Source organism: Euphorbia lathyris, chromosome 3, assembly GCF_963576675.1.
Source record: "Euphorbia lathyris chromosome 3, ddEupLath1.1, whole genome shotgun sequence".
In the NCBI taxonomy this organism is placed as follows: domain Eukaryota; kingdom Viridiplantae; phylum Streptophyta; class Magnoliopsida; order Malpighiales; family Euphorbiaceae; genus Euphorbia; species Euphorbia lathyris.
This window is the reverse complement of record NC_088912.1, coordinates 94,324,313-94,394,663: the sequence shown is the minus strand read 5'-3', so window position 1 is coordinate 94,394,663 and position 70,351 is coordinate 94,324,313. Positions and strand designations below refer to the sequence as shown.

Genomic DNA, 70,351 nt, shown 5'->3' with positions numbered 1-70,351 from the left:
AAACTCTAGAGAATGACTATCTTAAAACAACAAGAACTTGTTAGGTCAAATTTAGACGAAATTTAAAGAACGACTAGGTAAACTGAATTTCTATCAGAAGTGAGGCCTTTAAGGAATAATGACTTTGGCTTAGTCCCACTCTCACTTGTACCGTTCCTTCTAGGTTATTGACGTTACTGGATCTACCGAGGGCATCCACTCCTGGTATGCCTTGCCTCCCACGGTGGTTAGAGCCCGTGTGCGAGGGTTGGGTTTCGAGCCTTTTATTCTGGCGCTGCCCCATGCCAACGGTGTGTGCGACAAGCGCGGCTTGCGCGGCCTTTGCGAGAGGTGGGTGGATTCGTCTCACACCTTCCACCTTCCGTTTGGGGAGATGACGATCTCACCCCGCGACTTTTCCCTACTGACCGGATTACGAGGCAGCGGCACTCCGGTCCCCCTTTGCTATGATATGGTGCGTCCTAGGGTCGACCCCGATGAGGTGGCTGCATTCATTGGTCCCGGAGTCTACACAGGCGCTGGGTCTACGCCGGCGAAGTTCATCACCACCTACAGCCTGCTGAGTCACCGAGACTTCTGTGATTGAGACGATACAAACTGGGCCACCCGTAGTTTCCTCCTGTATGCCTTAGGCGAGACAGTTTCCCGCACCAAGAGCGGGACCATACATGCAGGTCTCATCCAGGCCTTCCGTGACTTAGATGCGGTGTCCTCGTACGATTGGGCTGGAGCTAACTTGGCGTACCTTTACCGATTCTTGGATCTGACTTGCCGGAAGCGCAAGGACTTCGGTGGCTACACATTCGCCCTCCTGGTGCGTTTTCTATCCCTGGCTTGTCTTTTATTTTTATGATTTCCGCTTCTGACGCCGGTTTTTATGAGCAAGTTTGGGCCTATGAGAGGAGGATTCTCCCGAGCACCCACGGGAGCAGTCCACGAGGGGTTACGCTTCCGCTTATGGCGAGGTGGAGGGACTTTGATTTGGGCGTCGAGAGGAGGCGGACAGTGGCACGATTCCTATAATGGATTGACACGCGGAGCCTGGGACAGGTGAACATTTCCTGACTATGCTGGATTTTTATTCGTTCTTGTCTGATTCTCCTTGTGTTTCAGATCTCCTTCGGATGGGACGACCTTGACTTCGGTCCCGATTACGCATATGTCACTCGCATCCAGAGGCATCAATGCGTACTTACTGGCCCATACGTGCGAGCGTGGTATTTAGGTGATCGGAGCTTCACCTGGGTTGATGCCACCCATTGGACTCCAGGCGAGATCCCCGTGTCCATGTTTGCGGTGAGGATTATGTCTCTGCGGGAGGTACGTCGTGATCTGATCCGCCGATTAGTGCCTCGGGGCGTATAGGACCATGCAGGGGGTCGCGCTCACTATTTATTGACACTTTTGACTCCAATGGACCCTCCTGAGATAGCGATGGATGTTGATCCTGAGGAGGATGTGTTCTCGGCGGCGGCTGTCGCTGAGGTCTTCGGCCTAGAGGAGGTTCCGGTGAGTGCTTGACCTATTTATTTTTTATTTACGAGATAGTTGGGGGTATTCATTTTGCCTTTGTTTGCAGGAGGGTTCCTTGAGGAGCACTCGGACGTCGGATTTTTTCGATGATACCCGGGCCCGGACATCTGCGAGCGAGCCTTCATATTATGTAGGCGAGTCCTCAGGCGCTGCCCGACCAGAGCGGCTCTACCTTGGTGCACCCTTCCCGACCTCAGGGAGAGAGTACTCGGTGGTTCGTTATGGCGAGGCGGGCGTGGCCTACTTCGGCGTTGAGACATCCCCTCCAGTTTTTACCTCGATGGTGCCGTTCGATCCCCCTGATGCCCTCCATACCTCGAGGGAGACGTGCACCGACTTTGTAGGATTATCAGATTATTTTCGAGAGCGGCTCAACCTGCGTTGTACCAGCCATCTGGTGAGTATTCTTGTCCTGTTATAGTGTAGTGAAATGTATGCATGTGATGCACATATGTATGTATAACTTCTGTTGTTGTCTATTTTGGTGTTTTTTCTTTTTTTTTTCTTGCAGAGTGATCTTCATGCTAATGATCACAGGTTCAGCGAGTTGCAACGAGACGCCGATGCTCGGGTCGGACATGTATATCGAGAGAGGGATGCTATCTGGATGGAGAGTATGCGCATTGAGACAGAGGGCCGCCATGCTGCTGAGGAGGGGCGCCGGATCGCCGAGGAGACCTTGGCAGCGGAGCGGGCTTCACATATGAGGACCTTTGAGGACTTCTGGGACTTTGGATCATTTCCTCCTTGACGAGCTCCCTATTATCATGCCTTGTAGCTTTCTTTTATTAGTATTACCCTGATGCATACTTTGTATGTAGGGAGAGGGGTAGATAGAGGTATAGGCTTTTTACGTGATAGAGATAGGAAATGTATAACTCATGATTCATAATACAACGCATTCAGTTGATTATAACGATTCCAATCATTCTCTTCAAATATATTCATGCCTTTATTTATTTACAAACAACAGAAATGCTTAGCCAATTATACATTATTTTTGTAATTGCTCAAGATATAACTACTGTTACCAGGACCCGCCTTTTTTTGGTTTTCAGATCTCAGCGATTTTTCAACTCTCCTTTTATTATCCTGGAATTTTCAAATGAGCGCCCTCTCGGGTTTTCACTCATTGGGATGTCCCTTATTGTTGCATAGATCGCCCTTTGCGGGTTTTCAATCTATCGGGAATTTTTATTTCTTTTTTTTTTTAAAAAAGGATTTCTTAAGCCTATCCAGGTTGGTAGGTTCGAAGAAATTCATGCCGTCCATAGTGGTTAGTTTCACCGCCCCTTTGCTTAGCATCTTCTTTACGATGAATGGTCCCTCCCAGTTTGGCCTGAACTTGCCCCTAGGGTCAGTGTGTGTCATTCGGATCTGTTTCAACACCATATCCCCTTCTTTGATAGGACTGGCCCTAACTTTTTTGTTGAAGGCTCGGGCCATCCTTCTCTGATATAACTGCACATGGTAAAGAGCCTCCATCCTTTTCTCGTCCACCAATGCCAATTGTTCATATCGCTTCTTCACCCATTCCGTCTCGGCAATCTCTGCTTCTACCGTGATTCTTAGTGATCGCTTTTCAATCTCAATCGGGAGAACGACTTCTGCCCCATATACCAAGGAGAACGGTGTTGCCCCAGTTGACGTTCTAACCGTCGTGCGATAAGCCCATAAAGCGAGCAGAAGTTGCTCGTGCCAATTCCAATACGACTCCACTGTCTTTATGAGAATCCTCTTAAAGTTCTTATTTGCCGCTTCTACTGCCCCATTAGCTTATGGGCGATATGGAGAAGATCTATGATGCTCAATACCGTACTCTTGGAAGAGACTTTTCACCTCTCCTTGGAACTGGACCCCATTATCCGTGATCATGTGATGAGGCACTCCGAACCTGGTGATTAGGTGCTTTTCAATGAACTTCCTCATCTGCTTAGATCCCAACTTGCTAAATGATTCTGCCTCTACCCACTTGGTGAAGTAATCAATGGCAACCGTGATGAATTTGTGCCCATTTGATGCATTAGGCCTCACCTCTCCGATGATATCAATGCCCCAAGCTGCAAACGGCCAAACGGGTGCCAACACGTGCAGTTCCATAGCTGGCAAGTGATTATAATCTCCGTGGATTTGACAATCATGGCATTTCTTCGCATATTCGTTACACTCTCTTTCCATGGTGAGCCAATAGAAGCCTTGCCTTACGATTTTCTTTGCCAACACTACTCCTCCCATATGGGCTCCATAAATTCCCGAGTGTACCGACTCCATTGCCTCACGGGCTTCTCCCTCGTCCAAGCATCTCAGTTGTAGTCCATCGGCGTGCCTTTTGTAAAGCAAATCATTGTGGATGACGAATTGCTGAGCTAACCTCCTGATCACAGTCTGATCCCTAAGTTCTGATTCTGCTGGATAAGTCCCGTTTTTCATGAAATTCGCAATGTCGAAGTACCAAGGCTTCTCATCCGCTCCCAATAACATCACGTCTTCATAGCATGGTTTGTGAGACCTCCTCAATACCAGAGGTTTTGAGGCGAGGTTTCGAGGATTATCCCAAACTGACACCAACGTGGCCAAGGCATCCGCCGCTTGGTTCTGCGCTCGAGGGATATGATAAAAACGACACTCACTGAACCTCTGTGCCAACCCCCTAGCTAATCTAGGTACGGGCGCAATCTCTCCTCTCTTACTTCCCAATTTCCTTGGGCTTGCTCGATAATTAACTTTGAGTCACCCCAGACTTCGACATACGACGCTCCCAGTGCCGCTAGTGACTCTAACCCATAGATGCATGCTTCGTACTCAGCCATATTATTGGTGAGAGGGAACGACAACTTCTTTGCCATAGGGATCCTTTCCACTTCTGGTGAGATAAGTAACACTCCTACCCCTGCTCCACTTGAATTAACCGCGCCGTCAAATAACACTTTCCACGGTATAACTTCTATGGCACCTAAATGCTCGTCGGGGAAATCATAGTTTATCTCCTCTTCCTCCGTACTTAGGGGTTGATTGGCCAAGAATTCTGCTACAGCACTTCCCTTGATAACCTTCTTCGTTACATATTCAATGTCGAATTCGGACAACAGCAACAACCATTGGGCCAGCTTCCCGGTCAATGATGGATTCCGGTACATATATTTTACGGGATCCATTCGAGAAATGATGATCACCTTGTAAGACTGAAAGTAGTGTCACATCTTCTTCGTTAACCATACTACGGCCACTCATGTTTTTTCGATCATATTATACTTGAGCTCGTATTCTAGGAATTTCTTACTTAAATAATACACTGCGTGTTCCACCCCGGTGTCCCCTTCTTAGGCCAACATTGCTCCAATGGATCGCTCCTCGATCACCACATACAGGAGAAGTGGTCTTCCGAGTTTGGGTGGTCTCAAAACCGGAGGATTAGTCAAATAAGTTGGGATGCTCTCCAATGCTTGTTGGCATTTGTCGTTCCAAACCGTCGGTTGGTCTTTTCACAACAGTTTAAAGATCGGCTCGCAGATCGTGGTGAGTCGTGCTATGAACCGACTGATATACTGAACCTGCCCCAGAAATCCTCTCACTTCTTTCTCATTCTTCGGTGCCGGCATTTCCTGTATGGCCTTTACCTTGTCGGGATCCACCTCCATCCCCTTGTTACTGATCACATAGCCTAAGATTTTCCCCGATGAAACACCAAAGAAGCACTTCTTCGGGTTCAACCTTAGCTTGAATTCTACAATTTGGGCCAAAAATTTCTCAAGTGCGGCGAAATGCCCCTCTCTCGTCTCCGATTTGACCATCATGTCGTCCATATAGACTTCCACCTCTTTGTGTATCATGTCGTGGAACAGTGCCGTAGCCATTCGTTGATAAGTTGCCCCAGTATTTTTCAATCCAAATGGCATAACTCGATAGCAGTATGTTCCCCATTCAGTGGCGAACGAAGTTTTCGCTTTGTGTTTTTCGGCCATCTGAACTTGCATGTAGCCCATGAAGCCATCCACATTCGTGTGCAAGACACTTGATGCTGCACTTTCGATCAATATGTCGATGTGAGGTAATGCGAATTCATCTTTGGGGCAAGCCTTGTTGAGATCTCTATAGTCGACGCACATTCGCACCTTACCGTCCTTCTTTGCGATTGGCACTACATTTGCCACCCATGGCGGATATTCTATTACTTCAATGAACCCTGCTTCTAACTGTTTCTTCACTTCCTCTCTGATCTTATCTGCCCATTCCGATCTCATGCGTTGGAGTTTCTGTTTCACGGGCTTAGTATCGGGGTATGTTGGAATACGGTGAGTCACGATTGATTGATCGATTCTTGGCATATCTTCGTACGTCCAAGCAAACACTATTTCGTATTTTTTAATTATTCTCTCAAATTCTTTCCTCTCTTCAATAGTTAATTCTTGAGCAATTTGTATAAGTTTAGGATTTTCATCCGTGCCAAGATTGAAAGTTGACATTTCTATTGTATTGATTTCAAATGTAGGCATGTTATATGAATGAGAATGCATGGAATGATCAGAATCAACATCAAGCAAGTAAGCAAAATCAGAATTCATTTCATTGATAGCATTGGTGAGTACATCATCGGATTCAAACAAAGCAATAATACAATTGTCATCATCGGGGTTCTCGGGTTTCTCATAGGCCTTGGAGGTGCCGGGCTCATCCACTGCTCCCACAGTTGCCTCTGCAGTGATAATTTGCTCCTCAGCATTCAGATCCAACATCATGATCTCCTCTATGAAGCAGCTTGCCTCTCCTTTGCCCCAGCTGGTGACATCGTTGAAGATCTCAAAGCCTGGCAGAATCTTTCCTTCGGTTCTAGTCCATGACTCGGGAGTTCCAGAATAAATCTTCCCGTGGCCCTCATTCACAAAATACTTCTTTAGGCCCACCTTTCCCTCACTTCCTGTGTTGGACGGACCTCCCAGCTCATATCCCAAACCCCTCCGGGTTTTCTGACCCTTGAAGTCCGGAGATTCTAGCAACCCTTGATGGTGTGCTCCCAAGCCCATACCGGGGATGAAACCCCCTTTCATCATCTTTATCACATCGGTGGTCATGCTGGACTCGTAGATCCGGAAACCTAGAATCCGGAGAAAAGCTGAGGCTCAATTCCCAATACAGCCACTGAACTCAGTTTCTCGGCTCGGATAGTCACTATCTCCTCCCCGTAGGGGAACTTGATCATTTGATGGAGCGTGGAGGGCACACCTCCCAGCTTGTGGAACCATGGACATCCCAACAATACAACAAAATTCACCGGTATATCCAACACAGTGAATTCAGTCTCCTCCTCATGCGGCCCCACTTTCAGCTTAGCCTTGAAAACTCCCTCGATGTGGCGACGACTATCGTCATAAGCTCGAATTATCATCTCCGAGGCCGTCAAATCTCCCTTCTCTATCCCCAACTTGGATAACAGCTTCAACGGACACACATTAATGGCCGATCCATCATCAACCATCACACAGCTTGTCCTCTTCTCATTTATCTCAGCTCGGATGTACAAAGGCTTGTTGTGGGCCTTACCCTCCTCTGGGAGATCTTCGTTTGTGAAAGTGATTTCCATCTTCTTCTGGGCTATGATTGCCCCTACTAGCGCTACCGGCTCAGTGTCAGTAGAAATGACCAAGTTTTGCAGCTCCTTTATCAAATTCTCACGGTGGTACTTGGAGTGGCACAAGACTTCCCACACCGTAGACTTGGCTTTCGTCCTTTTCAACTGCTCGAGGACTTGATCATCCGGTTTGGGAGCCGATCCTTCTCCCTCCTCAGTTTCCACCATCGATGCCTTTCCCTCGGCCACTCGGCATGATCTTGTCATAACGGCAATCTCTGGCTCATCATCAGATTCATCCCAAATGTTGATAGGAGTTCCCTGATTGGTATCTCCCTCATCCAAGGAGCTTTCCCAAATGTCCACGACCATCAGATCCATTACATGAGGGACGTTCGGATTCAAATAGAAGGGATCTGTCGATCCATACATAGCCCAGCCAACCAACTCGTCATAATTTCTGAGAAATACTCTATTCATCCTTCTTGCCGCTATCGGAGTAGCGCCTCTCTATATGCACATGAGCTGCACCTTATCACTCATCGTTTCATGACACAGCTCGTAGTGGTACCTCCACCTCCTAGCGTAATCCGCAAACGGTTCCTCGGGGAATTGCCTGATCCTATCCAGATCTTCTAGGGATCCCGTCCATGGAATATACATCTCATATCTTGACACAAACGCATCTCGAAGAGGCATCCAATGACCCATTTCTTCTTCTGATAGCCCTTGGTGCCACAACAAGGCTTCCCCTATGAGAGTTTCCAGGAAGTGCTCGTGCAACTCACTTTGAGGGAACCCGGCGTCATACATATGGTTGCGGAATAACTTCGCGTGCTCAGCGGGATCCCGATATCCACCATACTTGGGCATTGCTAACACCGCTTCAGGTGTCTCGTAAGAGGGCGAGTCCGGTGTTTGGTTCGCAAGCATCCATACCGTATATTCCTTAATGAACCTCTTAGTCATCGCGGCCCAATCGCACTTGATATGCATCGGAAGAGACATATACCACATCAGTGGCTCCCCCATTAGTGAATTGCAAAACAGACTGGTGATCTCTTCTTCATTAAAACCCAAAGGCCCCATGGCCGACAAGTAGAAGTGAAGGTGTTCCATTGGATCCTTGTTTCCGTTATACTTACTAACAGCTGGCAACAGACGTTTGATAGGCCCAATTTGCAGCGCAAAGCGCTCCGCGGTCCTATCCTTAGCTTTCTTGTACTTTTCTAGGAATAGATCGGACAATTGTTCCCAATCATGCTTGCAGGAGTCGGGCAATGAGTGGAACCACCTCAAAGGCTCACCTATTAACGAATGGTGGAACCACTGAGCAACCTCGTCCACCCCAAATGATTCAACAAACATATCATACATATACTCGCGCAAGTGTATATCGGGATTCTCCACCCCACTGAATAAACTCAATTCCGGCACAATAGTTCGAGACGACCCTTCCCCGGTTTCTTCGGCACTATCTTCATCATACGGCACTCCGCCGTCTAATCCTTCATCCATTGGCTCGTCCGCCTGCTTCTCACCAAGGAAGGACATATATAAACCACTTCCCATATTACTCTTCTCACCGGAGTCCAACAACTCCTCTTCGTCTTCCCTGAAGGATTCCATAACTAAACTCTCTTCGAGCCCAGACCCAATCATACTCACCCTATGGTTAGGCAATGGATTACGCCTAGTGGAAGGGTTCGCTAATGAAGGATCAGCTATCTTCTTCTTCTCAATCAAATCTTGGATCTCGTGCTTCAACCTCTCACAGTTCTCGATATTGTGCCCATAATTACTGTGGAACTCGCAGTATCCCCTAGCTTGTATCTGCGGGGTAGGCTGTGCCTTGTTATAAGGAGTAAGAGCTTTCAACAATCCCTTTTTCTGCAATCGTTCGAAAACTTTTGCGTAGGTCTGATCAAACTTGGAAAACTGCCTCTTCTCGATAGCATTGAGTTCAAGCATTTTCACTGCAGCAGGTTCTGCACTCGCGCTTGGCCCTCCGACACTATACCCAGACTTCGTCCACTTAGTATAAGCTTTCTTCGGCTCACCGTCTCCCTCAACTGTCAACGCGCAACTATACATCTGATTGAAATCAGAAAAAGGCATATACTGCAGCTCATTCTTAATATACGGCAAAGTGTTGCCAATTACCATTCGGATCTGGTCCTGCTCAAGCGGCTTCTGCTTCATAACTACCGCCTTGGCCCTCCATCTCCTTACAAAATCGGACAAGGACTCCCCAGCTTGCTGCTTAGTGCTCTCTAGCTCTTTCAACGTAACCTCAAGCATAGTGTTGAAACTATATTGAGCGATGAATGCCTTGGCCAACTCCTTCCAATCTCTCTTTGTTACCAACGGCAATGCATGAAACCACACGAGAGCGGCCCCTCTAGATAAGTATTGAATAATCCAAGAACTTGTTCCTCAGTCAGGATCGTGTGTTTCATCACTACGACATACTGGTTCATATGAGCCGTGTGATCCCCAGTTCCATCAAACTTCTTCATGTCAGGGAGTCGGAACTTCAAAGGCAAAGCAGTTGCCGACAAACAATTCTTTAAATTATAAAAGTCCTGACTTCCGGATCTTCCCCCACGCAGATCCTGCACCTCTTGAGTGATGTGCTACTTCCATTCCTCCTCCTTAGCTTTCTCCTTCTCAAGCTATTTTCGGATGTAATCCTGATAATCGTCCTCATTCCCGAAGCGGGGACCAGTGTTTACATCATTCTCAACGTGCTTGCTTCCGCCTTTGTTATCCTTAGTAGCTAGTTCAGCCAACTGGACTAAGATTACGGCCAACTGGTCGGTGATGTTGTTCACAGAGCTCTCCAATCCAGCCACCTTCTCATCGGTCGTAGACATATTGACAGAAGATTGAGCAGATTCGGACAAAGATGATTCGGACGCCACAACTGCCGATTCGGAACTGACAATCTGTAGCTGATCAAGCTGTCTGACTAGTCGGTTACTCTCGCGGTACCAAGACCTCTTAATGGTGATGTCTGCGTAAGCAACACTCGTTTCAGTATGTATGCATGATTTATATGCATGAGTCGTGGTGTGTGCGTTTATTATTTTCGGATATATAAGATAAGAAGAACAAACGTCAATCTAATTACACGTATCACAACATCTCTCTTCCACCCTTATTCCTCCACACACTCGATGGTCCAAGTCTCTTTCTTAGGATTTTGGTTTGGGGCTCATATTGCGGTCCAGGGGACGCGTGATGCCGTCGATTATTTCGAAAAAATTTATCATTCATTAAACAATACAATTCGTTTTAACGCATCAGCGTTCAGTGACTAAGACATCGACCAAATTGGATTGTCCTTTCGGAATAACTCGTCTTTTGTTATTTCGCGAGATACGTTAGTTCGGGTTTTGACTTCCTTCTGAGCGTATCTCGGATTTAGACGTGGTACGAGTTTTTCTTTTGGTTCAATCGTTCGTTATTGACAATGACTCGTTCCCTTTTATTCGCGTGGGTTCGTGTCTCGATTTTTCGATTACGACGGGATCTTTTGGATCTATCGAAAGACGCAACCACGTGTGTGTTTAGTGATGATATCACTTTATTTTAGGGAACGGACTCATCGCGTAACGTGTTTGTTTTTAAGCGTCAAGAATCTGTTTGCTCGTTTTTGGCTATGTGAAAAGACGGTGAGTCTTATTTGAGCGCACGGTAATCTTTCGGCTAGCAACAAACTTTTATTTCTTCCAATTTACGGGATATACCATCCTAGCGTGGTTATAGAAAATCAACGTTTCGTTGAATCACATGCTTATTCGAAGCAGGGATATTACCATTCTTTTCATTTAGGCACGAGTTAAGCAAACACGCATGTCGGGCCATATTTCTTGTAGTTTTGGTAACGGTCGAAATGATCGAGCCATTAGTCAAACCCACAGTCTCGTCCATATGGTGCATTCATGCGGTTTAGCTTAATTTGGCTTCATGATTTTTAAGCGGCGTATACACCAGTTCGAGGCACGTATTTAACGGCATTGGTTCATTTTCTTTAACTACTCTCGGGGTTGACATATATCATAGATACGGAATGATTTTGGTCATTTTTATTTTTATTTTCCTTTTATTTTCTTAGTCACTTTTGCGGATACGTCCATTCTCCTTAGAATAACGCAAGGTGTAACGTAAGAGCTCATTTTTCATTCAGAAGGGACGGGCCACGTTTATGAAACTCTTTACGTTACAACGGGGTCGTTCAAAACAGAAATGTTCTTCGTTTTCGTTTTGTCATAATCTCACTTTATCCCAACGTATTTAAAGAATGTGAACAACGATCATCGTTAATATAGTCTTTTGAATCGAGATATAACTATCCTTAATACCAAACCGATTCGTACTAATACGTGCTTACGTCACAACGTATTTCCTGAACATGTGCCTTCTTCGGGACACGGAAAGGGACCAGGCGGGTCGCACAAGTTCATTCACACGAGATGACTAAGTCGTCTTTAGTTCGAATCGTTTCGATGCTTTGGGGTAGTTTATATATCGGTTTAAGAGTATATATTAATGCATCGTTTCATTTCCTTTACATATTTTAGGATTAGACACGTATCATGGCAATTTGAAAACACGAATTGATTCATTTATCACCTCAAAAATAGTAACGGGTAATCCTATGGCAACTTCTAAGGCTACTATATGCTGACACGGCTGATCGCGGGACCTCACAGGACCGCACAAATTCGCCCCTAACAAATGGATGGGGACCCTTTGGCACCTTACTGCAAGGGGGAACTTACACTAGCCTCTTTCGAACGACGAATGGACTCTCGCTAAAGGTTTCACGAAAATTACCCAAAAGGTTTGCAATAATGCTTATGAATGCATACGAAAAGAAATAATATGATCCGTCCCCGTTAAGGGCTTAATACACGCCTTCCGGAATCAAATTTCTCGCCTCCCCAGCAGAGTCGCCACTTGTAGGTGCCGCGGCCTCGCCCGAGCGGACCGGGGGGTGGACACCGTTGACGACAGATGTTGTGATTGGCGCCGAAAGCAACCAATCGCGGAATCAAGCTGCTCGGCAGGGCCGGAGCTCGGAGTATGGAAGAGTCGCCACCCACGAATGGGAAATGAATACCGATCCCTTACGGGAGACCGGTTAGGGTTCGGGAAACTTAGGTACGAGCCGAAAAGGCTAGCTCCTTTCTAGAGAAAGGCTACTAGGCACCCCGACATCGCCCGGTTATGAACCACCGGCCTCCTACTTAGCGTGTTAGGCGATAACGGACTAATCGCATATTTCTTTAAGTTTAAAATTCATTTGAAACCTTTTCTTTCTCGCTTTGAAAACCTGTTTTGAGCATGTCATTGAAAGCCATTTTAGTAAAGAATCACCCATTTTGCATGAATTTAAAATATATAGGAGAGAGAGGGAGATAGAAGTAAGAATTGATTTATTTACAGTGTGGTTTTATGCTTCAATTTATATGTTAATTCTAAGCTAACCTCATTCCCAAAAACAAGTTTTTATTTATGGCTCGTACTTTAATCGTCGTTGGAACGATTTAGGTACGTTTCAAAACCCCGTTGATTTACATGATTTCTACTCGAATCGCCGTTGGAACGGTTTGAGCGTTTGAAAACGTGAGACAAGAAGCTTTAACAAAAAAATATGATTAAGCATACAAGTCCGTTTGTTTTTGTACAAAACCATTTGGATAGGAAAACAATTCAAAACTTCATTATTTACAAGTAAAAAACGATTTTAATTACAAGGTTCGCTTAATCCGTCGTTGGAACGGAATAAGGTTTCAACACGTGATATTTTGGAAATCGTTTGAGAATGATAAAAAAAACCAAAAAAAAAAACCTTTTATTTACATTTGGGATCTCTAAAAATCTTTAGTTTAAATAATCAAGTTGAAATCTCTTTTTTGTGGTTTATTTCCCCTTTTTTCACTCAATTGACCTTTACTTGAACATATTCACAAGAATGAACCATTTAAACCCCAAAATTCACCAAATAAAACCAATTTGAAACATGTACATGTAAATGCCAAAAAGGAAAGGTGAATATGCATATATATACACATTTTTATCTAAAAATGAGGATATATCTATAGATTAAAAAGGTAAAAGATATTATCTTATATAACTAAGTATATGTATAATAATGAAAATGAAAAAGAAATACTAAGTACGATACATTTTCATTCTAATTAAAAATATGTAAAAATATTGGACCAAATTCGTAAATAGGAAAATAACATTTATCCCAAAATAGTTTCACCTAATAATTATATAGAAAATAGTCCCCACCCTAAATAATAGCTAATATAACTTAAATGAACCAAAAACCATATATATATATACAAATATGCTACTTTACAAAACTAAATCAAAATGAATTAAGTTTCAAATATGAGATAATAGGTACATAATATATAATTAATAATTATAGGACCCAAAAATGACTTTCATAAATATATTAAATGATTATATACTTATATATACAAGGATCAAATGTCAAAAAGTTAAGAAAATGGGTTTAAAAGGGCAATTTTCGGATTCCAGCAGATTACCGACGGAAAATCCGTCGCTAAACAGCTATTACTGACAGAAAACGGTAAATTACAGGATCAGTCCAACAGTTTCCAGATTTATTAAAATACTTCAAATCTAATCTATTCTATCATTTTGGGTCTCTGAACTACCCAAATTGGATCATAGTCTATAACGGAGACTCCTAAAATGATGTTTTATTTCAAAACGTTATTTAAAAAATATTTTTAAAATCTATATTTACAACGTTTTAATCCCGAACTCCCCTTAAATCCGGTCACGGTTTGTGTTGGGACTTTAAAACGAGGTTTTTATTTCAAAACAAAACCAAACGTTTATTTAATACGAGACGGGAATTAAATAAATACGGAAAAAATAAATAAACGTGATAAATAAATAACTAAATAAATAAATAAATAAATAAATAAAACTATAAATAAATAGATGAAATGAATAAAACGAGTCTAGTCCTCGGATAATACCTCAAGCTCGGTATTAACAGCTTGATATCGGTCGATTCCACGAGTTATGATTTTTTGGTGTTTTGGTAAAGTATTAAACTTGTAGGAAATTTGGATTTTTTAGGAAAAAAATGTTTTCTCCCAAAAATTTACTTTCTCTCTCTAAAAATAATTTTCTAGAGTGAGAAGCTCCAAAATCCCCCCCCCCTCAAATGCATGGGGATCCGTGCCTTTTATAGGCACGGATCCCAAGGTTGGGTGTGCGCCCAACAGGGGGTTGGGCGGACGCCCAACCTTAAGTTGGGTGACGCCCAACTTCGAGTTGGGCGACGCCCGCCCAACGTAGGTTGGGCGACGCCCAACGCCGGCTGGGCGCGCGCCCAACTGTCGTCGGCCACGCGCCGGCCGCTGCTGGGCGCTCGCCCAACGCCGCTGAGCACTCGCGAGCCGTCTACTTGACGACACGCAATCCTTCCGGACCCTTTCGTGATTTTTATTGTTTAAATTATTGGAATCAACCGCTTCAACCGTCTTGTTATGGGTTTTCGTCATAGGTCCTCCGACTCGGTGTCTACATCTAGCATTTGAAGTTCCTTTTGCTTTAGCGAGGACTCAAAATAAGTTCAACATTCGTTATTTTTTTCTTTCCCTTAACATAATTGGTTTCACGTTCTTCAATAGCACAACTCTCCTCCACATTCAATGTAGACAATTCCCTTTCAATATCAACAATAAGTTTTTTCAAAGCATCTTTGCAAATTTTTTGATGCAACATCAAATTTGATGGAGAAAAACCATATTCATCAAAATGAGAATACAGTTTGATGAGTCAACCATCATCAAATATCTAAGTTGTAGATGGTCTTACAACACCAGCAGCCTATTGAGCCACCACTGATCGAAATAGTTTAGATTAATGGGTTAAATGCATCGTTGGTAACTAAACTTATATGGTGGTTTCAAAATGGTCACTCAACGTATATGGTTGTCTTAAAATGGTCACATAACTTTAATTTATCTTAATAAAATCACTTAACTTTGATTTTTGTCTCAACTAGATCACTCCGGCGATTTCAGTTGTTAAAATGCAATGATGTTATGACTGGCACATGAGTACGAGTTAACTCAGATATCTAACTGAAATGACACGTGAGTACAAGTTAACTCAGATATCTAACCGAAACAACATGTAAAAAACTAAATTTTGATTTCCGTTATTTTTATGAAAAAAATAAATTTTGTTTCTTTTTCATAAAAAATAACTGACACATGACTGCCAGATGGAGCATAAATAGATCTCATGTGTGACATGGTTATCAAAACTGAATCAGTCAAAGAACCTGAAGAGCTAAAAGGTGAAGGGTTTAAGGTTCAACCAGAATTGAGCCGGGATTGAACCGAGGTTCAAATAATTCTTAAAAAATAATAATTTTAGTTTTATTTAACCTTCAAACATAATAAAAGTGTTAATTTGAATTTTATATTCTAATATATAACTTGCATCATGCCTATTTAGTATATTATGATTATAATAAAAACTTAACCTAACTTGATTGATTATAAATTTTATATTCTGATATATATATATAAGTTATATAACCAAGGGGAGGGATCAAGTGAGAATCCTCCCTTAAGTGAGGACACTTTGATAGGTGAGAACCACCTAAAACTACACCGTTTATCTCCATTCTAAAACCACATGCTATTCCAATGAACAAATCGTGCAAATCACTCACAGCAAAATCACGATAAAAAATCGCTCAAATCCCTCACATCTTCTCCATCATCGTTCTTCATCATCGCTCTGTCATTCAACCTCACATCTTCCTCATCATCGTTTCCATTAATTAGATCGACCTCCTTCCTCATCGTTCCGTCATTCAACCTTCCAAAAATAATCTGAAATCGCAAATCAGATTAAGAAAAAACGATCTACAGTCAAAGAAAAAGATTCAAAATAAACTGATCTCAATAGCATCAATCACGTAATTTTATCTCCAACAACTATAAATGAATATTAAATTCTGTTCTGTTTTTTATGTTTATAATTATTCAGAAATTGCTTAAATCTGAAACAGATTGGAAATCATTCAGATTCTATTCCGAAACAATAGAATTGCATGAAATAATAGACAATGATCTACAGGAGAATGATGATCACTGATAGGGGTCAAAAACCCCTATCTTTGGGTACGGTTTTAGGACGGTTTTTAGAGTTATTCGGTTAATAAGCGAGCAATTCTCGCATTTAAATGCTTTTGTGTGAGTTAGTTAGGAATTGAAAACATTCTATTTACTTTTCGCCGTTTAGGCTCGTTTTGTAATCAATTTAGGCAAATACGGCCGAAATAGTATGCGTATTAGAATTCTGTTATCTTTTGAAGCTAATTGGTCCGTCAAAAGTCGCACCAAACGAAGCGTTTGCTCAAAATAAGCGATTGACGGATCAATTTGGCTTTTTGGACTAATGTTTTCCAGAGTTTTTATGCGTATGCAGGTGTGAAGTCGGACGAAAAAGGTCGCAGAACTCATCGAGCTTGGATCGAGCACGCTTCGGGTGAAAACGCTCGGCGAGAAGGGCCCCACGGGCCATTTCTGCTCGCCGAGCAGGGCGCCAGGCGCCTGCTCGGCGAGCATGGGGCTGCTCAGCGCGAGCAGCCTTCCCTGCTCGGCGAGCAGCCCTGCGGGAATTGGTCAAAAAGACCAATTCCGCCCCCACGAAGCCACGTTCGGCTCCACGTCTTCCTACACCAACAAGGACACGAAAATAGGTCAAAATGAGGCCCGAGACGCGTCTATAAATAGGAATTTTCAATTATAAATTAGAGATCTTTCATTTTTGTAAATTATTTTAGCTTTCCCCTTGTAATTCCTCTCCATCTTCTCCATCTTCCTCAACCTCCATTGAAGCTCCTTCAAAGCTTTCTCCCGAGGAATTACCAAGGTCCGTCCTTAAGATTAAGTCGCCGGCTGCAGAGTAAACAGGTTCCCTAAAAGGGATTTTTGTATCTCCTTTTATCTTTCCATGTTTGTACTCTTTGATACAGTTGCCGAACTTGACTTATTGTATCTTGTGACAATTATCTTCGCCTTTAATAATAATTTAGCTCTTGTTTTGTTCTATGATTATTTGTCTAATCTCTATCTTACGCTTTATTCAATTGGTTTAACTCATTCAAAAGCCCCAAAATCTAGTAGGCACATATTGCGAGCTGAATCTGACCTAGTCAGAGCCTAGGAGATTGACGACCTTTTAGTTGATTAAGCGCCAATTTACTGAGCCTTAGACCTAGTTTCGGCCTTAGGGAATCACGCGCTAGGAACCTCAGGAGGGTAAGTAGGGTTAATCGCCTTGAATACAAGTGACTCAGATTAGGTTTTTATTCAATAGACTTGATAATCTATCTTTATTATTATAGTTCATACCATGTTCCTTTGAATAGTTTCATTAATGAAAGATCAATTAGGGGTAGAGTAACTTAGTTAGGCGTAGAATAACTTAGATAATTTAGTTAGAATTAGATAACTTAGCTAGGATTAGTATAATTCAACCTAGGAGTAGATTAATTAAACAAACCAAACTCAAAACCCCCTAAGCCTAGATAACATCCGAGACCAAGTAGCTTGATACTTGCAGAAATAAATCCTGTGGACGATAACCTGGACTTAAACCATAAATTTATTACTTGATAACGACGGGGTACACTTATCCCTTAGTGAGGTTTCGCGGAAACCGCATCAATCACCATGAAATTTCTCTGTCTTCAACTATTGAAAGAGGTACATTCGCAATTAAGGTTCTTCATAATCTAAAAAAGCTTGTTCTAAATAATTGTTCATGTGTTCTATAGATAATAGTATATATTATTCGTTCTTTTTATTTATAATTAGTTGTAAAAATTGTTGAAAAAATAAAATTGAGTATATTGAAATATAGAGTTCACTACGTTTTTCAAACTGTACCTCATGTTCTAGACAATTGTTCATATGTGCTATATATTATCAAATATGTTCAAAAATTGCACTTAAATGCAGTGTCAAATGAAGAGCAGCCAAATGATTCTTCTACTGCAATTATATCCTACACTCCACAAGTAGAAATTGTGCTGACTCCTGGAGGAACAAAAGAATGGAAGCCATGTTGCTCTCCGGAAAAAATACCTACTGTATGAACAAAATTTAATACTATTGAAGATGGTATTGAATTTTACAAAGCATATGCCACTGAAGCAGGATTTAATATTAGAAAATCTACAATTAAAAAAAGAAAGAACACAAATGTTGTGGTTTTTCAATACTGTTTGTGCAATAAAGCAGGCCATAAGCAGAAAAAAAATGTTGAAGATACTGAAGGACAAAAACCGAGAAAAAGATTAATCACACGTGTTGGATGCCAAGCACAAATTGTTTTAAAGTACTGCAATGATGGAAAATATATTGTCTATCGTTTACCCACTTTACAGTCCACGTTGTATGAAATTTCAAAAATAGGGAAGAAAACTGACAATACTACACAAGAAGTTGATTATTGATAATTTTAAGGTGAGTCATATTCTACATTTACTTTCCTAACAGTACATAGTGAAACATAGAACATAGCATCTACAATGTTTTCAAATTGTATTTACTTTCCTTATAAAATTTGTTCATGTGTTTTGTGTAGATGGATGTTGGACCCGTAAGAACATAAAGACAAATAAAAGAAAATATTGGAGGATACAACAATGTAGGTGCATCTAAGCTGGATTTCAAAAACTTCCACAGAGATTTAAAGGCTTACATTTATGAGTCAGATGCCCAAATGTTTATTGACATTTTCAACAAGAAAAAACTTCTATGGTCTGCATTTTTTTTCGACTTTGATATGGATGAAGACGATCATCTCTGCGGAGCTTTATGGGCAGACCCCATTTGTAGAAAGAATTATGCTCTATTTGGTGATATGGTATCTTTTGACACAACATACCAAACAAACATGTATTATATTATATGTACCAATTTCTTATTGCAATGTTCTAAATATTTATTAATGTATTTCAATATCTTATTGGCATGTTCTAAAATCTTATTCTTATATTCTTAATAAGTTTTATTATTTACAAATATTTGTATATTATTTGCACAGATATAACATGATCTTTGACCCCTTTACTAGAGTAGACCACCACAAAAAATGTGTTATATTCGCTGCTTGTTTCATTGCTAAAGAAGATATTGCATCATTTGAGTGGGTTTTCAAAACGTTTCCTAATGCAATGGGAAGCAATGAACCTACATGCTTAATAACAGATCAAGATCCAGCAATGAAGATTGCAATAAAAAATGTTTTCCAAAAAATAGAACATAGACTCTGCATGTGGCACATTATGAAAAAGATGAATGATAAATTAGGTAAGCCTTCTAAAGCTTTGCTTACAATTAAAATTTTTACTGCTTGATTGTTCTACTATATGTTTTGATCAGGTATTACATTGTATGTTCCAATATATTATTGGCATGTTAAAAATATTTGTATATTATGAAGATACTTACTGGTTTTTTTAATAGGTCGTGCAATTATGCAAGAAACCAATTTCTTAAAAAGGATTCAACCAATTGTCTGGAGTGTTGAGATTGAACCTGAAGAATTTGATGAAAAATGGAAAGCAATCATTTTAGAGTTTAATTTGGAAAAACATGAATGACTATGTCAAATATTTGAAATAAGAAAAATGTGGATTTACAGTAAAACACAAAAGATAAACCATTAGCAATCATAATAATTTCAAACAAAAATTACAGTAAAACACAATATACTTTTAATATAATTACCAAGTGATAACTCTGTAAACTATCTACTTTAGCCTCACGAAGTTCATAACTAATCCTGTCAAAAAAAGCATTGTGTCTTTCGTTGTACTTAGTAGTTCCAGGAACTCCCTTATCAGTACATAGTATCGTCTATACAAAAATACAACATTCATATTAATATAATCCAATTTCTTTTTAACAAAAAAATAAATATCAAAAAGTAAAAACACATACAAATTGTACAGTAGAGAAGAAGAATCTATGCACAACAGTTTGACCCTTGCTCTTCCTTTCACAATTCAATATTCGAGACCACGCATCAACAACATTACTAACCAAATGATTGTTTCCTGACAATGTCATAATCTTCTCTCTATTGATTGTGGACAAACAATCACTATATAATAACTCACTTCAAAAAAAAGCAAACAGAATAAAATAAAAACAATAAGTATATCTTAAAGAAAATTCAAATTAACACCAATAACATTCAATTAAGATCTTACTATAGGTCTTCACTACAGAAAGCATATTCCACCAACATTCTCCTCGAACCAAGCATATTCTTTAGTAAATGCTCAGACTCAAGCAAAAATGGAGACTGTAGATATACAGACAACTTTGAAATTCTTTTTGCACGATTTCCAACACCACCTTCTTGCGCTTTCTCAACCACATCTTTGTCTACTCTCCTATTAACAACATAAAAAAATAATAAAAGGGAAAAAAATTATCCATGTTCCAAAACAGAAACCACATACTCTTAAATTCTATTCTCATGTTCTAAAATATAAACCATATGTTCCAAAACACATACACATGATTTAAATTACAAAACTTCTTAAATATCACTTACATTGCATTACTAGCAGAAACATCATCAGCAAAGCATTCATCAAGTCCAATAACTACTACTCTCAACACTTCTTCCACAAACTCTTTCCGAACTTCATCCAAATCAATTTGACTATATTTCATACCACACCTACTTTTCCACTACAAAATTAAAACCATAAAACAAACTATAATTTCAAAATAATGCAACAAAACCTTTATTATAAGTGCACTATACCTTTTCAGCAAACTTCAAATCATTGTCCATTACAATATCTCTCATGTACCGCATTACAAAAAAAACCACATGTTTTATGATCTTTCTGCTCTGGCACACCCTACAACACAACTAGCACAACATTAAAATCATGTACATCAATCTAACCTTTATGTTCTAAACAATTTCACACATGTACAAAACCAATATACAAGTTAAGAGTTACCAAAAGTGCAGTCCATTTGACTTTAATTTGATCATTCTCAGAGCATAATAGAAGAGCGCTGTTAAAATGAAATTCATTAAAATCAGGTAAATAATCTTAATCTTAAAACATAATTATATATCAAATAAACTATAAAACAAAATGTAAACAAAAAAACATACTCATTCACAACATCCATCCATACATCTCCCTTTGGCAAAAGCCTTCTCAACGGATCCAACCAATAAGCTCTAAAATTCATCACATCGATAACTGACAACGTCTAGTGTCCACTGAAAATAATACTATTATTATTTCAAAATAAAGAAAATCACTTACAAAAATATTAAATAAAATAACTAAAATATTCATACCCTGTATTATATGGACACAAAAAGATAGACTTATCCATCGTGGACATCTTCAATCGATTCATCAACTCATATGAGTGCTGGCTTACTGTTTTAGTACTTCCAATTGAATAAGTGTAATGAGGATCAATAAAATAAAATAATTTGTCCATTCCTATTTTCTTCAACAAATTAAACAAGTAGCTACATAAAAACACAAAAGTACATAGTAAGAATCAACTACAACTAATATAAATAAAACTATAATATTTCAAAAACAAAATACCTCATATAGAAAATTATAACGTTGCAAGTTATCTCTTCCATATGAACCGTAGAATATATATCCTGCCTCAACAATAATGCTTTAGCAGCATGTCCAAACAATTCTTCACCAACAACATAGCTTACAAAATTCCCTTTCACCAACTCCACATTAGCCCATTTGCATAGCATATGTAACTTATCTGGAATATTTCTAGGCAAAGCTTGCAAATCTACATCCACCGCATCTTGTATCACCACGTTATCAACTTCATCATCAACAACAAACATGTTGACAAAACAAACCACCTTAAAACATCAAAAAGGAATAACATAATCAGAAACATAAAACGTATGTCCTAAACAATAAGGCATATGTTCTAAAACATAACAAATATTAAAAAACATAAATAAAATATAAAATAATTCTTATCACATACATTACTTCAGGATCAGAATTATTCTTCACATCTGCAACATCCACTTTCTCAACAAATTTTTTTGCTTGTGTAGATCCACCTCCAGCTCCAACAAAATCATGTAACTCTTGACTCAACAAATTAAAATTTGGACAATAATATTTTTCTTCAGATTTCTTCATTGGAGTTCACTTTCTCTCTGATCTTTCTTCTCTCTTTTTATTCTTTCAACCAAAGCATCTATCTCATCAAAAAATTCAGAATTAAGATGAGGATGACTATCTTGACTAGACAAATCACATTCAAAATCTCCAGTCATTCATGTATCTTTTTTACTTTTCGCTTTGTTCTCATTAACTACTTCTTCTTTCCCTCCTTCACTTTGAGTAACCGGATCTTCATTGCCTCGAGTATATTTACTCCATAAGCTCTTGATCACATTACCCATCTCAACACTTGTACCATCTTCACCAAAAATAACATTAGCTTCTTTCAACATACAGTACATTTCATTAACTTTAGAACCCAGTTCTTTAGCTAATGATTGGAACTTAGTAAGAAATTCCTGAATATACAAATCCATAATAAAAAACATAGCATGTTATAAATAATATTAAGCATGTTCTAAAATTTAATAAGCATGTTCTAAAATTTAAAAACAAAGGGAAAGCTGTAATAACGTACAAAAATTTCAGCTGGTCCACTAGAAGAAGCTTCTCCACATTCCTTTCTATTGGCTCTTTCAGCATCTTGATTATCTTCATTCCTATTCGTTGCTTCTCTTTGCAAATTTCCTTCATCCCCATCCATACTTTCTCTTACCAAATTTTCTCCTACCAATATTCTCTTTAACACAATCCCACTTCCAAATCCCCTCAACTTCTCCAAAGACATCCTCTTTTGAATTCGTTCTTTATTCCAAACAGATATCAATGGATAATTTCTTGGATTAACAACATTAGCTCGTTGAAGCCTATCAAAATAACTTATCTAGAAAAAAATAACAAAAATGAACAAGTTATACACAAATTAAAAAATAAACAACCAACAAATATTGTCAAACACATAATCAAAAAAAGAAAATTATACTTACCATCAAGAAAGGAAGGGGGCCTGTGAAAAAAGTAGGACTCCTCTTCCAATCATTGACAGAATCCAACAAATGCTTATATGCAAAAGAACACTAGTCCAAATTTGCAATCTCATTAACATTCCTACAACTATAAAGAAATTTATAGTTCATAGCCTGGTTCTTGGTTGAACGACTACAACAATTCACTGTACAAAATACAAAATGCAACAAAAACTCATCACACAATGGTTTCGTCTTCAGATCATTCAGCTTAACAATCACAGTACTATTAATTGGACTTCCACTCTTAAGTCCAAAATAAGACCTCCATTGAGCAAAAAATTCTGAACAATAATCTTCCCCAACATCTGGTGGCTCCTCAATATCTACACCTCCACAAGGCAAGCCATAAACAACTTGAAAATCATCCTTAACAAACTTCAATTCTTCACTATTATCCAGCATAAGGCTACACCATCAACATTAAAACGATTGACAAGTTTTTCACAAAAATAAACATTATGAACATCTAAACTTAGATACAAAAAAACCACCAAATCCAATCCGTCTAATTGCATCCTTATGAGTCTCCGAAATATCATTAAGAATACCCATAAACTGTTTAGGAGGTATTCTTTGACCAAGAGCAGCCTTATTCCTTTTAGAAATATTTTCATCATCACCTACACTAACAACCTTCTTCCGCTTCTTTAAAAACATAGAAGCAACATATATGTTTCTTGCAAACTTAACTTTCTTTACCTTCCTAGCATCAACATCTTCCTTTAAAGCATCAACAGAAGGTTCAGAAACTTGAGAAGAATCAAAACCTTTGCTAGATAGACTCTTTGTTTGCCACATAAACGTACCTTTGCTAGATTGACTACTTGTTTCCCGCCTCAACGCACCTTTGATAGATTGACTCCTTGTTTGCCGCCTCAATAAATTATTAGATGGAACGACATAACTAGAGAGCAAATCATTGTCAGCAGGAATGGCTGACATTGAAGGTCTTTTAGAAATTGAAGGTCTTTTAGAAGTCCTCTTAAATCTTCTAGATGTATGTCTTTTTGCACTTGTATCTTCAACAGGAACAACACTCTTACCTTTTTTCTTATTTTTCATATCTTCATCAGAACCATATTCTTCAATAATTTCATCAAGCAAATTCTGATCGATCACGTTACTTGGAAAAATCTCTTCTCCATTACCGCCCATTTTCTACAAAAAAAAACAGAACATATACTCAACATTTTAGAATAAACAAATGCAAATATAAAACAAATATAGAACAAAACATAAAACAAATGCAATAACTCATCAACAAAACATAAAGTAATTTAACAAAGCAATAACTCATCAACAGAACATATGTTCAATATTTTAGAACAACAAATGCAAAAATATAAAACAAAAACAGAACAAACATAAAAACATTCTAAAACTGACTACATTTGAATACAAAAACCATACAAAATTATACCGCAACAAACTTTGAAAGTTCAAACAAGCGAAAACCTCAAACAAACCAATATCTCATTAACAGAACAATTGTTCAAAATTTTAGAACAAACACATGCAAATATAGAACAAACATAGAACAAAAATAAAATCATTTTGAAACTCACTAAATTTAAAAATCAAACCACAACAAACTTCTAGATTTCAAACAAATGAAAAACCTACAAATCAAAAAGCAACAAAAATTAGGTATCAAAACTTAAAAATAAAGAACAAACATAAAACAAAACAATATCTCATTAACAGAACATACATTCATAATTTTAGAACAACAAATATAAAATATAAAACAATAATAGAACAACATAAAAAGATTCTCAAACTGAGTACATTTGAATACAAAAAACATAGAAAAACATACAGAAACTTCTTCATAAAGTTCAAACAAACGAAACCCTAGAAAATAAAAAAAAACTACAGAAAATCGCTCTCAAAATCAACGAAGAACATAAAACAACAAAATAAACGAAGAACATAAAGCAACAAACCTCGTTCAGACGAACAAATTCACGGAAAAAAACGAAAAAGCGAAAAAATGCAAACAAACACAATGAACAAAAAAACGAAGAAGATAAGCAACTAACCAAAGTTCAGAGGAACAAATACACGGTATAATCGATGAAATATAGAAGGCAAATCTTCTATCAAAACCAAAGTTGATCGACTGTAGAAATGAGAGAAGATAGAAATGAGGAAGGAGTCGAGGAAGAAGTCGAGGAACGAAGCGACAGAACTTTTCAACTTCAAAGAGTCGCGCCACTTCACACCAAAAACTCACCGTTTTTGTTAAAAAAAATACCCCTAAAACGACGTAGTTTTAGGTGGTTCTCACCTAAGGATGTGTTCTTACCTAAGAAAGGGTTCTCACAAGAGCCCTCTCCATATAACCAAATTATGAAACTAAATAATATAACATTTTAATACATATATTATTACTATTTTTTTTACTATATATGCATTAAGCATGATTTAATTTAATGGTTTTGTTCTCCGTAAACAAATAAAAATCAATTATCAACACAAACTTATTAATAATCAAATGAAAACATGAATAGCAAACTATTAACCAATATTCCAATACTACGTTTAATATTAATTTGAAAGTTAATTTTTTTAAATGAAATTCAAGTTAGTTTTTCTTAATTGGATTCGTTAATGTTAATTTGAAAGTTAAATTTTATTTTCTTTAAAAAAATTACAGTTCAAACATTGAATAGTTTGGACAATAAAAACCGTGACCAGGTTTCCGGATGGCTGGTTCAACCGGTCGGATCACCGGTTTTTTGGCAGTTTTATAAGGTGTAATAAAATAGCCACCTCCAGATCGAAATATCTATTAGGTCCGGTTCAATCTGGTTGAACTGGCCGGACCGGTAACCTTGATGTGTGATTTCAATCTGATAGTTGAGTTGATTGACCACTTTAAGACAATCATATAAATTCAGTGACCTATGGTACATTAACTCTCTAGCTCTTCTGGTTCTTTAACCGGTTCAGTTTTGATATTCATTTTTAAAATTGACTTTCAGGACCAAATCCATTTTTTTTATATCAAATCAACCCTTTATCAGTAAATTTTAACAGATTACTTTAAATATAATCGATTTTAATTAATGTTAGAAGATTCAGATTGAATCTGTTGGTCGGACCGATCAAATAAAAAACTGACAAGACATTTTTGGTTTGAACCTCGCCAGTTTGTAGATCTGTTCATGGGTTGGACCAGACTGGACCTAACTGGGTTTTACATCTAATTACTGTGTCCAAGCCCAACCCAATTCGTACTATATTTACACCGGGCTCGAGCCGGACTAGACTAGACTAAAAAAACTAATTCCCAAGCCCTGTCCGGTCCGGTCCGGTCCATCCATTTAATATATTTATATTAAAAGTTTTTAATACAACTTAAAATTAAACTGTCATTATAAATATTACAAATGAACATGTTAAAATATTATTTTAAATAAGAAAAATGTACAAAATATATTTATAAACTATAATAAGAAGCATATATTTACAAAAGAACAAAAATGTAAACAATATAAATGCTCTGAATTTTGTTTTTAAAAAACATCAATCTACTGACCATAACTGCAATTTAGAATAGTTAATAAGAATACCTAAATCTATCTATTATATATATAAAGTGTGGAACAAAAGTAACACATCTATTATCTATTATCTATCTATTATATATATAAAGTGTGGAACAAAAGTAACACATGACATGATATTAGAGATTTGGCTGATGTGTAATTTTTATAATTTTTTACTGATTATGTGCAATTGTTAGAGATTATTAGTGATATTACATCATTCTAAACTGTCTTCCTATTAGAGAGATAAACAACAATTTCAACTTTCTACTAATTACCTTCAAACTAATCCATCTATTATCTATTATATATATAAAAGCTGGAAATAAAAAACACACTTAATATTAAAATTTTAGATGATGTGTCATTATATTAGAATTCTAGTTTAATTTTTAGATTTAAAAAAAAAATTAAAACTGTGTTTTTGTTCCACGGAAACTGTTTTTGTGAACAGAAACCATTTACTTGAATTGTTAACCAATTTTTGGAGGGATCATATATATCTCTTATTAATTTTTACTTCTTTTATAAAAAAAGGAAAATTCTTATAGTCACACGTTGCTTTGAAAAAAATAAATACCTGCTTCCACTATTTGCTCAATAAATAAGATAAAAAGATAAAAGACAAATATTATAGTATATAGTTGGTATTATAGTATATAAATAATTTAGCCTTAAATCATGAAGAGATCTATTCAAAATTTCAATATATTTATATTAAAAATATTGCACTAATTTTTTATATATATTTTTTCAACAATCTATCTACTACTCCTATTTTCACATATTAATTTATCTATCATTTTTCACGTACTTCAAACATTTCTAAATTTTTAATATTATATTAACCTATTTATTTTAACCAAAATTATCTCTTTTCAAATACTATTGAAATTAATTTAATTCCAAATCTCCTAACTAAACCATTAAAAATAATTGAAATTTAAAATTTAAAAACTTATCGGATAAGATTTCAGTCACTGTTCAAACTAAAAATCTTTTTCGTCTTTGTCTTTATCTTTCTCATCTACGCTCATATTTCTACCTATCAAGATTTTTAGATGACCAAGTTCTCTTTTCCTCTCGATTTAGACATATCTTCAGGCCACTAAATTCGGCTTGTGAGGATGGACATGTCAAATATGCTTGAGAGAACTTCATTAATTAGAGAAAAGTGGATTCTAATGATGCAAATGTCCTAGATGATCTCTTCCATTATTCCCTTTGGATCCTCAATAAGGTCTTATTGGATTAGGATTTTTATTAATTTTTTTTATGTTATTTAATTGGGTTGATATTCGATTTTCTATTTTTATTCTTATAAATTCGTTTTGTTTCGGACAATATTCTGTTGATGAATTGACCTCTAAGAAGTTGAAAAGGGTTTTTACTGCAGTTTAAGCATATGTTTGTTATAATGCCCAAATGTGTAAGTATCAATTTCTTTCCTCTGATCTAATTTTCTTTATTTTGAAGTATAATTTTGTGATTTGTTTTGGACATTTTCAAATCTTCAGGCCATAGTTGAGGGATGCAAGGAGTGTGGTTGACACCTACAAAATCCTTACTGGTTTCAGATTTTTTGGGGAGCTCATTACGAAATTTGTAAATATTATTTTAGATTGAAGGTTGATAGATCTACAATATATTTTGATCATCAACACATAAAGAGTTTATTCTTATGTTTTTATTTTGATGCAAGGAGTTTACTCCATGTATCATTTATATGGACGAAATTGAAAGTGTGATGGTGATTTAGCAGGATGGTTTTGAAGCATAAGACAATATCACGGTAAAGGATACCTTTGGGAGAGTATAATATTAGTTTTGATATATTTTTGAAACTTAAATATTATGATTTCTCTCTCCACGTGCAATTGATAGAACTTAATGGAATATGGCCTAAATTGGTACTCTTTTTTAAACGTTAAACCTATATGGTGGTATTTTGTACGTGGAGCATAAATTGATATACTTTTCCAAAAACCATAAACCTATTTTGGTACCGTTATCCTTTTTATATTAGAGAATTAATCAAATTCAAATGATGTGTTTAAAAATCACTTGCTGCTGTGTTTATTGGTTTTGATGGTATTTGATGTTTCTCACAATATTAAGATCTTATGTGTTTCAATACATGTCCTTTGAAGGAATTGAAATACACGGTTGAAGAATAGAGCAATTTAAAACTTCCAATTCATTTTTTAATTAGTCTATTTCTTGCATTTTTTAGAATATTTGAGGTGTTGAGTGACTACTGGTGTTAAAAGTGTAAAGTTCAGTGACCATACCATTAAGAGTTGAAGTTCAGTGGCCAAATATTAAAATGGATAAAGTTCAATGGCCATAGATATAATTTACCCAATCATTTAGTTATTGAGGTTCATGTAATCACACGTCTTCCAAGATGAAAGAAGTATTATAATTTTAAAAATATTTTATGAATTTTAATTCAAACATATATCATTTAATTAATAATTATTTTAAATAAAATATAAACAACCCGTGCAATACACGGATCTTCTGCTCTACAAATTAATTGGTTTAAAATATGAATTATTGTATATTCCGTGCAATGCACGAGATCAAATCTAGTTTCATGGGGTGAGGGACGTGAAAATGATAATGGAACAATTAAAACTAACATTATAAATAAAGGTGTCTGCTATAGTTACTTTGTTTTTTACAAAGTACCGTTACTTTATGCTCATATTCACCATTGGATTAATTTTATGCTCCATCATCCAATGGTGAAAACACACCAAGTAACGGTATTTTGTAAAAAACAAAGTAACCATAGCGGGCACCTATAAATAAAACGTAAAATACTAAATGTAATTAAATTATATAGATATTTTATAGCTCGGGCCGGGTCAGGCTACACTTGGGTTTTGAGATAAATCCCAAGTCCAATCCATTTTAAATTCGGGCTTTTACGGACTCGGACCGGGTTAAATGCTAAATATGTGTGTCCAAGCCCAACCTATAAAAGACGGGTTTGGGCGGACTGGACGGACCAACGGGCTACTAGTTTGTCGAATCTTCAACAAACCGGATAATATTGGAGTCAAACCGGGAACCGGTGGTCCGGCGGGAAACAGAGTGTGACTAGGGTTTATAATTATTTTCCAAATTTGTTGTTTTTTAACGAAATTATAAATATTTTGTAATTCTTAAAACCCATCGTCGTCGCCTTCGCTGTTCTCCAATCCTTCGTTCACCGTTCGCAGTCGCCGTCGGCTTAGCCGTTACGTTCGGCGTTCTCCAATCCCCAGTCTCTGTTTCATCTCCATCCTTCTTGTTCAACACTGCTTCTGTCCTCTAGGTAAGCTACTGTCATCTTTATCTCTACTCACTCTTTTAAATTTCTTCTTGTCATTAAGGAAATTTTAGTAATGTTACTTTATTGGCTGGGCCACATATTTGCTACCGGCAATTTTGTGTTGCCGTAGAACTTTACATTGAATAAGGTAGATATCACTTCATACTTAGCTTGCATATCAGCCAACTCTTCTGCGTTTTGCGTCATATAAAGCAACTAAATTTTCTGCACATTCCGGTCTTTATTTTTTCTATATAAGCTTTAGTTACTCTATTTCTTGTCCCATAGATTTGTATCAACTGTTCCTTGCTGTTGTTTGTCTGGCAAATGTGGGATAATTTTCTGTTTCTATTTTTTTTTTTAAACTAATAAGGATTGTGTTTTAGAATGAAAGGATTTTTGCATATTATGAATACAAAGTTATAGAATTTGAGACATTGATGGAATTGTTTATGTGGTAGAAACTTCCACTTACATACACTTTGTTATAATGTTGATATAGTAAACAAAGGTTAATAGAGGCAGCCGCGAAGTCGTTGGGACATTGTTTTCTGGTGTATTTCACTTCTTAAGCTTGGGTCTTCAGGAATCCGACCTCAAGCATTTTCAATTGTGTTTGTCTCTCTCAACTGATAGGTATTTTATTTTTATTTTAATTCCGTGTAAATTTAATAGTCATGTTAATTTTGGGAGATTTTTTTTATTTGTTGTTTATTACTTAATTTACTTAGGATCTCGATGGTTATTTTCTTTGTTAATCGATACTTTGTATCACTATATAGTTTGTTTTTCGTTGCATTCTGGTACTATATTTTGTGATAATGGACACCCAATTTTATTTAACAGTGTTAGGTGAATATGGGCCAGCAATTCATGGATAAGCAAAACCTCACTGCTCCAATCAAATCTGCTGTTGATAAATTCCAACTCATTCCCGAGTTTTTGAAGGTAAAAGAATCTAAAAGTAGAATGTTTTAATGGATCTTTACTCTTATTTTCCATTTATTTGTTGGTACTGGTGTTATGGTCAGGTGAGGGGACTCGTGAAGCAGCACTTGGACTCGTTTAATTACTTTGTGAACATAGGTATAAAGAAGATTGTGCGTGCTAATGATCGCATTGTATCCACTGTTGATCCTGGTATTTATCTCAGGTACAAATTTTTCTGATTGTTGTCTTTATCATCTCAGTTCCTTTCATAGTTATTAAAGGCGCATGGCGCACTAAGGCGCAAGGGGTCCTGGAGCCTTGGCGCATGGCGCATGGCGATGGTGCGCGCCATAGCGAGACAAGGCACACTTGAAAAAATAAAAATTATAATAACATAAAACTAAATCAGGAAAATATCTTAAGCATAAATAAATTTTAAAATGCAAAATAAACCCCATATTAGAAAACTTTAAAGTTGAATACTAATTCCTAAGTTCTACTCCTAATCAAAACTCTCCAAATCCATCACTCATCATCATCACTATCACACTCCTCATCTAAGGCATCATCAAACTATTGATCATCAAACTGTTGAAGTTGAATTCCTTTTGGCTTCTTTGTTTCTGTTGTTTGAATCCGTTTGATGTGTTTTCTTTCTATTAAACTTCTTCCTCTTCAAATAACTCTGTCTCTTACTCTTCAAATGACTCTGTTTCTTCCTCTTCACAGAGTCTCTTCGTCTTCTAATTAGTTTAAAATCTATAATCTCTCCCCTTTTTAATACTTTTTGTTAATATAACATGTGTTCCATTCCAGATATTTAAGTAACTACCAAAAAACTGCCCATAACTGCCTCTAATTTCCAAGGCGCGCCTTGGTGCGCCTTTGGAAACTGCCTTTGGCGCAAAATGGCGCACCAGGCGCGCGCCATGGCGATTGCGCCTCGCCATGGGGCTGCCATGGCGCTAAGGCCTGCGCCTGGTGCGCCATGCGCCAGGCGCGCCTTTAATAACTATGGTTCCTTTTATATATGGTTTTGAATGCTTTCAATGGATTGGCTGACTTGTCTTTTTCTCTGGTTGTCTTTTCCGGGGCTAATGCTCTAGGTTCAAAGATATTAGGATTGGTACACCTTCAGTGATTACGGATAGTATTAGCGAACCACTCAGTCCTCATGCATGCCGATTGTCTGACATGACGTAAGTAGCCATTCATCCTCACTTATATTTCCTATTCAATTTTATGCAGGTTATATATTCCTCCTCACTTTTATTTCCTATTCAATTTAATGCTAGTTATATGATGGTTGGATATATATATGTTATTACAGGATAACAATGATATCTATGCTTGCGATCGCTTAATTGGGGAATAAGCAAGTTTATTTCTTATATTTTGTCATTTTTTTGTTACTTTCAAAGTTTGTGTTATGTATGTCTATGCACTGTCAAGTATTTGTAAATACATGTGCTTATATATTTCTTGCCCTGTGATTAGGGATAAAAGCTGATGTAGCTAAAACTATTTGGCACTTCTAATATTTGTATGTTAATTTTTTATCTTTTACCGGCTGCGATTTTCAGATATGCTGCACCTATAATGGTCAATGTAGAATATATTCAAGGAAGTCACGATCAGAAAACCAGGGTGGAGAAGGTAGTCACAACATCATTGTGGTATATAGTAGTGTGGAATGGAATTTTGGATGCTGAATTGTAGTCTTGTTGCAGAATGATGTTGTTATTGGAAGGATGCCTATCATGCTACGTAGTTGCTGTTGTGTACTATATGGAAAAGATGAAGCTGAGCTTGCAAGACTAGGTTTGTGTGTATAAATTTTGGACAGAGCTTTTTGTATGTAATCATTGTTTCTTATCAATTACTTATTTTGCTGAATTTAGGCGAGTGCCCCCTTGATCCCGGAGGATATTTTGTTGTAAAGGGGACAGAAAAGGTGACATACTGACTCTTCTACTTGATGGTTTTTGATGTTAGGAAGAACATTTAGTATTTAATCATCAAAACAATGTGTTGCTTGTGTGTACATTTCACTTTGCAATAGTTTTTATAGTACGATCGGTTGATAATATATGTTCCTTTGGTAATTTGTTATGCAAGTCCTTATGATTATATATTTCGATTCTTTTAATCTCATTCAGGTGATTTTAATACAAGAACAACTCTCCAAGAATAGAATAATTATTGATACTGATAAGAAGGGAAAGTAAGTACTCTTCCTTTTTCTTGTGTTCATCTTCCTTATGCTCATTGATATTCGTCATCCATTTTCTATCTTTTACTTCTTGTGGGGATTCTCATAGTCATGCAATTATTTTTTGTGCAACGATTTTCTTTTGATGATAATTGTTTTTTCTGATGTTTTTCTTTCCACTTGGTTTGCACTGCATAAATATAGCTCATTATGTTGTCTACTCTCTGTTTTTCAGTATAAATGCATCTGTTACAAGCAGCACAGAGACAACAAAAAGTAAAACAATTATTCAAATGGAGAAGGAGAAGATGTATCTATGTCTCAATCAATTTGCGAAAAAGGTCTATGTTTTAGAGATACATCTTTCCCATTTTTTTGACCTTTTGTTTCTTACTCTCTGTTTCCATTAGTTTTCAGAGGTTGACCCGGGCTTAATATTTTTAAAATGCTCTACAGATTCCTATTATGGTGGTGCTTAAGGCTATGGGAATGGAAAGTGATCAAGAGGTTGTACAGATGTTAGGAAGAGATCCTCGATATAGTGCCTTACTTTTGCCATCTATTGAGGTAACAAGTCATTAGATATTTGGAGTTCATATCAGTTATTAGACACCTTTATTGTGCAAACTAAGAGGTTGTTTGGTTTATCTGTTTTGGTTTTTTGAAAGTTGATTTTGTCCTAAACATCTGTAAAAGGTTTATGTAAACTCTTCGAAACAACAATTGTTAGTTGTGTTGTTGATATCTAATTCGGCTGTATTCTATTTAGACTATATTATCCTTTATGAAATTTACTCATTACTCTATACGTTTAGTTTTTTAAATAAATAAATGATTTACTTATTAAGTAATGATATATAAGATAATATTATTAATAGTTAAACTGGCTATGCTATTATTGTTTATGTGTTTATTCAAGATAATAATATTAATAATACATTATAATAATTACGATAAGATAATATTACTAATTGTTAAAGTAGCTATACTATTATTTATTTCTAGTAAATAAATAATTTACTTTTCGAAACAACAATTGTTAATTGTGTTGTTGGTCTTACGGGCTATATTCGGTTACATTTTTTTGTGCTTCATTATTTGGAAGTATTGCAATTCCAATTTGGAGGTGCAATATTGTGTTTATTCAAGGGTGCTTTAGTTTACAGCTGTTTGATCTCTAAAGCTTGCTGCTCTTGTATCAGGAATGCGCTGGTCTAAATATATTCACTCGACAAAAAGCTTTGGAGTACCTTGAAGGAAAGGTGTGATAGTCTTGTCCATACATTGCAATGTTGAATGTGAATTTTATTCTGATATTACATTGTTAGACCAAATTCTGCATTTAACTATTGCCTTTTAACTGTTATCCTCTTGATGGAGACTTATTCTTGGTTGATGTTAAACGCATATTGCTAGCGTGTGCAGTTGTTCACAATTCGATATATTGATTTACCCGATGAATGTCCTCTTTATTAAAAAAACTTGTAGGAGTCATTTTCATGTAGCTCTACCAATAATAGTTGGTCCACTTTGAAACCATCTTGTTATGTTGACTTTCCTTTTTGCAAGCTCAGAAATTTCTTTCACTTCAAAATTAAAAAGGTCAAGATGCAGATTTTACGAGTATGTGAGGTTTTTCATTTATTATTTTGTTTTAACTGCAAGTACAGAGAACATGCAAGCACATTAGAAGGGACCCGTTTATCCTTTGTTAGATTAGAAGAATCAGAGCCCAGATTATACAGATGAGTAGAGTATCTGAGTATGAGTCAAAATATTGGCAGTTTTTAGTGTTTGACAAGTGATACTTTGACATTCCCCCAGTATGAACATAGATATCTTGTTTGTGTAACATGGGTATTATTATGCATTACTAACAGAAAGTGCATGACAATCTCAATTCAGACTTTCACTAGACTGGTAAATTAAGCAAATGTCCTCATGATAGTGCCAGTTAATATGTATGGTATCTGGTCATGAATACTGAACCACTTCCAAAAATAGCGATCTGATTTTGATACATGATACTGACATTGAATGTTATCTAATATATGGATGAGGTGTAGTTATAAGAATTGCTTCTGAGTGTTCTCTATTATGAAGCACCAATACTTCTAAGAGGTTGACTTAGGAGCATCAGGTACAGCAGGGATACGGATACGTCGGGGATATGTACGGATACAGAAAAACAAGTATCTTTTTTTTAACTATGGGGATACTTCGGTGATACAGTTCAGAGTTAATTAGTTAAAATTTAAGGTTTTTTTTTTTGTAAATAACTTTACAAAAATAGGGGTTGGTAAATAAAAAAATGTAAATATAAATCCCTAATATAAATAAATAATTAATTAAACCAGCCCTCCACCCACCCGTTTAAATAGTTTGAAGTATTAAATGTTTCTTTTTGATGAATTGATGACTTATTAGTTATTAGTGGTTTTATAATGACTAATAAATGTTATTTGTGATTATAATGACTCATGAATGTTATTTATATATTTATGTATCTTTCAAATTCGTCATTACAGATGATATGTATATATATGTAAAATATATGGCGTATCCTGGCGTACATGTATCTCATATTTCTTAAAACTGCATTTGCCGTACATGTGCTGGTTCTTCGTAGGTTCTCTACCATTTCTTGTTCCTTTGCTTATGCTTTATGCATTGTTAAGGCCAACAGTCCAGATGTCTTCTAGAAGGAAGCTGCTGCAGCTAATTGGTTCATGCATCTTTTAAAATATTTTCCATTGTCTTATTTGATGGTTTTATAGTATAAGATTATGATCTGATTAAACTGTATGATTCAGTGCTTGATTTTATTGTTAGTTTTGACTTTATGCCCAATTGCTCAACCCATTTTTAATATCAGTTTCTGGCTATTGCAGGTGAAGATGTCTACATATGCCAGTTCCTCATCTAGAAAGGTTTTCTCCTCCGCTTTCTCTCATTATACGCATATAAAGAGGCCCCTATGTCCAATGTCTTATATACCACTGATTGATTGGTGGATTTGTGTCTTATCATCTTTTGAAAATTTCAACAGGAAAGTAGGGCTTTGCCTGTGCTTCGAGATGTCTTTCTTGCTAATGTCCCGGTAGGATTTCACTCATGTGTAACATGGAATTCAAATTCTCTTGCTAACCTTCAGCAGTTCAAGTCCAACATTTTGTTCTTCTTTGCCTTAGGTGAATAAGAACAATTTTCGTCCAAAATGTATATATGTTGCAGTGATGTTGCGAAGGGTGATGGAGGCTATGTTAAACAAGGATGCAATGGATGATAAGGTGATTGATTTCATTCTATGCAAAATAAACATATCTTGTTTTTATTTAAGAATCATAATATATAAAATCCACAAAACATGAAATAAAAGATATAGCCATGAAGTAATAAGAAATATATCTCCACAAACATCATTTCCTTGAAAAGAAAAACAATGAATATTTCATGATGAAGGATGCAAAGATTATATATAGACTCTTAAACAAAGGCATGGATACTTGTTATCACAAAGGCATTGATTTTTATACTCCCTAAGTTTGGCTGTTCTGCTGTCCTCCTTTTCAAAAGATTATGCAACTGCTGCAACTACAATGTGCACCCTAGGTTCATCATCCCCTTGCTGCTGCTGCTCAGGTACCTTCATTAGCAGCATTCTAGAAACATATTTTTTGTACCCTAGGTGAGAATGGGCCCATTTGAGGAAGCTTTTAATGATGGTGCATTTGAGAGTAAATGGATTACTTGGGGTTGGTATTTCTGGTGTTTCTTATTTGATATTGTCATGGAACCGTTTGAACTAAAAGCTCAAGCTTATAGTTAAAGGTCCACTTCATATCAATATCTATCCACCCCCTCATGCGAATTCCCACTGGGCTTGAAGCCTGCACAACACAGGTCCATATTACCATGTCCTGCAATTAAATCAACAAATGGGGCTGCCAGGAATCGAACCCTAGACTACTCGGTCAAGCTAGCTCTGATACCATGTCATGGAACCGTTTGAACCACAAGCTCAAGCTTATAGTTAAAGGTCCACTTCATATCAATATCTGACAGATATCTTGAACAAACTGTTTTCTTTCATTGAATAGGATTATGTGGGCAACAAGAGGTTGGAGCTATCTGGCCAGTTAGTTTCTCTGCTCTTTGAGGTGATCCTATTTTTGTTATAAACGCTATCTTTCTTGCTCATTGTTGCTCAGAATATTTCTCTAACTCAATATAGGGTTATTTGCACTGCAGGATTTATTTAAGACGATGATTACCGAGGTTCAGAGAACAATCGACATTGTTCTTGTGAAACAAAACCGCTCTAGTCGGTTCGACCTTGCCCAAGTAAGTGGTGGATTTTATAATTGCAAAACCTAGTATATATGAGGTCCTATCAGGAAGTTTTTGTATTCGGCTTTTGAGAAAATTGTAACATGTCAATATGCATTCATATATATGTGTCTGGAAATGCCTTTGTCACTGCTTCTGCATTTTTTGTCTTATTCTTTTTTTGGGTCATTTATTTCCATTTATTCAGGTCATATTTATATGTTCTTTGATCAAATTTTTCTAGAGACACGGAATGGTTATGAGCTAGCTGCGTTTTCAATGATAGGTATCTAACCACAGAAGTTGCTAATGTGACTTTAGTTGATCATAAACAGATTTCTGATTGTGGAGATGTACAAATATGATGGATTATTAACAATGTGAATTCATGCGGATATGATATCAATTGATCTTAGTGCCTTATTCGTCCTATAATTTTTTTTTTTGCGATGCTTTACTTATTTATTTCTTTTTTCAGGACTCATTTAGCTTTAGAAAACTCAGGCATGTTCTATTATTCTTTACTGTTCCATTGGTGACAGTGAAATTCTGTTTGTATAAATCACCATTGAAATGGTTTGACATACAAAAATATCTTGTTGGAGATCTACTTTCCTTTTGGAGGCATTGCAAATGAAATTTTCTATCTCAGTTCATATTATAATTGACTTGACATAGAACTTTTTAATTCAATTGTTTGTCCGTGATTGAGGTTCTTTCTTTATTATCTTTTAAAGAATTCGTCCTGCATGAATTGATTAGTTCTTCCTGAATAAGGTCCTCTAACTTGTAATGTTTTTTTCTTTCTTTCCAGTATTTAGTCAGAGATAGTATTACTCATGGGCTGGAAAGGACACTTTCTAGCGGCAATTTTGATGTCAAACGATTTAAAATGCACAGGAAAGGCATGACACAGGTTGGTATCATTCCTTTAGATCACCACTCCCTTTTCTGCAATTGCTGTCATTGTGTATTTGTGTAGAATAAATTGATAGTAAATTCTCTGCTTTCAGGTGTTAGCTAGGTTATCATATATAGGGAGTTTGGGGATGATGACCAGAGTCTCACCACAGTTTGAGAAGTCAAGGAAAGTAAGTGGACCTAGAGCATTACAACCGAGCCAGGTAATGTTAAAAATTTCCGTGCATTACCCTGAAAATACTGCAGAACTGTATTATCATTAGGTCGATGCTTACTTATATGCTCTATGGATGACCTTTCAGATTGTTTCCTTTGTTGATCAATCTTGTGTTTTATTGCAGTGGGGTATGCTTTGCCCTTGTGATACCCCGGAAGGTGAAGCCTGTGGACTAGTCAAGAACTTGGCCTTAATGACTCATGTTACAACTGATGAGGAAGAGGGTCCTTTGATTTTTCTGGTAGGTTTTACTTCAAATCTTCATGAAAAGTAAAAGCAAATTTTCAGATATTGTTTTGAAGCACCTGTGCATGAGGTGCTTTGATAATATTATTCAATTGAAGGTTGCCTAAATATTTTACATATTAAATAGAAAGACCAGTTGTAGGATGTAGACAAGCCACGCTGTATTGGTGTGGTAAGGTTGGTATACTCGGATATAGATTTCTGTGGCAGTTAAAATGCATTTCTGCTACATTAATAAATTTGAAATCTGAACGGTAGTTATTCATGTTTATAATTACTTAGCAGATGTATGGCTCTTGCTACAGGGTCCTTTGATTGTTATTAAGCTCTGTAAATAGCTTCCTTTTCTTTTATTCACTGAGTTAGGTTATATGTGTGTATATATATATATATATATATAGGTCAAGATACCCAACTACCCAGAAAAATAGTGATGAACTCAAAGCCAAGTTTCTCTCCACCTCCTTCCTTCATCAACCCTCACAAACACATGCAACTTCCTGCCTCTTATGTTATCAGTTCTGCTTTAACTCTGTGATCAAATTTTTGAGCATTTCACATCCTTAGCATTCTGCAGTGCAGCACAGATTCCTAAAATCAATTTTTTCTTCTCCTCCGACTTGAGATGGATATCATGAATATACTTGCTTGAGGATAATTATCAGGGACATTTGACAGTTTACTTAGAATAATGCTTCTTTTGTTTGTAATCAGAGTGCTGCAATTTCATAGAGCTATTCTTATTTAGGAATTTGTAATTTTGCGTTCCTTTATATGTTTTTCTGCTGTATATTAGAAAGTAAACTATGAGACTCTAATGTTTGTTGTCACAGTGCTACTGTTTGGGTGTTGAAGACTTGGAACTCCTCTCGGGAGAAGAGCTTCACTCACCAAACTCTTTTCTGGTAATATTTAATGGTCTCATTCTTGGCAAACACAGGAGGCCACAGGTAAAATATGGTTTCATCAAGATTAATTGATTTTTATAAATATGCATAAATCTGTTGATTCCATATCTTTCTTCTTCATCTTCTTCTCAAATTCCTCCTTGCAGAAGTTTGTTAGTGCCCTGAGAAATCTACGAAGAGCTGGAAAAATTGGGGAGTTTGTAAGCGTCTTTGTGAATGAGAAGCAGGTAATATCTATTAGGAAATGAGGTTAAAATAGGAGGTTTGTCATATCCGTTATAGAACTTGATAGGTATAGCATATACCAGACTGATCTGGTATGGAGGTAAAATACCGACAAGCATATGATTGTGAAACCACAATCAGGTTTAAGTGAACGAGTAGCTATGTTTAAGTTGCCAACCCTAGCAAAATTGGCAAGCAACTATACCTAGCTGTGGCTCAGCAAGGGAGAGAGAGATCTTAATAAAACATTGGCGTGGGCAGAAATAAATAAATTTTGGCTAATATGAAATTCAGTAAATTTGATTCAGTTGTTGGATAGTTTTAAAACCCTACAATGGCTAATTTTCTATACAGTTATCTTGAAGGGCCAGTTCAGCAACTGAATTGTAATAAAAAATTCTGTGAGGCTTCTGGCTGGAAACTTTTTTTGCTTGTGTATATTATTTATCCAAGTGCAAAGAGAAATAAAGAAAACTGGAAGTTCTCTTATTTTCTACTTCTACAGTTGATTTCTCAATTTCTTGGGCTTTTGATAGTTAACTGGCAAACTGATATTATGAGAATAAATGTGTTTTCAGCTTGCTGTGTATATTGCTTCTGATGGTGGTCGAGTTTGTCGTCCATTAGTTATTGCAGACAAAGGTGTATCAAGGATTAAAGAGCATCATATGAAAGAGTTGGTGGTGAGTTTGATACGTGTGTTCATTCTACACAAAGAATGACTGCTTCAGAAGTGATATCATATGCCTTATTATTTTCTTTTAGGACGGAGTCCGCACTTTTGATTGCTTCTTACGCGATGGATTAATTGAGTATCTTGATGTCAATGAGGAGAACAATGCTCTGGTTGGTTCATATCTATCACTCATCAGTCACTTTAGCTGTTGCAAACTTGTTTTGTTCTTGGAACTTTTTCTATTATTTTGAATATTAAATTTTTAATATTATTATTAAATAGATTATTATTTATTATTCAAATTTCTATTTTTTATTATTAAAATTTTATTAAAAGAATATATTCTAATTATATATATTTTTCTATTTTTATATTCTATTTTTCTATTATTACATATATTTTTAGATATTATTATATTAAAATTTAATATCAGGCATTTTGGATTATGTATTTGCCCCTTCCATAAAAAATGGGTTTTAAAAGAATTTTATTATTATTTGATTTTGTTTTAAATTTTTTTACAGATAGCCTTGTATGAAGGGGAGGCTACACCCGATACGACACATATTGAAATAGAACCTTTCACTTTGTTAGGTGTTATTGCGGGGCTAATACCGTATCCTCATCATAATCAGTCTCCTAGAAATACATATCAGGTTTTGTTCTATAATTTCTCAACTTTGTTAGGCGATGGCTTAAAGTTAAGTAATATATTTACTCGCAGTTTCTACTTTGTGTTGTGTAACAGTGTGCTATGGGGAAACAAGCCATGGGAAATATTGCGTACAACCAGGCAAGTACTTTGTTCAATCATCATTTTTGTGCAGGAAGGAAACTATCCTTGCGAGTCTCTTCAATATAATTCTAGTGTTGCACCATCTTGCTAAGGTGGTTTTGTTGTGTCACCACAATTAATTTTATGATTATTCACCTTTTTTTCCATGCCTCCATAAAATTATTTAGAATCTAATATGGTCATGTGTGCTACAAATAATTCCTATTGTGATTGTTATGCAACAAAATAAAATGGGATGGTTATTACTGCCGCTTGCTGAATATTATCAGTGTTGGTGGTTTTGTTTGCTCAACCTAGTTGAAGGATAAGTGGATAAATTCTCAATATGTGTGTGACTTTATTAGTTAAAGGATAATCTCTATTTCCTATGAATGATTTACACCAAACATCCTGTTACAAACCATTTAATACACTAGGAATACATGGGATACCATGTAGAGTAAGAGCCTACATTGATATATTTTACTTAGGAGCAATATACACGTATATATACAAGTGGCTCCTGATATTACTCCTACAATCAAGGAGACATATTGACCCTACCAGCAGCCTAAGCAGCCCTAGGCATGCTATTCATTAATTATGTAACGCATCCGAACAAGTTGGCACACATTTCGATTATGTGCCCAACTTTGTTAGTTACATCATTACATGACTGTTTCAGTGGGTTTGTGTATCTCTTTCCATTTTAGAGCCTTCAGTTTTGTGTGCGATGGGAGCTCTTAGGAAAGGGTATCTGACCTTCCATCTTTCCCTGATACAGGTTTGACATGAAAAGAATTTCCTGGAGTTACTTTTACCATGCTAAATGTCCAGAAGAAATTCTGACATAAAATTTGTTAGAATTTTTATTTTGACCAAATGCATGTTTCCTTTAGATATTTCACTGTGCTTTATTAGTTTTTATCTTCATGGGCTTGAACGTGTCTGGACTGAGATAATGTTCCTGCGGAAAGCACTGTATTTAGTGTAGTTTGTTTTACATTAATTGATCAACTGATGTATTTTCTTTTTCTTGTAACTTTTGTTTTTTTATATTGATGCACTCCTTGGCTCCTGAGTCCTAACTGATATACAAATGAAATGAATGTATGTTGATATTTGTGCAATGCAAGTTGATACTGTAGAGAATAGGTAATGTGAATATTTCAATGTTAATGTCTTGAGTTTGCAGTTATCCCGGATGGACTCGTTGCTTTATCTCTTGGTGTATCCTCAACGACCGCTTTTGACAACAAGGACAATCGAACTGGTAATTATGCTACATAAGATAAGTGCAATGGAGATCATAGGTCCTCAATTAATTAGTTTAATTTCAGGTTGGTTATGATAAGCTGGGGGCTGGTCAAAATGCAACTGTTGCTGTGCTGAGCTTTACTGGCTATGACATTGAGGATGCAATAGTCATGAACAAGGCATCTTTAGATCGTGGTTTTGGTCGTTGTATTGTTCTGAAGAAGTAAAAACTTCATTCATTGTTATTTCTTGTTGTCTTGCCATTGCAGAATTAATAGTAATAATTTTACCGAAACAAATTTATTTACCCTTATGAAGCCTTCATAAATACTCCTTTCTTTTTGCTCCTTCTACAGGTCTGTTTGCGTCCATCAAAAATATGAGAATGGTGCACAAGATAGAATATTGCCACCATCTAAGACTGAAGAAAACGAGAGGGTAATTCAATTTGTGATGGGAGCTTTTCCCTGCCATTTCTTAATTGATTGTTATTATCATTCTCACATGCTATCTTAATTAATTTTCATCTGCCTTTTGTTTTTCAATTTTTGGTGAAATATTAAAACCAAGAGACAGTGCACTTTTTGTATTAATTATATATTTGTGTCCAAATATGAAAGCAAATATGCAAATTGAGTTCTATCTTTCACTCTAATCATGTTTCCGGTTCTGCTGCTTGTTAGAACTTGTGAACTATTTGGACCATCAGTAAAATCATTTTCTCTCATTAGTCCATCACTCAGTAAATCAAGGTTGTTGATTGATTTATTCATGGCTCCAAAGTCAGTCTCATGTATTGTCTAGTTGGCAGATAGGCTTGGTTCACACATGCTAATTTCTTACCACAAATTGGATGATTCTTCCATTTATGTTTTGCAAAAGGTGTGTTTATTTACTTGCATGTTGCACTCGTATAGGTGTTGGATGATGATGGACTTGCTGCTCCTGGGGAAATTATTAAACTGAATAACGTCTATATAAAAAAGGAGTCTCCATTGGAAACGAGGGGGCAGTTAAAGTCTTCTGCGGCATTGAAAAATATGTAAGTAATTTGATGTTTTATTTTTGCTACCCTAACATGATTGTTGCTCATTATTTTTTCCAATATCCTCCAGCAAATATCGCCCTACTAGTCAGACATTCAAAGTGCCTGAAGGGGAGTCATGTGTGGTTGACAGAGTTGCTCTTTCTTCAGATAGGAATAATAATCTATGTATCAAATTCGTAATTCGCCATACTCGTAGACCAGAGGTAAATGTTTTAATCTGTCTCTATTGGTAGGCCAGTAAACTATTTTGCATTTTCCGTGCCTGTGCTAATCATTCTGTTGTCGTTACTCAGGTTGGTGACAAATTTAGTAGCAGACATGGGCAGAAAGGTGTTTGTGGAACGATTATTCAACAGGAAGATTTTCCTTTTTCTGAACGAGGCATTTGCCCTGATTTGATTATGAATCCTCATGGATTTCCTAGGTATTGATTTTACTCTCATTCGTTTACTAACCTTTGGATCATAAAAATGGAAACAGAAGATAAACAATAAGTTCTAATACAATTGGGATAAGGGTCAATTTTACCCCTAGGTTATTGGAGAAGATTAATTCTACCTTATTGTATAAAAGGGTCCAAATTTGTCCCTATTGTAGAAATCCTAGCTCAAATTTACACCTTTCAAGGATTTCATTGGTATTTACACATAAAGAGGTAAAGTTGAGCTAGAGTTTCTATGGTAGGGGTAAAATTGGACAAGGGTTTCTACTTTGGAGCCTATATTGAGCTTTTTTATACGGGGAGCGTAAAGTTGATCTTCCCTAATCAGTTTAGCAAATTTGACCCCTATTCCAATACAATTATTATAAAGCATGATTGGATTATTTTTGTTCTAAAATTCAAAATTTTCCTTTTTGATAGAAGTTTCTTTAAATCTAAATCAAACTGAGAATTCATACCAATTAGTTGGACCACTGCTGTGGATCTATAAGACAATTTTTTCCTGTTATGGGGTAGAAAAGGTTTACAATCTGTTTGGCCAGTATCTAATTTTGTGTGCATTTGTCATTGTTTTCCTCATCTCTGATTTGCAATATACATTTCTATTGAGTAGCCGAATGACAGTTGGAAAGATGATAGAACTTCTTGGGGGTAAAGCTGGGGTTTCATGTGGTCGATTTCATTATGGTAGTGCATTTGGCGAACCAAGTGGTCATGCAGACAGGGTAGATGCTATAAGGTGCATACTTTATGTCTGACACAGCTTGTTTCCCTCCTCTATCGCAGAATTCTTTTTGATGTTCTTATGTGTTTTATCTTTTATGACAGCGAAACCCTCGTCAAGCATGGCTTTAGTTACAGTGGCAAGGATTTTATTTATTCAGGTTCTGCTGCTTTTACTCAGATTACCACATCTTCAATGTCACCTAACGTGGATTGCTTTAGGAAATTAATTTTGATTTATTTTCAGAACTTGTTGGTAGTAATGTATCAAATTCTTAGACGATGGAAACACATGTTTTAATTTAAATTTCAAATGAGTTACAGTAGCAGCGTCCTTTTTGTGGTAAATTTTGTTTTTTTACGGGTGGATAAATTGGTGAAAGCATGCCTGATATTCCTGATTTACAGGCATCACAGGTTTCCCACTACAAGCATACATTTTCATGGGCCCAATTTACTACCAGAAATTAAAACATATGGTGAGTTGTTTCTTTATGTTTCATTATGTGACATTTTTTTTTATTTGCTGCACGGAGTTATATTTATTTACCGCATGTGATTTGAACAATATCAGTTTGAAATATAATGGTTTCCTTGACATGGATCACATGAATTATTCCTCATGGTGCGAAATATATTAATTTTCTGTTATGTTCCTGAACATTGGATTGAGTTATGGGTCCTTGAACCTTAAAGTTAGAAAGTAAGTCTTCCTTCTTTCTGTCTATGATGAAATTGATTTATTGGAGATTGTTAAGAGAGACCTCTGGATCTTTAGTTTTCATTAGAGAACTCCAAATCTATGTTATTTTTGTTGATTGTTTGCGTACTTCTATTAATAAGAAAACCCCCTTATATAGGGTACAACGAAAGACTAACTAGGAAATCAACTTCTAATATGAATAGGACTTCTAAAAATAATGATAAGTCTAATAGATACTAACTATGAATAGAATAGGAACTAATAGGTTGAATCTTATTCCTAATTCTATTAGGAACAAGGACAAAAACAAAAGCTCTTAAAGAAATGACAAAATGCTAATCTAATTAGGACTCTGAAATTGTCTTATACGCTCCCGAACCTTGGATCAAGTTATAGGTCCTCGAACCTAAAGTCAGGAACTAAGTCTTCCTTCTTTTTACCTATGGTAAGATTGATGTGTTGGAGATCATTTAGATAGACCTCAGACCTATGGAGCGCTGGGTGAGAACTCTTAAGCAAGCTCTGCTATTTTTGTTTAGTAATTGCATACTTTTATTAATAAGAAGGCCCTGTTTTATAGGGTTACAAAGATCGATTAACTAGGAAATTGAACTTCTAATATGAATAGGACTTCTGAAACTAACTAATAGATACTGACTACTAATATAATAGCAAATAACAGGTTAAATCTGATTCCTAATTTATTAGGAACATAGTTATCAAAGGTGTGCTTCAGGCTCAAAAGGTGCTGGGCTCCAGGCATGTTGCCTAAGAATCCAAAAGGCAGGCTTTGTTCAAGCGGTGCAGGCTTGGGTGTCTTTTTTTATCCTAGTGCCTTGCCGGAGGTGTGCCTAGGCACAATTTAGAAGCTACACTATTTTTTAGGGTTCCAAGTTAGAAATTTGATGTTATAATCTCAGCCCTTTCCTATTTATACGATCCATGGCTGAAATTAAATTAGAATAAAAAGGAATAAATAAGAAAAGAAGATTTGGATGGCCGAAATATCGCATAGGAAAACACTGGTCCATTTTCAAGAGTCAAGAAATATCACAAATGGAGACTTTAGTCAAGAAAAGTAGTCATCAGACTATCAGTTGATCTTAAATTTTAGTTTTTAGATTTAGAATTTTTATTAGGAATTATGATAATGGGAGAGTTAGTGGGTAATTTGGAATTTACTTCATGCATTTTATGATTAAATATTATGGATAATTGAATATGATTTAGTATTGAATATTTGCATTTTAGAAATGTTAATTATTGATTTTATTTTGTAGTTTTCTTTAGTGCGCCTTGTGTAGTTAAGGCACGCCCCTAGGCTCCGAGACCCTCTTGCTCCTTTAATTACTATGATTAGGAACAAAGAATAAAAACTTATGAAGAAAACCCAATTACTAGTCTAATCAGGTCTCTGAAATAGTTTTAGTTTCCTAACATTTTCATTTTGTAATTGTCATTTCCCTTGGGCCTTTTCCCTTTTGTGGTTTCTGGTATTCGTATTTTCCTTATTGCCATAGTATTTATGTGCAAATTCTCATTAGACTTCGGGTTCATCACATCTGGGATAGTTTAACTGTGTATGCGTGGTATAATGACATGCATCTAATTATTTATTATATATTAAATATTAATGGACACTACTGCACTGGAAATAATTCTTGTTCTTTCATGGTGGTAATCCATGTGCATCCCAAATCTATGTGATTTGTGGATTATGCTTGCCAAATTTTTGTTAATAATTAATATTTTTCTATTCTTAGGTCCTAGATAAAATGCATGCTCGAGGTAGTGGACCTCGCGTGATGCTAACTCGACAACCTACTGAAGGGAGAGCTCGTAATGGAGGTTTTGACTGGCTCTATCAAGATACTTTGTCAATTTCGCTTCACTTTGAAAGAACTGAATTTTGATGAATACTTATTTTGCAGGACTTCGAGTTGGAGAAATGGAACGTGATTGTTTAATTGCTTATGGTGCTAGCATGTTGATATATGAGCGTCTAATGATTTCTAGTGACCCTTTTGAAGTTCAGGTACTCACTACTCTACTTGATCATGATAACTTTTTATTGTTGATTTATAGCTTGCTGTTTCTTTTAAGTACACTTAGGCTTGGCAATAATGGACTCAGCACCGTAAAATGTTATGAACTTGACATCACATTAATGTGTTTGGGCGTGCCATTATCATTTTAATCTAATATCGACACAAATGTAACACGTTTAACCTGCTAGTATCCATGAATTTTAGTGACAGTTACATGTTAGATATATTGTTGATTATATGTTTTCTTAATTAAATACAAATTTATATAGTTTATTTGAGTAATGGCCATCTTAAGTTACACAAATTCGCTTGACACGATCCACAGAATACGATTATCATTTTTGTGCATTCATATATAATCATATGGAATAGATGGATCATATAACACGACAACCTGTTTTGACACCTCTAATATTACTTGTCCACCAGTCCATTTTGTGAACTAGTATTGGCCTTAAATTGAATTGGACAAAATGGCCTTGAATCAATCAAATCTTGAACTAAAATCAGAATCATATTCAAATTCTTAGAAGGCAGTTCAGTTTAGGTTCTATATATTTATGATCCATACAAATATTATAGTGCTGTTAAAATTTGATTTTGGCTCCAAATTTTAAATCATGATGAGAATTATAATTTTTGTTAAAGTGAAGCAGAAAGGTTATGGTTTCATTAAATACAATTACGCATCTTCTTTCTTTTTTTGGCAGGTTTGTAGAGTTTGTGGGTTGTTAGGATATTACAATCACAAACTGAAAGCTGGGATTTGTTCTACTTGTAAAAATGGAGACAACATTTCTACTATGAAACTGCCTTATGCGTGCAAGCTCTTAATTCAGGTATTTCTTGCTGCTAACATCACATAGTCCAAATTTTATATCTTCAGATACATACATCTCAAATTCTCGGGTAAATCACATTAGTGGCCCTTGAACTATAACGCTACGAACATCATGGCCTCGTAAACTTCAATTCTTGGCATAAAAGTCCTTGAACTTTACATTATGGGTAAATTATACCCATGACCCTTTAACTTTGCCTTGTTTTCTTCATGGGCCCTGAACATCAAAACCGGGCATAAAAGGTTCGTGAACTTCACCCTTTGGTAACATAAAACCCTTAAACTTTAACCACTGGTAACCCTCCATTGTAGAGCTGATGTAAATGATATTTTAAGCAATTTTAATTCTTGACCTTGTTGGTTTGAGGTCATTTAGGTTTGTTTGGTTAGGAGAGGAAAGTGACTGTTTAGAGATAACATTTCGAACGTTTACTTTCATAAGGGAGTTTTATGTTAGTAAAAGGGTAAAGTTCAAGGGCCATGAAGAAAGGCCAAAGTTGAGGGGTCGTAGGTGTAATTTACTCTTTACATTACTTAACATTAAATTCTAAATCAACAAAAATCCGTTAAAAATCAACAAAATGATAAAGGGTAAAATAGGTATATGAACATAATTTCGGATGAGATTGATAAAAAAAGAAAAAGTCAATGATGTACAAACTAGTCCAATTAGGACAAAAGTAGGGGTTACATCTATTGAGAATAAAATGAGGGAAAACTGACTAAGGTGGTTTGACCATGTAAGGCGAAGAGCGCTCGATGCTCCAGTTAGGAGGATAGAAGAGTGGCAAAGGAGGTAATGGTGAGGGGTAGGGGAAGACCTAAGCAAACTTGGAAGAGTGTGGTTGAGAGTGATATGAGTTTATTGGGGATTGAGGAAAATATGGTAGTGGATAGAACGAAGTGGAGGGAGAGAATTTATGTCGTTGACACGACTTGATTCACGGTTTTATATGATGGTTCATGTTAGCCGACCCCGAATCATTTCGAGACTAAGGCTTTGTTGTTGTTGTTGTTGTTGATGTTGATGTACAAACTTGTCCAAGTCATAATTTTGTTAATTTCTTTTACGGATTTTCTTTAATTTAAACTTTAATGTTATAGTAAGTAACCTAAAGTTCAAGGATTTTTACATCAACAAATGAAGTTTGGTAAAGTTAGTAGCGCCCTTATAGTTTAGGGGACATGAATATATTTCACCTCAAATTTTATGTTATCTAACATGATATGATGAATCCAATTTACCTCATTTCAGGAGCTCCAGTCAATGAATATTGTTCCTCGTCTGAAATTGGCTGAGGCATGATTCGGAGGAATAATAATGAATACTGATTACTAAAGCCGGCTAATCCACATTGGTTCTTGTCTATATGATTTCAGAAGGATGAAGAAACGTGGATCCATTTACGGGATTCCCATTCTTACCTTGTGACGATGTCGATTGAGAGGTTTTACTGCAATATTTGATGAGAGACTAATTTCACTTCTGCCAGAGAGTGAACTCTTTGGTTCCATTTTTCTCTACTGTGTACATATTAAAGAAGGTTTATTTATATGTTTTAGCTAAATATTTATTTCTTGAGGGGTAACTTGGAAATCATAAAAGAAGCGCGGCCTCTCCCTCATAGCCGAAGACCAGTGGTCAGACTGACTCTGACTCGGAGTGCTTGTATTGGTGAATTTTCCTCATCAACTATGGAAATGGAAAAGGTGGAGGGAGGTCTGAAGTAGTATCAGTGGTGATGGATATTGACATCCAATGTTAATCAAAAGTGCAATTTTGATCATTCTTTTATAGAGGTTTTGCTCAATAACAGGTTATGTAAAGCACATCTAATATAACATTAATTTATATAATTCTTTTTCAGTATAGGTTACGCAACAACTGTCCAATTTACTCTTTAGATGTATTTATACTTCGACCGAATGGCTACGGGATTTACTGTATTTTCAGTCACCGGAATTCATCCTGGAAGGATGGTTTTGGTCCATGCGGTTGCATTTTCAGACTTTTTTTTTGCACTCGAAATGTTAATATAACATTTTCGTACTAAAGGTTTGAAAGTTTTAATTACATTTAGTTTTTGCAGAAAGAAGTGTAAAGATGTAACATATACAGGGAGGATTTCAGGATGACTTTTGAACCAATTACATTTAAATTTGAGGTATTTGTCAACGAATTTTTGTTATGGAATGGACATTTTGTAATGCACTATAAAACAATGATTTTGTATTTCAAAAAGTATTATAGCCAAAATCCTCGCTGATCGTCTTGTGGGTATTGCCTCTAAAATAGTCTTAGCTAATCGTCTTGGTTTTCTAAAAGGCCGCAACATACAACATTGTATCGCTGCAGCTTGTGAAGGGGTTAATATTCTTAATATTCTCTCTTCATTTCGTATCTCTTCAGTTTGGTTATGGGGGCATTTAGGTTCTCTTTGAGTTTTAGGGATTGGATAATTGATATTCTATCTTTATTTCGTATCTTGATTATGATAGGCGGTGCAACAAAAGGTTATTTTGGCCGTTCCAGGGGATTAGAAAGGGATACACTCATATTTTGTCTGGTATTGTAAAGGATCTCGGGGTATTTGTTTCTCTCCAACATTCTCACTAGTGCAGTGTGGAAAATTTCCTAACCCGCGATTTTTAGACTAACTTACAATAGCTTCCGACCATACTACAGTCGAACATCATGACAGTCTCTAGGGCATGGAATGACGTGGACACCTGCATTTGGGAACTAACACCGTGCAAAATTTTCTCTGCCAAACGGTTCTATGAGGAACTGCAAACAACAATTACAGTTGTGTCGTGGTGAAGATTTATCCGGGGTATGCACATTCCTCCTTCGCATTCCATTACGTTCTAGAAGCTAATGTAAAACAAATTAGACACTCACAAAAATTTGCAGCATTGCGACATTCCCATGACTTCGCGATGTGTCCTCTGTTAAGCCTTAGCGGAAACAGGAGTCCACCTCTTGGTCAGATGTTTGTTCGCTACAACACTATGGCGGCACCTCAGTTCCACGTTTGGCGTAGTCATCCACTTCACAAGTAATTTCTCGGTTTTCTTTGATAGACTAATGGCTTATACTTTTGGCAAACAGGCTCTGACTTTCGGGAACTCGACGATCCTAAATTGTATCTGGATTATTTGACGGACACATAACTTCACCATATTCGATTATGAGCTTCCTTCAATCCAAACTACGATTTCAAAACTTCGGGCATACATTCGTGAATCTAACGGGATGCGCAGAGGCTGTTGCAGCTGTACTTAGGATGATTTGACCTTGCTGAAGTTATTCCTCTCTCCTAGGGCGCCTCCTGCTCCTAACATTGTTTATATTCGATGGACTTTGCCTCACCATCAATGGCTGAAAGTAAACATGGATGGCTTAACGTTGGGGTCGCCTGGCGCTGGAGAGATTTTTAGAACGGCTCGGGGGTTCGCTCGGATTTGCTTTGCCTTTCCCATTCTTTTGGCATCAGCACACATTGTAGAAATGCAAGTTGTCATCTTCGCGGTTGATGTGGCCTAGGAAAGAGGTTGGACTAAACTTTGGATAAAATCAGATTCCACATATGTAGTGCAGTTCTTGCAGTGCAGATCACTGGAGGTCCCATGGTAGCTTCAGCAGGCTTGGCTAAAATGCCCGTCTCAATGCTCGGGTACGGAGCTCATGATCTCACATATTTCCAGTGAAGGAAACTTGGGAGTCTCCTCCAAGGGGATCAGGTGTCCGTGTGACTCTGCCACGTCTTCATTCTTGACGATATTTGCAATGTTGCACATTTTCGTTTCTCTTAGTTTTTCCTCATTTTGTTGAATACTTTTATTTATATATATATTTATTGAGTTTTGCCGAGCTAGGTGTCGAAAGTGCCAACCTCGTTGAAATGTATTGCTAGCCTTGCCCCATCCACACTCTTATTAAAAAAAGTATTATTGCTAGTTGAATATAATTTTTTTGAGGGAAAATTATAAAACTGGGTCAAATGGGAGGTCCATTTACATATTTAACCCATTTACTCAACCTACTACATATCTAGACTGATTTTGTGTGACTTTTCCATAATACCCTCAATATTTACGCGCGGCTCGCTCTATCCCGTCTGGCTTTGCATATTCGACCATATGCGAAGCCTGCGAAGCTGATGTTTGGATTTACTTAATGAATTTAGTTCGCATATGCGAAGCCTGCGAAGCTGAAGTTTGTTTTGCTTGATGAATTTAGTTCGCATATGCGAATGCTGGATATGACTTGAAGCTAATTCGCGAAGTGGTATATAACAAAAAATGGCAAATAACAACGGATTCTAACATTAAAATCATAACATTATTAAAATTTACAACAAGATTGCCACAATGAACTCTCCTAACGAATCATTTCAAAGTGGACCTAACTAATCCGGTACCAATCTTGAGACGGATGAGTAATCTTGGTGGGCACCGTGGGACACGTCCATCCCAAAAGGTCGGACGTGTCCCATGGTGCCCACCAAGATTACTCATCCGTTTCAAGATTGATACCGGATTAAGTTAGGTCCACTTTGAAGATTGGCACCATGGGATGGACGTGTCCCATGGTGCACCCCAAGATTGACAAAACCTCTCCTAACCAACCACTTTAGGAGTGAATGTGTCAGTCTTGGGGAAGTTCATCCCTATACAGGAAGGAAAATCATCTCCCCTGCAGCCCAGTACGCCGCCTTCCAGAAAGGGATATTACGTATTCAACCATCTACAGAAAAAATTAATCGTGTTAGACAGGGAAAAAGACGATTTTGGCTTCACGAAATGAAGATTAGCGAAGCATGCGAATGTAAATGTGCAGGGTTTTACTTCGCATATCGATGCTTTCGCGAAGTCTGCGAGGTCAGAAACGTGACTATCTACGTCGCATATCAATGCTTTCGCGAAGTCTGCGAGGTCTGAAACGTGAGGATCTATTCGCAGACTTCGCGAACTACAGTAAAACCTCTATAAATTAATACTCGATAAATTAATAAACTCTTTAAAATAATAATTTCTTCCGGTCCCGACTTGGGCTAGTTCAAAAAATGATCAATTTTAATAAATTAATAAGATAATAATTTTCTGGAACAACCCTTTATAAATACCTTGTATTATTACCTCTATAAATTAATAATTTCTCAAATACATATGCGAAATATATATAGATATGTACTTAGGATAATTTAGCAAAATATGAATCTATAATACTTTGTTTTTTTCTCGAAACTTATATCTAGTTGAATCTCATCTCTAACTATTCTTGGTGCATTCAAAAGTTCCGATGTATCCTTGTCAAATTGTAACAAAAAATTGTAAAGAGTGGATGATGTTATAATTGCGTCCTTTCGTGTGACTGGTTTCAAAGGTACCGAATTATCCCAAGTTTCATCCTCAATTGAATTTTGCATAACACTCGATGCAATTTTTTCTAAACTTTGGACTTGTGAGCATTCATTGTTTTCACCTGGACAATCCAATATTTGATTGATAATGACATCCATTAGATTGCGGTAACTAAGCCGACCAATCATTCCCTCAGGTTCATGAATGTTTTCTTTAGTGGTTGCTTCCTCTAAATTCGTTGTGACAGATTCATCCCATATACGAATTTTGCAATGTTTAAAACAATTTGCTATTTTCTCTTGTTTGATATCTATTTTCCAAGATGAGACTGCAAGATTTATCGCATCAAACACATTAGTAATTCAATGAATTTCCATATAAATTTATATAGTATTTCATTAACTAATACAATGAACTTCTAAGTTCAATTAACTTATATAATGCATATTTAATTTGATTTGTCCATTGATTTTAGACAAAAACTTTATTTAAATTACTAATTTAAAATTTATTTTTAAAAAAATTTAAAATCACTCTATAAATTAATAATTATTAATTTATCGATTAATTAATAACTCTATAAAAGGGCGGCCCGGTCGCATTACGCGTCCCCGCTGCGATGTGAATTCATGAAAAAAACGCAGAAAAAAAACAGATACTTACATTTTTCGCCCCTTTCACCCCCAAAAGCGACAATAACAATATGATAACATGGGAAGAACGAAGAAAATAACGTAGAAAAACCATTTCTTTGATGGTAACAAGAAGAAAGAAACCAAGCAACGAACAGGAAGACGAAAAACCATGGCTTCGTTTTCTAGGGTTGGGAAGTTGCAGAATCAAGAGATGAAGAGAGGAAAAAGAGAAATTCATTGTGATTTTGACTAAATGGTGTAGATTTCGTGCAATTTAAAGAAAGAAAGGAAGATCAAAAGTCTTGAAATCATTAATGCAGGAGCAACTTTTCGCATAACCAAGGAGATAGGGGGAGCGGCGATTCACTGGAAGTGGGAAGGTTAGGGGTATTATGGAAAAGTCACACAAAATCAGTCTAGATATGTAGTAGGATTAGTAAATGGGTTAAATATGTAAATGAGCCTCCCATTTGACCCAGTTTTGTAATTTTCCCTTTTTTTAAACAATTATTTTACAAGTCAAACTGATACATGGTAGTAATTACCGGTAAATGGTAAATATAATTATTATTCCGTTAGAGATCAATAACACATAATACTTGGCGTAATACATAAATAACTCCCTGAATTTGTTTAAATGTTGCAACTGCCCCTTCCAACTTTCAATTGTAATAATTTACCCCTCAAACTTGTCCAATTGTAACAACTTACCCCTTAAATTTGTCCAATTGTAAAACACAACCCCAAATTGCTGACATGGACTGCAATTGAAGAATCACGTGAAATACAAAATATGCAACGCTCGTAGAGTATGATAATCAGATCTTTGGCGTGATACGAATCTGGAAAAACTTTTTTACGGTTGCTTCAAATACGGGGTAAAAAAATTTCCAATTTGGGGTTATGTTTTACAATTGGATAAGTTTAAGGGGTAAGTTGTTACAATTGAAAGTTGAGAGGGACAGTTGCAACATTTGAACAAGTTCAGGGATTATTTGTGTATTAGTCCCATAATACTTTTTAGTTGGTTCTTTCGGTTATAGTTTAATATGTATAATATAATAGAATTTCAACTCGAAACTAGTTTAAATTAACTGACTTTGAGATTTATAACACTTAAAGTAAATATTAATCGATTAATACTTAAATTTTACTAGCTTATAGATGCAACTCACTTAAGTTCATAAATAACATAATAAAATATGTGGATTGTTATTTACCGTCTCTAAATTATTTATTACCGTCCTCTTTTGGATACTTTTGCCCTTTTTATTTTTTAAACTCAAAAACTGAAATTCTCTCAAATTTCTTCGAATTTTAAAAACCCGAACAACATTCATGGGACTTAAATACGATAAAGGAAAAAGACTAATAATTCCCTGGATAAGTTTATTTGAAAATCGAATCGAAAACACGAGTTTCATCTCCGGATTCGGAAAAAAAATTCATTCAAAAAATGTACTGAATGGGTGATTCACACCATTTCGCCTAGGTAGAAACGAATCTAGGCGGAAACGGGTGGATCACCCGTTTCTACCTAGACGGAATGGTGTGAATCACCCGTTTAACACATTTTGGATGATTTTTTTTTATATATTGATTAAATCAGTTAGTTTTTGGAGACGAATTTCAATTAGTGTAAATATGAACTGTAGTTATTCGATTTTCTCGATGTTCTCGGGTCCATTTTTCATAAATCTAATTTTTGGCTTGGGAGATAGAAGATATTAAGTTTTTGAATGGAAAAATGAAAATAGTGAAAATTTACGAGAGGATAATTTGAGGGGCGATGAATAGCAAAACTCAATAACATATTTGAAGTATAATGAAAATTTCATATTCACACCTAAAAAAACTTAATTTTTGCAATAAAGCAATTTAATATTTTTCCATTCTACAATCAGGGCGCGAAAAGCGAAACTCAGCTCATCTCGCTTGTCAGTCCGCTCCAAATTTTCGCGCTCTTTCCAGTTTTCATGTCCAGTTTAGGGTTTCGTTCTCCTCAATTCTCCGAGGTAATTACACCGATGTTTAGATAATCATATCTGTAGCACGATCCATTCTCAAATTCACGGTTTTTTCCACATTCAGTTTTCTGGATTCCTTTCTCTATCAGTAAAATTTGATGAATATTATGCTTGGTTTGTCATGTTGAAATTGTTTCAGGATTTTGCTTGGTTACCTACTTGACTTCCAAATCCTCAACTAGAAGCATCCAGTAACTGCCATTTGTTCTTGTCCGGAGATGATCCTCAAAATCCTCAAAATCCTTTCTCCATCGCCTGGAAGTGTAAGTTGTGTTGCATATTTTATTTATTGTGGTGAATATTTGATTGTTTTTCGCTAAATTAAATTCAATTTAGCTTTGTAGTTTTTGATTCCGTGGTACAACAACGTTCAATGTAGACTGATATGTCTAACATGAGAAAAAACATTTACTGATGTGACTTGCTGTATTAACTCTTAAAGAAAGCTTGTTATCTTGTTGGAATCGTTTAATGGAACCTGGCTGTTGTCATCTGATGTCGGATAGGTACTTCATCTTCGCGTCTTTCATCAGATGGGGAATCACAGGATAGCCTAAGCAAGAGTATTGATGCCTCTAAAGCCCTTCACTGTTCCAGTAAAGTTCCATCAGTGCAACAAGTTGAAGCTTCAGCTGACTTGCAAGAGAGAGTGAGACTATCAAAAGCAGCTAGACATGAAGCTGTACGCTTTTCTCCATTGTCTGCTTCCAACAGACATTGTTCTTGAAGCTGCACTCCAAGTTAAGCAAGCAAGGCTGAAGACTTTAAGAGATAGATTGCCTTCTCCTCCCACGAAATAGATGACATTGATCGTCTTTTAGACTTAGATGACCTAACTATGGAGAATGCCTTAAGAGATGTAGGTCTATTTTTCGAGGACCTTGATGACCAGCATGATTGTTTGGATGTGTCTCAAGTGAAGGATACTCCTATGTCAGAAAACCTTAACATGCATAACGATGAACTAAAGAATGTGACGCTTATGGCTCAACAACATACTGTTTCAGCTTTGGGCTTGAACAACTGTGAACTTGTTGATCCCAATTTAGATCACCCAACTGAAAAAACCTTGGAAGTTTTTAGCTGCAGTACAGGTGAAGTATTTCTCCTTCCGGACATCGTTAGTATTCATCTAGTCTTCTTTCATTTATTCAGTTACTTTTCCCCATTTTATAGTTTAAAATTTAGTTAATATGGGGATTAAAGCTTAGGAGGGTGTGGAGCTTCTGATTTTCCTTTACATTAATAACTTCATTACACTTTAAATGTATTGGTTTTTCTTTATCTTTCAGCCTCAAGTTGATGCAAGATCATCTCCTCCTGCTTTTTTATGGGAAAATACTGGTGAATTTTTTATCTGTCTCTTTCTATGTGCTTTGTTTCTGGATGTTGATAGATCTCTGTTCTTATATTCCTTTTTTTTTCCATGTAGAAGGAGAAAATAGAGAATGCTCTTCAGTCAATAAATTCAGAAGCCGCTGGTTGGGAAGTTAAGGTGAGGATAACAGTTTATCTTATTCCTCTTTTAATACCCTTGTAAGATCATTTCCTGTAGCTTATTTTTATTTGGCATGTGCCTTTTCCTGATGAGTAATAGAAGCTTAATTATAATAAAAAAAGCAACGGTACATTGCTTATAGATATCAAGTGGGCTCCTTGCAGTTAGTTCTGGATGGAGACTTGAGTTCAGTATTCGGATCTGTAGTTATATAAGAAGAGAAAATGTGAATGAGTCTGTTTAATATCTTAATTGGTTAGTTTTAGATTTAAGCTTTTGTATTTCTATATATAAATGTGCTGTAGCTGTCTAGGTATGGGTTTTGTAGGTATGAGTATGTATGGGTCTCTCTAGGTATGGACTGTAGGTGTCTTACTATATATATATATATATATATACAAGTCAAACCTTCATAAATTAATACTCGATAAATTAATAACCTCTTTAAAATAATAACTTCTTTTGGTCCCGATTTGGGCCAGATCACTAATTTTATACTCGATAAATTAATAACCTCTATAAATTAATAAAATTTTATGGTCCCAACATTATTAATTCATAGAGGTTTTAATATATATGGTATCAGTGAATTGACAATGGATGTCGCGACATACCGGAGAGTGTAAAGCTTGGACAATACCCATTATGACTGAAGATTTGCAAGGTACAAACGCTTTATTCCGACCTTCTGTTTCTTCTATCAAGTTGTCAAGGCTTGTTGAATTGAAAGAGCAAAAGTTCATAAGGTTTTTTATGGATGAAAACGCATCAGATAATAAGTATCGGAATATTGATTTTGAATTAGGAATCAAATTTAGGAACCAATTTCAATTATTGATTGGGTGTGAAGTTGGAGAGTTTCATGTGATTGAGACTCAATTGGGAATTTTAATTCTCTTTCCCTTCTTCCAACGAGGTGTTCATTATTGGGACACAGTTCAGAATCGATTATGGAGTGGGCAATTGCATAATCCAGTATCTATTTGTTCGGAAGCACAGTTGAGGAAATTGTTAGTGGAGGAAATTGACGTATGCCATAGAGAGTGGATTTCTGATGTGTCCACAATATAAATGACATGCTTGTTTACACTTGTAAGTTGTTTAATGGGTTAAAATGTAAAAATATCCAGCAATTTTATCCCTAATGTCTAAAATGGTGTAATTTTACCTCTAACATTAACAATTTTATCCATAATGTTGATAAATTGGGTCAATTTGAGAAATAATTCATCAAACCGTCTTCTCGGACATGAATCTTGTCATCTACACTTCACACGTGCATCATTTTATCAGTAACAAATCACAAACATATATTGGGATGCGAAAAAAAATAAAAAAAATATACTTTTGTACGAATTGGACAAAAAAAAAAAAAAAATAAAAACATTCACCGAATTTATAAATATTAATCTCCAATTCTATTATTAAATTATAAAAAACATGAAATCCTTTTCTTAGAACCAATTGATATGCAATTGGTGCAGAATAAGGAACAAAAATATCTGTGTTTTATAATAAGGGTAAAATTGATCCAAATTATCAACGTTAGGGGTAAAATTGCTCTTGGCTACTAACGTTAAGGGTAAAATTGGATCAACGTTAGGGGTAAAATTGCTCTTGGCTACTAACGTTAAAGGTAAAATTGCATCATTTTAGACATTAGGGGTAAAATTGCTCCTGACCCAAAACATTAGGGGTATTTTTGCACCTTAACCCTTGTTTAATTATAGTAGACGAGAGCACTCAACTAAAAGCTGCTGAAGCATATGATCTGGTTCAGAAAATTACCAAGGAAATCCTAGAGGTGGACTGCTCCTATAATATGTTTAGTTACTGTGCCTGGCATTACTAGGTTTTATATATTTAGTGAGTTAATTTGCATTTGAAGATGAGAAATTAGATGTATTATGAAAATTATCTTATGAATAATTAAGTTGAAGATTAAATATATAGTTATTCATTTAACTGTTCGCAAACAGTTAGTTTAAAATCAAAAGATGATGAAACAAATGAAATTGAAATAAAATTAATTATAAAAAATGCATAAACATTCTATTTTAAAAAGAAAATAATCATTTTAAAATAATTAAACATAAATACTAAAACTGAATAATATGAAAAAGAAAAAAAATTGGTCAAAATTATTTTTTAGGGCAAAAAAGTAAAAATAAAAAAGTATAAAGATCAAAAGTGAAATTAGTCTAGGGATAAAAAGATATAAAAAATAAGTATAATGATCCAAATAAAAATAAAAAAGTAAAATTTAGTTAAAAATATTTTTTAAGGAAAAAAATTAAAAATATATAAGTAAAAGGATCAAAAGTGAAATTAACCCAATGATAAAAGAAGTAAAAATAAATAAATATATCAACTAAAATAAAAATTAAAAAATAAAACAGGGACTAAAGTAGAATTTTACAAGGAGGGTGAATTTTCAAGTTAGTGAGAGAGGAGGGAGGGAATAGAAAGCCTCAAGAGGTGGGGAAATGAGACTAGAGGAGTTTGGGGTAAACCCAAAACTGAAAACGGTTAAATGGAATGATTGAATTAATAAAACAAACGCCAACAAAAGGAATGAAACCTTTTCATTCCCTTGCCCTTTCCTGAAATTCCCGAAACAAACGCCCCCTAAAAAGAATAAAACCTCTCATTTTCCATACCCTTTCCTCAAACCTCCGCCCCATTACTATATTAATTCAGTTCTGACAAAACATAACTTCAATATTCTAATATTGTAATCCATATTAAACATATATATATATATTCATCCTACTCATCCTAGTTCTGACAAAACATAACTTCAATATTATTGTAATCCGTATTAAACATATATATATTCATCCTACTCATCCTCATTATCTTCATATGAGCTAGGATCCTAAGTTTCTGTCGTATCTCAGAAATGTGCAACCAACTGCATAAATTTTGATAAAGTCAAATGTGATCTCAGATCACTTGTTAATGTAGTAATTAACATTTAGGAGTTTGGAACCAAAAAGAGTTTGGAACCAACACTAAACTTCTATTGATCTTCAGAAAATTTATATAGAATTACAAACATCAGTTACAACCGACTTCCAGAACTTCTCCTAAACATAAGCAATAACTAATAACTTCTCCTAAATTCAAATAATTTAAATAAAACATTATCTGCTAATAAAATTAACTAAGGCATATTTCCAACAAACTCCTCCTTGCCTTAGTATTTACAAACACCCAACTTGTTTCAAAGTTTGTTTTGATGATGTACTTTCCCATCACCATTCTAAAATTGGAGCACTTCTCTCCAAATGCTTCATATTGATGTACTTTCCCATCACCATTCTAGAATTGGAGCACTTCTCTCCAAATGCTTCATATTGATGTACTTTCCCATCAATTTGCTTCATATTGGTGCACATCTCACCAATTTCAAAACAATGTTTCTTCTTCTTCGGCAACATGTGTCAACTTGACACTTTCTTCAGACTTGGTTCTACAATTCTTTTGAATATGCCCAAACCTTTTATTTATCACCGTTTATCAGAAAACTCTTGTAGAGTCTCCTTTTCTTCTTGTAGAGTCTCCTTTTATTTATCACCGTTTATCCTAAGCTTGCTAATTCTGGCCATCAAAAAACTGGTGCAGCAACCTGATTAAAAGATACTGCATCTGCTTCCATTCTCACAGATCCCTCAAGATAATTTGATCTGATACCATTTTGTAGTAATTAACATTTAGGAGTTTGGAACCAACCCTAAAGAGTTTGGAACCAACACTAAACTTCTATTGATCTTCAGAAAATTTATATAGAATTACAAACATCAGTTACAACTGACTTCCAGAACTTCTCCTAAACATAAGCAATAACTGAATAACTTCTCCTAAATTCAAATAATTTAAATAAAACATTATCTGCTAATAAAATTAACTAAGGCATATTTCCAACAGTTAATTACTAATATTAAAATGGATTAAATCTCAGTGTGCCTTGGGAAGTGGGAATACTATATATATATATATACTATTTCTTCTTTATTATTTAATTACAAGAAGTAGATATGAAGTTGCAAAAATGTGCAACAAACTACATTATATATATATATATATATCTATGAAGCACCGATACTTCCCGGAGGTCACCATACGCGTTACTCCGGGTGCGGGGATTCGCCGGCGATTCGGCGGGATACGTACGGGATTCGCCTGGGAAGTATCCCCTTTTTTCTTTTTCTTTTTAAATGAGGGGATACGCGGGGACACGCCGGAGATACTTCGGGGACACGTCGGGGATACTTCGGGGATACTTTAGGGGTTTTTTTTTTTAAAAAACTTAGAAAGTATAAGGTTTTTTTTTTTTAAAAAAACTCAGTAAATGGAAGGATTAAAATGAAATAATCTAAGATTACTCGTATATACAGGGTTATCGCGATTGAATTGAACCCTAAACTAAATTGAAAATCTCTCCTGTCGATTGAACCCTAATCGTATCGAGTTCTTCTGTTCAGTCGATCCCTCTCACTCATCTGGTCGATCCCATATATATTATTAATTATATATAAAATTTGCCGTATCCCCGCCGTACCCGTATCTCATATTTTTTTGAAATTCCGTTTGCCGTACCCGTACACGTACCGCACCCGTATGCGTACCCGTATCGGTGCTTCATAGATATATATAAAAGCTAGCATGCTATTTCTCCTTTATTCTTTATACAACAAGTAGATATGAAGTTGCAAAAATGTGCAACAAACTACATATATTATAATTAGGCTTAATGTATATTTAGACTTTTAAGTTTGGCAAGTTTTTGCCTATTGGCACCCTGAACTTTTAGAATAACCTATTGCACACTTATACTTGGTTTTAAAAACGTATCACACACCAATAATTGGCTCATTCGGACATCCTGCAACAAAATTGTTGATCTGTCATCTTTGACAGATGAGATGACATGTGCGCGCTATAGAAAAAAAAACGCATGAGTTCATTCAGTATTCCTTATAAAGAAGGCATACATAACGAACACATGCGCTTTTCTTCTTTTCTGTAGCACGCAAATGTCACGTTATATGTCAAAGATGACCGATCAACGATTTCGTGTGCAGGAGGTCTGTATGAGCCGACTATAGGTCTGTGATAGATTTTTAAAGCCAACTATATGTGTGGTAGGTTATTTTAAAAGTTGAGGTGCTACGCCAAAACTGTCATGGAACCGATTGAACTAAAAGCTCAAACTGATACTTAAGGCCCAATCATATATCTTATATTAATCTCCCCAACACGCAAAATGCCCCTTGGGCTTGCAGCGTGCACAACACAAACCCATCCCGCCATGTGTTTTTAATTCCACAAATTAATGAGGTTGCCGGGACTCGAACCCTCGACCGTTTGGTCCTAGAGGCTAAAAATTAATTAAGTTGAGAATATTAAGGATAAAAATTTACCAGTTTGTATTTTAATGGTATATATGTACTAATTCAAAAACGTCAACGACAAATTTGGATATAAATTACCAATTGAGAAAATTATAAACACAAATTAGTTTAGCATTCTAACATTGCAAACTCACTCAGAGAAGGAAATACATAATTCATGTTCAATCCAACTAACATTATAATCAGCACACACATAACTGAAAAGCTTACCTAGTGGCTGTCCTAAAACCAATGGTACCACAATACAAGCTATGATGCTTGTTTTTATTCATCTTCTTATTGTTTTGGTATGGAATTAAATCTTAGATAGAAAGCCGGAAAGACAGACCAGAACCTGCTAGTTTTTCTTCCATCACATTTTCTAGACGTTGCTTCTTGGAATCGCTAAGATAATCAACCCATTTTCCCACCTCACCTTTCCTAAAGAATGCCGTATTTGGGCTTGTTCCCAAATACGTACCATTCTTGTTCACCTCCAAATTCTTCAATTTCTTTAAACTACAAAGCTCAGCAATTTCTTCAATCACACCATTTCCATCTTCCTCTTCAGAAAAAGGGTGCCCAATAAACTCGGCTACTCTCTTCAAACAAGACACAATGTCTTCCTTTACGTCTTCATACTTCAAAAACAACACCTTATTCGGCTTATCCAAACTTTCCTTCCAGTATCCTAACACATGATCCCAGTAAGGTCCAAAACTAACCATCCCCTTAAAATACAGCTCAATAAATTCCTCCATAGGCATTTCAAAATCTCGTATCATTTCGTGGCAATGATGCCACAGGGAGACCGCGGAATCCAAAGGGTTGCGGCAGATGTAAACAATTCGACACTTTGACTGCTTAATGGACTCGGGTAACAATGAATGAGACAAGTGTGAGGAAAGAAGCCGAGGAGATGGAATTGTAGAAAGGTCAGGAATTTCCTTGCTACTAGGTAGATAGGATTCAGGAACGGGAACAAGATAATGAGGGTTTGTAGTAAGTAATGGGGTATTAGAAGGGGTATAACGGGTTCGATTAACAATGGAAAAGATCAAGGCTTTGAGCCAAGTAGTCCCAGATTTTGGATTGGATGCAACTATAATATCTGTGTCTTGAGCTTGGAAGCATCTTTGAAATGAAATTACACCATGAAGCTAAGAATTTGGGAACCAGACGCCCTGATATAAACACAACTCCAAAGTTGTCCCATCCATGGCTTTAGGAAGGGAAGGAAGTAGTTCTTTAAGAATGGTTACCTAATCTCATCCATTGAAGAAGATGAGATTAGGTAACCATTCTTAGCTTCCTCCATTATGCAGTGATATATTGAAATTAATCGTTTATCTATATATATATATATATATATATCCTGCTCATCCTCATTATCTTCATACAAGCTAGGATACTATCTCTCCTTTATTATTTTATACAAGTATATATTTAGTTGCTGGCATCTCCAAAAAATGTGCAACCCACTACATATATTATAATCTTAGGTGTGCATTAGAAAATTGGAAAAGTCTAAAAATATGTCCTATAATATTATAAAAAAATTAATTTTATAATAAACCCTTTTCCCTTAATTTTTTGATCTCTTGATTTCTTTTCTCTCTTTTCTTTTTTAACTACTTCCTCTTCACACCCACTGGCCACCGAATTTCAGTCTCCTCCTCTGTTATTCTTCTGCTAATTGCTTTCCTTTTTCTTTATTTCTCTGTTAATTTCTGCTTTTCGTTGTTGTTACTAGTTTGCATCATCCGATCTACCTGTTTTGTGATCTCTGCCATAGTTTGGGGGTGTAAATTGCTTCCTCAGACCACTCAGGCAGGGAGCAAACCCACTCTCTCCTGGCGGCTGGGGCGCATTCAGGCATCAATAGGCAAAACTTACAGTTTAAAAGCTTAAATATGCATTAATAAGTCAAAGGGTGATCTCGATCTGCATTGGGAATGGGAATAGACTAACAATTAGTCATATAATATTATTAAAAATAAATTTATCAAATTATTAGTCAAGTTGCTCCTTTAGTCCTTAAAATTTTGAGGCTTAAGAGGTCTTAGTCCTTTCCCGTTTATTAGAATGCTAAGTTGCTGCCAACTGCATAAATTTATCCTCCCAGTTCGTACCTAGTTAAATACACTCTGTTTCTATTAAATAGAATTAGGGATATGGACTAAATATACCTCCTATCAGTAATACCCCTTATGAAATGGTGAAATTTTCATAAATGTTTTCAACGTGGAGTAAGTTTGGCCTCAGACAGTTGCATAATCAGCATCTGACTGGTTGTGCTAAATGTTTTTGTTACGCCGTGTTTTGGTCTAGGTTGTGGCAAAAAAAGAAGCAAGAATTGCACAACCCTTTATCCGTAGGGGGTACAATTAGATGAAGATTTAGAGAAAGGGTAGGAGCAAAACCACTCCCAACGGCTAGGAGTGTGCCGGTACCCCTGTGCCCCCATGCCTCCATCTTTAGGCCTAGGTAAGGGTCCGGTTTTAGGGGTTTTGTTACCTGGGCCTAAAATTACTCCATGTGTTGTTATTTAGACCCAAAATTAAGTTGAGAATGTTAAGGATACAATTTTACCATTTTGTATGTTAAGGATATATATGTACTAATCCAAAAACTTTAGGGACAAATTTGGATATAAATTACTTTAGCATTCTGACATTGCAAACCCACTCACAGAAAGACATCACAATTCAACTAACATGATAATCAGCACACACATACAAGCTATTATGCTTCTTTTTATTCATTTTCTTATTGTTTTATGGAAATAAATCTTAGATAGAAACCTTGAAAGACAAACCAGATCCTCTTAGTTTTTCTTCCATCACATTTTCTAGATGTTGCTTTTTGGAAGGGCTAAGATAATCAACCCATTTCCCCACCTCACCTTTCCTAAAGAATGCCTTATTTGGGCTTTTTCCCATATACGTACCATTCTTGTTCACCTCCAAATTCTTCAATTTCCTTAAACTACAAAGCTCAACCATTTCTTCAACCACACTATTTCTATCTTCCTCTTCAGAAAAAGGGTGCCCAATAAACTCTGCTATTCTCTTCAAACAAGACACAGTATCTTCCTTCATGTCTTCATACTTCAAAAACAACACCTTATTCGGCTTCTCCAAGCTTTCCTTCCAGTATCCTAACACATGATCCCAGTAAGGTCCAAAACTAACCACCCCCTCAAAATACACCTCAAAAAATTCATCCATAGGCATTTCAAAATCTGTTAACATTTCGCAGTAATGATGCCACAGGGAGACTGCAGAATCAAAAGGGTTGCGGCAGATGTAAACGATTCGACATTTTGACTGCTTAATGGACTCGGGTAACAACGAATGAGACACGTGTGAGGAAAGAAGACGAGGAGATGGAACCTTAGAAAGGTCAAGAATTTCCTTGCTATTAGATAGATAGGATTCAGGAAAGGGAACAAGATAATGAGGGTTTGTAGTAAGTAATGGGGTATTAAAAGGGGTATAACGGGTTCGATTAACAATGGAAAAGATCAAGGCTTTGAGCCAAGTAGTCCCAGATTTTGGATTCGAGGCAATTATAATATCTGTATCTTGAGCTTGGAAGCATCTTTGGAAGGATAATAAACGTTGAAGCTGACCGGTTCTAGTTGAGTACCAGAAGCCCTGATATAAACACAACTGGAAATTTGTCCCAATCATGGGTTTAGGAAGGGAAGAGAGTAGTTCTTTAACTTCTTGGTCAATATCTTCAACCATTGAAGACGATGGGGTTAGGCAACCAATCTTGTCTTGCTCCATTATGCAGTGATATGTTGAAATTAAGTGTGTGTATATATCCTTCTTATTATCTTCATATAAGCTATTTCTCCTTTCTTATTTTATTACAAGTAGATATTAATTGCTGTCATCTCTCAATAATGTGCAAGTTGCTGTCATGTCTCAATAATGTGCAACCAACTACATATATTATAATTAAGTCAAAGTTGATCTCAGGTTACTTGTTAATTCTGATTAATGATATGGAAGATCTTAGGTGGGCCTTATAATTCTTGTTAATTTTATAATAAACCATTATCCCTTAGTTTTTTAATCTCTTCATTTCTTTTCTCTCTACTTTTTTAACTTCTTCCTTTTCACACCCACACCCACACCCACACCCACTGGCCACCGAAGTTCAGTCTCCTCTGCTAATTACTTCATTTCTCACTTAGTTTCTGCTTTTTCGTTGGTGTTACTAGTTTGCATCATCCGATCTACATGTTTTGTGGTCTCTGCGGCAGTTTGGGGGTGCAAATTGCTTCCTCAGACCATTCAGGCAGGGGGCAAAACCACCCCTCCCAGGCAGCTGAGGTGCGCAAGCACCCCCAAGCCCCCTATCTTCGCCCCTGATCGTATTGGTCCCATTTTATCTGGATTCTTATCACATGTTCTAGAATGTTGGACAAAAAAAATCTATAAACCCAAATTCTGTCGAGATTAAGAGGTCTTAGTTCTCCCCATTATTGGTACCAACTGACAAAAGTATGCTCCCAGTTGGTACATAATATTGAAATTACAACACCAACTTACAATAATTAGTCTCTAGAATATTCAAGATATATTATTAGTCAAAAATATCTATGAATTATTTATGCATCTAGAAGGTTTGAAAAATATCAATTAATAATTGATTGATACCCAATCAAATTTGTGGTTATAAATTAGATGGATAACCGACCTAACTTGCTATAAATAGGAAACAAATGTTTGATGAGTGAATGTAAGAGAGCAGAGAACAAGCAGCATGAATGTTTGAGAATTGTGAGTTGGTGAGCAAGTATTGAGTTATAATATATTTTTGTATAAGAGTTTTAGTTATGTATAAACAAAAATAAGTTTTATTCAATTCAGTCCTTCACTATATTTAACAAGTGGTATCAGAGCGGGCGGTCAGGGACCGGTACGTGGTCGAGTGCAAGCAAGCGGTTAGGGACCGGGAGTCGAGTGCTTTGAAAGTTCGCGATCCGGGATCGTGGTGGTACGAGGTATTTTTAGCGCGCAGTCCGGGACTGTAAAAATTATTGGTCGGTGTTACTTGGTTAATTAAAGGAGATAACCAAGTCGTGATGGCGGATATGTCTACCTCGGTAAGCACTCTGGAAAAACTCAATAATAATAATTATAGTACTTGGAGTACTCGTATGCAATTTTATCTGCTCGGCCAAGATTTGTGGGAGATTGTTGGAGGAAACGAAATAGCGCCTCCGACGGAACAAAATGACCTTAAGAAATGGAAGGTCAAGCGTGGTAAAACTATGTATGCCTTATCAATTTCGGTGGAGGACGATTTGCTGCAACGCATCAAGGATGCCAAAACTCTAAAGGAGGCATGGGACACTCTAGCAGAATTATTTGCGAAGAAAAACGATGCAAAGCTCCAACAACTCGAGAACGAGTTACTGTCGGTCTCACAACAAGATATGACGGTGAGTGAATATTTTACTAAAGTTAAAACTTTATGTAAAGAAATTTCAAAATTGGATCCAGAAAATAAAATTACTGAAACGAGAATGAGAAGAATTATAGTCCATGGGTTGCGTCCCGAATTTAACGCTCTTGTCACAGCAACCCGTGGATGGGCTAAAGAGCCAAATTTAAATGAATTGGAAAATATTTTGGCTAATCAAGAGGGCCTGGACAAACAAATGTCTAAAGTCTCAGTTAATGATGACAATAAAGCTCTTTTTAGTAATAAAGAGAGAAAGGATCCAACAACCGCGAGATCGAGATTCGGAGAAAGATCTAAAGAAGACAGATGGCAGAAAAGTCCACAAAGGAGTTGGCAACAAGGGGGAGATCACCACACTCACAACCATAATGAAGAGGATGAGAAGGCGTATCGACGAAAGAACAATCAATGTTATGTTTGTGGCAAACAAGGTCACTATGCACGAGATTGTTGGTATAAGAAAGTAGAAGGCAACGTCGTTACATTCACACACACTCAAGAAGGAAGCGAAGAAGAATGTGATTTCCAGGCTTCAAGTGCCATGGTAGAGCCGATGTTATGTGATCCAGTCAGATCATCCATAGCAGATGGAAAGAAAGAGCAAGCATTTGCTGCTGGGCAACAAAAGGAGGAGGAACTAATAAGGCAGCTGGGTTGCCTTCAGCTCCTCAACTCTGTACAAAAGATTGAAGATCATGGTGGTGATGAGGAACCACTTGAGGAGCCTTCCAATGAAGAAAGAAATAAGAGAGATGTCCGAAAGGAGTTAACGGCTTCATACGAAACGCCACTAGACAAAAGAGAGGTGAAGCGTCAACAGTAAGCAATGACAAAGACGATGTCACGAAAAGGGAAGATGGTGAAGACTAAGCCAACAGGTTCACCAAAATGGTCCTCACCCAAGGAGAGGGTGAAGTCTATGCTAATGCAGATGTCCAAGGTTCAGAAGCCAAAGCAGACAGTGGAGCACAAGGCAAATATACCTAAAGATGGAAATGTTACGTCGAGGAAATGTAAGCAAGGCGCTTACAATCAACAAAGGTTCATTAAGAAGGCAATCATCAAGGAGATAGTATTGCTGGAAGCTCTAGTCAAGAGTTTGAGCGAATTAGCTAAGCTAGGGAAGGCTTGGCAATATTGGCTAGAAGGACGACGACAACCGAAGAGAAATTACAAGTACGCGTCGAGGCAACGTAAGTTGAGGGAGATCAACAATGAAGAGTGCGACAATCCCAACGGAG

At 36.3% G+C, this 70,351-nt stretch overlaps 2 protein-coding genes, 1 long non-coding RNA gene and 1 pseudogene across 3 annotated transcripts; 2 read left to right on the top strand and 2 right to left on the bottom strand.

The window, feature by feature from the left end:
• Positions 1 to 30,001: 30,001 nt before the first annotated feature.
• On the top strand, positions 30,002 to 50,656 carry LOC136223468 (DNA-directed RNA polymerase III subunit 2). The gene is made up of 39 exons (XM_066011478.1): positions 30,002 to 30,205; positions 30,705 to 30,838; positions 31,049 to 31,150; positions 31,234 to 31,355; positions 32,239 to 32,331; positions 32,716 to 32,788; positions 32,863 to 32,953; positions 33,034 to 33,086; positions 33,292 to 33,356; positions 33,580 to 33,685; positions 33,801 to 33,911; positions 34,547 to 34,606; positions 36,236 to 36,274; positions 36,394 to 36,444; positions 36,536 to 36,634; positions 37,445 to 37,504; positions 37,596 to 37,688; positions 38,488 to 38,589; positions 38,687 to 38,797; positions 38,936 to 39,052; positions 39,891 to 40,007; positions 40,112 to 40,192; positions 40,769 to 40,873; positions 40,956 to 41,036; positions 41,391 to 41,522; positions 41,615 to 41,659; positions 42,837 to 42,914; positions 42,982 to 43,121; positions 43,255 to 43,336; positions 43,816 to 43,940; positions 44,014 to 44,149; positions 44,240 to 44,370; positions 45,002 to 45,127; positions 45,217 to 45,272; positions 45,520 to 45,590; positions 47,578 to 47,662; positions 47,746 to 47,849; positions 48,573 to 48,701; positions 49,959 to 50,656. The coding sequence occupies exons 3-39, from the start codon at positions 31,061 to 31,063 to the stop codon at positions 50,007 to 50,009; spliced, it is 3,411 nt and encodes a 1,136-aa protein (XP_065867550.1). The 5' UTR covers positions 30,002 to 30,205; positions 30,705 to 30,838; positions 31,049 to 31,060; the 3' UTR covers positions 50,010 to 50,656.
• Positions 50,657 to 56,630: 5,974 nt separating this feature from the next.
• Positions 56,631 to 59,541, top strand: LOC136224546 (uncharacterized). Its single transcript, XR_010686483.1, has 6 exons — positions 56,631 to 56,720; positions 56,872 to 56,995; positions 57,239 to 57,826; positions 58,025 to 58,076; positions 58,165 to 58,227; positions 58,817 to 59,541. It is a non-coding gene; the product is annotated as an uncharacterized lncRNA (long non-coding RNA).
• Positions 59,542 to 63,643: 4,102 nt separating this feature from the next.
• On the bottom strand, positions 63,644 to 65,419 carry LOC136222800 (cytosolic sulfotransferase 15-like; annotated as a pseudogene).
• Positions 65,420 to 66,314: 895 nt separating this feature from the next.
• Positions 66,315 to 67,480, bottom strand: LOC136223603 (cytosolic sulfotransferase 15-like). Its single transcript, XM_066011701.1, has one exon. It carries the CDS (start codon positions 67,418 to 67,420, stop codon positions 66,419 to 66,421), a length of 1,002 nt encoding a protein of 333 aa, XP_065867773.1. The 5' UTR covers positions 67,421 to 67,480; the 3' UTR covers positions 66,315 to 66,418.
• Positions 67,481 to 70,351: the final 2,871 nt, after the last annotated feature.

Excerpts from the sequence above, each read along its gene's own strand:
- LOC136223468 (XM_066011478.1), top strand. The coding sequence starts at position 31,061 with ATGGGCCAGCAATTCATGGATAAGCAAAACCTCACTGCTCCAATCAAA. Across the intron at positions 33,087-33,291 it reads TTGTAAAGGGGACAGAAAAG|GTGATTTTAATACAAGAACA; the intron begins GTGACATACTGA and ends AATCTCATTCAG. Across the intron at positions 43,941-44,013 it reads TCTGCGGCATTGAAAAATAT|CAAATATCGCCCTACTAGTC; the intron begins GTAAGTAATTTG and ends AATATCCTCCAG.
- LOC136223603 (XM_066011701.1), bottom strand. The coding sequence starts at position 67,420 with ATGGAGCAAGACAAGATTGGTTGCCTAACCCCATCGTCTTCAATGGTT.